Raw genomic sequence first — 71,493 nt, 5'->3', positions numbered from 1 at the left:
TATTATACCACTGCCTTCTCGCCTCCAGGGTGCTAGTTGGGTACTCTGAACTCAGTCTTATTTGATTTCCTTGTAGGTAGTAGATTGTTTTTCTCTTGCCATTTTCAGGATTTTCTGCTTCTCTTCAACATTTGACAGACTGATTAGTATGTGCCTTGGGGAAGGCCTATTTGGATTTATTCTGTTTGGAGTTCTTTGGGTTTCTTTGACTTGTGTGTTTATGTCCTTTATGAGGGTTGGGAAGTTTTCCCCCATTATATTCTCAACTACTCTTCTAGCCCTTTACTCCTCTCTTCTCCTTCTTGGACACCAATGATTCTTATATTTGCATGCTTTGTTTTATCTATCATTTCCCTGGGTTCCCATTCAATTTTTTCCATCTTTTTTTGCCATTTGCTGTCTCGAGTCTTCAAAGTCAATTATTCTGTCCTCTATATCACTTATTCTTCCCTCTGTCTCTTGAAATCTGGTGGTGTGTGCCTCTAGCATGTTTTTAATTTGGTCAATAGAGTCTTTAATCTCTGTGATTTCTACTGTTTTTCTATTTATTCTTTCAAATTCCTCTTTGTGTTCTTCTACTGTCTTCTTGTTTAATTTTGTTATTTTTCACTAATTTTTAAATTTTTAAAATACATAACAACACAAACATTCTTAACATATGATCATTCTGTTCTACATATATAATCAGTAATTCACAATATCATCACATAGTTGCATATTCATCATCATGATCATTTCTTAGAACATTTGCATCAATTCAAAAAAAGAAATAAAAAGACAACAGAAAAAAATCCATCCATACCATACCCCTTACCCCTCCCTTTCATTGATCACTAGCATTTCAATCTAAATTTATTTTAACATTTGTTCCCCCTATTATTTATTTTTATTCCGTATGTTTTACTCATCTGTTGATAAGGTAGATAAAAGGAGCATCAGAAACAAAGTTTTCACAATCACATAGTCATGTTGCAAAAGCTATATCATTATATAAGCATCTTCAAGAAACATAACTACTAGAATGCAGCTCTACATTTTCACGCAGTTCCTTCCAGCCTCTCTGTTACACCTTAACTAACAAGGTGATATCTATTTAGTGCATAAGAATAACCTCCAGGATAACCTGTTGACTCCATTTGGAATCTCTCAGCCATTGACGATTTATTTTGTCTCAATTCTCTCTTCCCCTTTTTGGTTGAGAAGATTTTCTCAATCCCTTGGTGCTGAGTCCCTCCCATTATAGGATTTCTGTCCCATGTTGCCAGGAAGGTCCCCACCCCCAGGAGTCATGTACCACATCGACAGGGGGAGGGCAGTGAGTTTGCTTGCCATGTTGGCTGAGAGAGAGAAAGGCCACATCTGAGCAACAAAATAGGTTCTCTTACGGGTGGCTCTTAGGCCTAATTTTAAGTAGGTTTGCCCTATCTTTTGTGGGGTTAAGTTTCATATGAACAAACCCCAAGATTGGAGGCTCAGCCTATTGCTTTGGTTATCTCCACTGCTTGTGAGAATATCAAGAATTCTCCACTTGGGGAAGTTGAATTTTCCCCCTTTCTCCCCATTCCCCCAAGGGGACTTTGCAAATACTTTTTTACTCATTGTTCAAATCACTCTGGAATTCATTGGGGCATCACTCTGGACAAACCTACAAAATCTTATGCCATATTCAAGATTCCATTCTACTGTCTCCTTGATCTCCTTTATGTCATTTGGTATCTAGCTTATTTTATTAAGCAGAGTTGTATGAACATCTTTGATTAGTTGTTCCAATGTCTGTGTCTCCTCAGGTGTTGTAATTTGGTCTTTAGGCTGGGCTATATCTGTCTGCATTGTGATATTCTTAGTGATCTTCTGCTGTCTTCGATGCATGTAGATATCTTGATTGATTTACTTGGGAGTTGGTTTCTTTCAGTAGTCTAAGGCCTTGTGTTTGTGGGATAATTGTACAGCAGGAAGCAAGGCACGGAGTGGAGCACTCAGTGCGCTGATTTGTTTCAGGGCCGGTCTGGGCACAGGTTGGGGATGTTACACTGATGTTTGTGAACGTGGGCACCCAGGGGCCAGGGAGGATGTAGCTGTGTGGGTGCACCGGTCTGGGGGACATAACCCTGGTGTGTGCTCGTCTAAGGCACAGGGCCCTTTGTGAGCATGTGTAGAGCTGTGGCAGCAGGTCGGCATCACACCTTTGTGGATTTTGGGGCATTTGTGACCCGGCTGTGCAGGTCGGCACATTCTCAGAGCTGGGAAGCAAGGCTGAGGGCTATGTGCATGCACAGCTCTAGGACCGCTGTAAAGTCCAGTTCCCAGAGCTGAATGACGTGATTGGGGGCCTGTGCACATGCGCGGGGCTGGGAGTGCCCTAAACGGATTCCCTGAGCTCAGGGAAGGCAGGGTGAGGCTGTGGGACACTATGGGTGGGGGACAGGGGTAGCCTAGGTATTGAGGTTAGTCCCTCAACCTTTATGCGCTGGCAACAGCCTGCAGGGAACAGGGAGGGGGAAGTAGTGCTTGAGAGGGGTTCAGGAGAGGTGGGTTGGGCTGCACTTGGGGTGGGGGTGGGGGGCAGGTACGTGCACTGGGGACTGGTGGGGTGGGGGCTCCTGGAGCAGGGGGAATGGGAGCGGGTGAGGGGGTTCAGGTGCGTGGGGTGTGGGCTGAGTCGCCGGTCAGGGGGCTGCGCTGGTGAGGGTAGTGTGCCCAAGGAATGCAGCCTGGCTTACTTCCTAGTCCCGTGTTCCCATCCGTGCACTCCTGCAGGCTCCGCGACTCCACGCCAGGCTCCAGCTTTCTGCCTCTCAGTTCCTCAGCCTCTGCAACCAGGGCTGCCACATGCGGTGCCGAAGGCTCTCCCAGGTCAGCCGCTCTCCCGAATTGCTGCCTCAGTCGCCGTCCTGTCCCTTCCCTAACTTTTCCGTGGAGCAGGGCTAATCTCAAGCTGCTCTAGTTGGACATCTTCCCGGAAGTCCACAGCCTCACCTTTTTTTTGTTTTCTGAATGAAAAAATAAAATTTTAATTTTATGAAATTTGATGTAAATAGAAGAGCACAAAAGAGAAAAAAAATTAAATAACTCATTTTCTCACTATCCAGAGGTAATCCCCGTTCATATTTTGGTGTATATGTTCACATTGTTTGTTTTTTTTCTTTCTATGCTTATTTTACTTAATAAACATAAAATCAGTATATGCAAGAGATTTGAAAACATATGTGTACACAAAACCTGTACGTGTTTGTGGCAGCATTATTCATAACAGTTCCAAAGTAGAACAACCTGGCTGTTCATCCACTGATGAATGAAAGCACTCAGATGTGCTATATCTATATAAATGCTGTTTGGCTGTTAAAAGGAATGAAGTATTGACACAGGCTACAGCACAGGTGAATCTTGAAAACATTACGCTAATTGCAAGAAGGGAGTCCCAAGTGGCCACATGTCGTATCACATGTTTATAGGAAATGTCCAGAATAGGCAAATCCAGAGACACAGAAAATTGTGCTTGTTGGGGGTGGGGAGAATGGGCAGTGACTGCTAATCGTGCAGGGTTTCTTTTTGGGGTGATGAAATGTTCTGGAATTAGATAGTGATGATTGCACAACTCTGTGAATATATTGAAAACTACTGAACTGTACATTTTAAAGTGGATTTTATGGTATGTGAATTATATATCAACAAAGCAGCTATTAAAAAGTCCAAAAACATGTAGAATTACACTCTTTCTATTGTTTTTTTTTTAAACTGGTAATATATTATGAAACTTTCCCTAATATTCTACAACATTTTAATGTTTTTAACTAACAAAGTAATCACAGCCTCACCTCTGACACCTCCATTTCAGATGTTCAACTCTGAGTCACCAATTCCTATCCTTCCAGTTCACTTGCCCAAGAATCCTCCCACGCTGTTCCTCAGCCGTGTCCTGTATCCCACTGGCCTCACCCTTTTCTCACTCCCTATTCTCCCCTGCTCTCATCGTTTCCTTCCCCCTGAGCTTGGCTCTCAACCTGCCTTGTAAGTGCCCTTGACTCCTCTGCCCCACTTTTGCCCCATCTTACTTGGCTGGCCAAACCGTACCCTGGATGAACCCAACCCTTTGCCTTCTCTGGGCCTTTCCCTGATCAGCTGAATGTCTCTGGGTGAAACCTCACCACTAAGGTGACTGGGTTCACTCGCATTTCAGCTTTATGGTTACCTAATGGTCTCCCACTACCCTGCAATCCTATTGTGGTTCTCTAGAAGGTTTCCTGAGAGGACAGTTCCCCCCTTTTCCCTTTTCTCCAATCCCCAAACACCCTATTTCTCCCTCAACTCATCTTTCACTGATAACCAGAAGCCTCCAGGGGCAAATCTTCTCACATTCCCACCACTGAAATTACTCACCTGCCTGCCTCATGGCTCCTCCTTCTCTCCTCCCTGGTGCAGGAAATGCTCTTTCCCCATCAAGGCCACTCCTCTCTTGGGCTCTGGATCTCCTGCTTTCTCAAGAAACTTGCTTGTTTGGTTTTCTCTGCCTTCAGCCACCTTCTTTAGATTATCCCCAACAACATGTAAACATGTGCCACACCTGACCTGCCAATGGATTTTTTTTTTAATTTTTAAATTAAAAAAATATGACAACAAAGAAACAAATGTTCTTAAGATATGATCATTCCATTCCACATATATAATCAGTAATTCACAATATCATCACATAGTTGCATATTCATCATGATCATTTCTTAGAACATTGGTATCAATTCAGAAAAAGAAATAAGAAGACAACAGAAAAAAATTCATACATACCATACCCCTTACCCTTCCCTTTCATTGATCACTAGCATTTCAATCTAAGTTTAAATTAACATTTGTTCCCCCTATTATTTTTTATTTTGTATGTTTTACTCATCTGTCGATAAAGTAGATAAAAGGAGCATCAGACCCAAGGTTTTCATAATCACACAGTCACATTGCGAAAGCTATATCATTATACAATCATCTTCAAGAAACATTGCTACTGGAACACAGCTCTACATTTTCAGGCAGTTCCCTCCAACCTCTCCATTACATCTTAACTAACAAGGTAATATCTATTTAATGCATAAGAATAACCTCCAAGATAATCTCTCCACTCTGTTTGGAATCTCTCAACCATTGAAACTTTCTTTTATCTTATTGCGCTCTTCCCCCTTTTGGTCGAGAAGGTTTTCTCAATCCCTTGATGCTGAGTCTCAGCTCATTCCAGGATTTCTGTCCCACATTGCCTGGAAGGCCCACACCCCTGGGAGTCATGTCCCATGTAGACAGGGGGAGGGCAGTGAGTTTGTTTGTTGTCTTGGCTGGAGAAAGAGGCCACATCTGAGCAACAAAAGAGGCTCTCTTGGGGGTGAGTCTTAGGCCTAATTTTAAGTAGGCTTGACTTATCCTTTGTGGGGTTAAGTTTCATATGAACAATCTCCAAGATTGGGGGTTCAGCATTGGCCTTTCTTGAGTCAAGGTATCTTTATCTGGATGCCTTAGTTTGGACATTTTTATGGCCTTAGAACTGTAAACCTGCAACTTAATAAATCCCCTTCATAAAAGCCATTCCATTTCTGGTATACTGCATTCTGGCAGCACTTAGCAAATACAGGAGGCTCCATTAATATTTGAAAAATAGGATCCTTCCACATTTATAAAGGCAGATCAATGCCATACCAAACAAAATTCCAACAACCTACTTTGAAGACTCGTAAAAACTAATTACCACATTGATTTGGAAGGGAAAGAGGCCCCAAATAGTTAAAGCTATCCTAATAAAGAAGAGCAAAATGGGAGCACTATCACTTTCTGACTTTACAGATTAACTATAATGCCACAGTGGTCAAAACAGCATGGTACTGGCACAAAGATAGAAGTATCAACCAATGGGATTGAATCAAGGGTGTGGAGACAGACCACCAAATCTGTGGACAACTGATCCTCAGTAGGGCCCCTAAATCCACTGAACTGGGGCAGAATAGTCTTTTCAACAAATGCACCTGGAAGAACTGGGTATCAATAGCCAAAAAAGTATGAAAGAGGACCCCTATCTTATACCCTATACAAAAATTAATTCAAAATGGATTAAAGGCCTAAATGTAAGAGCCAGTACCATAAACTTCCAGAAGAAAATAGTAGGGAAACATTTTCAAGATTTAATAATAGGAGGTAGCTTTACACCTAAAGCACAAGCAGTGAAATTAAAAATAGACAAATGGGAATTCCTTGAGATCAAGAGCTTCTGTGCCTTAAAGGACTTTGTCAAAAAGGTGAAGAAGCATCAACCAAATGGGAGAAAATATTTGGAAACCACTTATCAGACAAAGGCTTGATATCCTGTGTACATAAAGAAATTATACAGCCCCACAGCAAAAGAACAAACAACTCAATTATAAAATGGGCAAAGGATATGAATAGATACTTCTCCGAAAAGCAAATACAGATGACTAAAAAGCACATAAGACATGCTTATTTTCATTAGCCATAAGGGAAATGCAAATCAAGACAATGAGACATCACCTCACACTGATAAGAATGGCTGATATTAAACTAACAGAAATTACAAATGTTGGAGAGGATGTGGAGAAATTGCAATACTTATTCACTGTCAGTGGGAATGTAAATGGTACAGCCGCTGTGGAAGAGTTCAGTGACTCCTCAGAAAATTAAATATTGAGTTGTCCTATGGCCTGGCAATATCAATACTCAGTATATACCCAGAAGAGCTGAAAGGAGTGACATGAACAGACATTTGCACGCTGATGTTCATAGTAGCACTATTCACAATTACCAAAAGATGGAAACAATTCAAGTGCCCATCAATAGACAAGTGGATAAACAATTAACACAGGAGATTGCCTATGGGTCAAAGGTACCAAACAGTTCCTAAAACCAGCAGGGCAAATTCCCTCAGATTTCAAAGTTTGAGAGTCATTCATTTTTGGGGCTTTAGAAAGTGGCAGTCCCACCCTTTCTAAGGACCTATCCAATGGCGCTGTTCTCTCCAAATGCTGGGGTGAGGGTTGAAATCTTGGGGGACATTGGGGAGACTACCTTTTTCTTGGTACCACCCTCTCCAAGCATCAGGGCAGCACCTGGGCACTCTACCATCTCTGGGGCACATGCTCAAACCCCTCAGAACAATGTGGTGGCAGCAAGACTATTCCCAAGACCCAAGGAATGTGTTCCACCCTCTCTGAGCCTAGGGCACCAAAACTCTTCCTGAACATCAAGGGGGAAGGGCTGTCCACTGTCTTCGGGGCATACTCACCCTCTCTGAGTGCATGGGTAGGTCCACTTTTCCTGGCCTGAGATTTCTTAGCTTCCATAGTTCTGTCTTTGAAGTTGTTTTTCCTTCATTCGTCCCTTTTCTCTCCCCTTTAGTCCAGACTGGCAGTGATTCTGTTTATGCAGATCCCATAACACTCTTGTTTGCTTTCTATGCAGTATACTGGGATCACACCAATGAGACAATAGCACTTTCCACAAGTCTTTTCTGAATAGCACCATCTGCAAGCCTGGATTTTCCTGTAATGGCTGACTGGTTCCATATTTGGGTAAATCCTCATGTGGGGCATTATCCTCTGGGGTCTCCCTTTCTGGAAGCCCAGAATTTCCCAGACCATCAATTTCTGGTTTCTTTGTACCCAAGAGTTCAGTTCTTAGCTTATCTCTTTCCTGTTGCACTTTACTATAAGCGCAAGGAGAAGCCAGGCTGTCTTTTCCACATTTAGGTTGGAAATCTCTTCAGCTAAGTACCATGGCTCACCACTTGCAAATTCTACTTCCCATGCAAAACCAGGAAACAATTTGGCCAAATTCTGTGCCATTTTAAAACAAGGATCACCTTCCTTTCAGTTTGAAATAACACATGCATCATTCATGTCTAAATCTTCATCAGAATTATATTTAGAGTCCACATTTCTATAAAGTCTCTTCAAAGTATTCTAGGCTGTCTCTATCAAGCTCCTCACAACTCTTCCAGAATCTTCCCCTTATCCATTTAAAAAGCTGTTCTAACATGTTTGGTATTTGCATGGGAAATGAAGCACCCCACTTCTCTGGAACCAAAATCTGTATTATTTTGTTAATCCTACTGGAAATGCAATATACCAGAAAAAGGGTATAAATACCTTTTTTTATAAAGGGAATTTAATAAATTACAAGTTTATAGTTCTAAGGTCATAACAATGTCCAAACTAAGGCATCCAGAGAAGATACCTTGATTCAAGGAAGGCTGACCTGGGAAGGCACATGGCTGACTTCTGCTGGTTCTTTGAATTTTTGTCTCAAACCACTTTTCTGGGAGCTATTTTATTTCTACATCTCCAAACATCTGGGTCTCGTGTTGGCTCTGAAGTTTTTTCCAAAATGGTTTCTTCTTAAAGGACTTGTTTTAGTTTCTTAAGCTGCCAGTGTACAACATACCAGAAATGGAATGACTTTTATAAAGCTGTTTACAGTTTACAGTTCTAAGGCCAAGATGTCCAAATCAAGGCACTCACAAGAGGTTACCTTCACTTCAGAAAGGCTGATGCCATCTGGAACACCTCTAGCAGCTGGGAAGTCACCTGGCTGGTATCTGCTGGTTGTTGTTCCAGTTTCATTGCTTCCAGCTTCTGATGCCAGTGGTTTCCTCTCTAAGCATTGTGGGGTTTCACTTAGCTCCTCTGAGTTCTGGCTTGCTGAGCCACTCATCGCATGGCACATAGCGATGTCTGCTGGGCTCTGTCCCCTGCTTTCTCTGTCAGCACTCCAAGCATCTCCAAATGTCCATGTCTCTGTCAGTTCTGAAGTAACTGTTGTCCAAATGTCTGCATCTGAAGTGTCTCTAAAATGTTTCCCCTTTTAAAGGACTCCAGTAAACTAATCAAGACCCACTCTTAATGGGTGGAGTCACATCTCCAATTAATCAAAAGGCCACATTCACAATTGGGCACACAGCATCGTTATGGAGGTAATCTAATCAAAAGGGTTTCCACCCCACAATACTAAATCAGAATTAAAGGACATGGTTTTCTGGGATACACGACATTTTCAAACTAGCACAGGACTCCAGTAAGCAACCTCACTTTGAATGGGTGGAGACACATCTCCATGGAAACCACCTAATCAAAAGGTCCCACCCCAACTGAGCAGGTCACATCTCCATGGAAACAACTTAATTAAAAAATATCCCACCCAACAATATCAAATCAGGATTAAAGAACATGGTTTTCTGGGGTACACACAGTTTCAAACCGGCCCACTTGTATATTGCATTCTGGCAGCTAAGCAAACCAAAACAGCTTTCTTTCTCCTGGGATTGGTATCTTTTGGCTGGTCAGCAATCTTTGGGCTTTTTCATTACATGGCAATGAAACTTACAGCATCTTCTTCATTCTCTTCTGGTTCCCTTGACTTCCAGCTTCTGTTTGCTCCCAAGGCTTCTTTCTCTGTCCAGTTTTAACTCTGCTTATAAAGGACTCCAGTGATCTGGACGGAAGCCCAGCCTGACTCAGCTGGGCCACACCTTAACTAAAGTAACATTTTGAAGCGATCTTATTACAATAGGACCGCACCCACCAGAATGTGGGCCAAGACCATGAACATGTGCAAACTTGGGTGAACGACTCAATCCACCACAGCAGGTGAATCAGAGCTTAAGTGTTTTATATTTTATGTGAGTAAAGAAGGGAAAATAATAAGAGACTACTTTAAAAGAAATATTCAAAAGCTATCCTCAACGTGGAGTTCAGCATCCTCTTCAAACCAGTTCTTTTTTATGCTGTTTTTGTTGTTGTTTTTGTTACAGCCTGATGGGTCACTCAGGCTGGAATGAAGGTGCCTCAGGGCCTTTGCACAAGCTGTTCCATCTGCCTGGCTTATTCTTATTCCTCTTCTCTATCTGGAGACCATCTGCTCTCACTTCAAGAAGCATCTCGAGGGTAACCTCCTCCTGGAAGCCTCCTCTGACACCCTCAGACTAGGTCAGGGCTCTCACAACTTCCTGGGCCTTCCATGGCCATAGAACTGGCCACTCTGAGAGATAACATCTGCTTCCATTTCTGTGTTCCCCTCTCTGATGGTGAGGTCAGTGAGGGTAGAGACTGTGCTCTGTTAGATTAACTTGCTAATTCACTGAACTCCACTTTGACCACTGCTTTTACAAGATCATCTTGTCTTATCAGTTTTCTCTTTATGGGTGCTGTCCACACCTGTCATTTTTTTTTAACTTTTTAAAATTTTTATTGCAAACAAACAAACATACAAACATTCTTGACATACAAACAATCAGTGGCGCACAATATCATCACATAGTTGTGTATTCATCACCATGATCATTGTTTTCAACATTTGCATCTCTCCAGCACAAGAAATAAAAAAGAAAAACTCATACGTGCCATACCCCTCACCCTCCCTCTCATTGACCACTAGTATTTCAATTTACTCAATTTACTTTAACCTTTGCTCCTCTTATTATTTGTTTATATCTTATCCATATTTTTTTTTACCCATCTGTCCACACCCTAGATAAAAAGAGCAACAGACACAAGGTTTTCACAACCACACAGTCACATTGTAAAAGCTGTATCATTATACGATCATCTTCAAGAAACATGGCTGCTAGAACACAGCTCTACAGTTTCAGGAACTTTCCTCTAACCACTCTAATACACCATAAACTAAAAAGGGATATCTATATAATGTGTAAGAATAACCTCCAGGATAACCTCTCGACTCTGTTTGAAATCTCTCAGCAACTGACACTTTATTTTGTCTCATTTCTCTCTTCCCCCTTTTGGTCGAGAAGGTTTTCTCAATCCCTTGATGCCGAGTCCCACCTCTTCCTAGGATTTATTCCTAGGAAACAGCAAGTTTACAACCCTGGGAGTCATGTCCCACATGGGGGGGGGGGCAGCGAGTCTGCTTGCTGTGTCAACTGAGAGAGAGAGAGAGAGGCCACATCTGAGCAACAAAAGAGGTTCTCTGGGGGTGACTCTTAGGCCTAATTTTTTTAAGTGGGCTTAGCCTATCCTTTGCAGGGATAAATTTCATAGGGGCAAACCCCAAGATTGAGGGCTCGGCCTATTAATTTGGTTGTTGCCACTGCTTGTGAGATATCAGGAATTCTCCAAATGGGGAGGTTGAGTTTTTCCCCTTTCTCTCCATTCCCCCAAGGAGACTTTGCAAATATTTCTTTATTCACTGTTTAAATCACTCTGGGATTTATTGGGGCATCACACTAATCTGCACAAACCAAGACAATCTCAAACCCTATGGTCTACACCTGTCTTTGCATTAAACAACAGCAATAATATTTTTCTTATCACAAGATTCATATATATATTCCTCATATGATTTTTTTTTTACATATACAGAAGCAAAAGGATAAACTAATTCTACCACCACTACCCCTTCATCAAGACAACAACTGTCAACGTTTTAGTAGATTTCCTTCCAGTCATTTTCCATGCCTAATTATTCACAAATATTTTAATGGTATGGTATATATAGTTCTGTAACCTGCTCTTTTCATTTAATTTACTGTTATTCTTACCACACTATTGATTTTCTCTATTGTTTTCATGTTCTCAATTTCATTTATTTCTGCTCTAATCTTTGTTATTTCTTTCCTTTTGCTTGCTTTGGGATTAGTTTGCTGTTCTTTCTCCAGTTCTTCCAAGTGGACAGTTAATTCCCAAATTTTTGCCCTTTCTTCTTTTTTGATATAGGCATTTAGGGCAATAATTTTCCCTCTTAGCACTGCCTTTGCTGCGTCCCATAAGTTTTGATATGTTGTGTTTTCATTTTCATTCGCCTCGAGATATTTACTGATTTCTCTTGTAATTTCTTCCTTGACCCACTGGTTGTTTAAGAATGTGCTGTTGAGCCTCCACATATTTATGAATTTTCCGGCACTCTGCCTATTATTAATTTCCAACTTCATTCCTTTATGATCTGAGAAAGTGTTGTGTATGATTTCAATCTTTTTAAATTTGTTGAGACTTGCTTTGTGACCCAGCATATGGTCTATCTTTGAGAATGATCCATGAGCACTTGAGAAAAAGTTGTATCCTGCTGTTGTGGGGTGTAATGTCCTATACATGTCTGTTAAGTCTAGCTCATTTATTGTAATATTCAAATTCTCTGTTTATTTATTGATCCTCTGTCTAGATGTTCTGTCCATTGATGAGAGTGGGGAATTGAAGTCTCCAACTGTAATGGTAGATGTGTCTATTTCCCTTTTCAGCATTTGCAGTGTTTGCCTCACATATTTTGGGGCATTCTGGTTCGGTGCATAAATATTTATGATTGCTATGTCTTCTTGTTGAATTGTTCCTTTTATTAGTAGATAGTATCCTTCTCTGTCTCTTTTAACTGTTTTACATTTGAAGTCTAATTTGTTGGATATTAGTAAAGCTACTCCTGCTCTTTTCTGGTTGTTATTTGCATGAAATATCTTTTCCCAACCTTTCACTTTCAACCTATGTTTATCTTTGGGTCTAAGATGTGTTTCCTGTAGACAGCATATAGAAGGATCCTGTTTTTTAATCCATTCTGCCAGTCTATGTCTTTTGATTGGGGAGTTCAGTCCATTAACATTTAGTGTTATTACTGTTTGGGTAGTACTTTCCTCTACCATTTCACCTTTTGTATTTTTTTTTTTTTTTTAAAAATAGGGTCGTCTTTATTTAAAAAAAAAATGCAACCTGAATTTTGTTGATCATTACAGTACTTTTTCAAATTAAAATTTTTCTTATTTGTCTACATTTTAAATATTAAAAAGCTAATGATTTTTTTATTAATTAAAAAAAGAATTAACAAAACAATTAGAAATCATTCCAATCTACATGTACAGTCAGTAATTCTTAATAACATCACATAGTTGCATATTCATCATTTCTTAGTACATTTGCATCGATTTAGAAAAAGAAATAAAAAGACAACAGAATAAGAATTAAAACAATAATAGAAAGAAAAAAAAACAAACAAAAAAAAAACAAAAAACCTATACCTCACATGCAGCTTCATTCAGTGTTTTAACATAATTGCATTACAATTGGGTAGTATTGTGCTGTCCATTTCTGAGTTTTTATATCCAGTCCCGTTGTACAGTCTGTATCCCTTCATCTCCAATTATCCCTTCTCTTTTTTTTTTTTTTTAATTAACGGAAAAAAAGAAATTAACCCAACATTTAGAGATCATACCATTCTACACATGCAATCATTAATTCTTAACATCATCACATAGATGCATGATCATCATTTCTTAGTACATTTGCATTGGTTTAGAAGAACTAGCAACATAACCGAAAAAGATATAGAATGTTAATATAGAGAAAAAAATAAAAGTAATAATAGTAAAATCAAAACAAAACAAAACAAAACAAAACAAAAACCTATAGCTCAGATGCAGCTTCATTCAGTGTTTTAACATGATTAATTTACAATTAGGTATTATTCTGCTGTCCATTTTTGAGTTTTTGTATCTAGTCCTGTTGCACAGTCTGTATCCCTTCAGCTTCAATTACCCATTGTCTTACCCTGTTTCTAACTCCTGCTGAACTCTGTTACCAATGACATATTTCAAGTTTATTCTCGAATGTCCGTTCACATCAGTGGGACCATACAGTATTTGTCCTTTAGTTTTTGGCTGGATTCACTCAGCATAATATTCTCTAGGTCCATCCATGTTATTACATGGTTCATAAGTTTATCTTGTCTTAAAGCTGCATAATATTCCATCGTATGTATATACCACAGTTTGTTTAGCCACTCTTCTGTTGATGGAGATTTTGGCTGTTTCCATCTCTTTGCAATTGTAAATAATGCTGCTATAAACATTGGTGTGCAAATGTCCGTTTGTGTCTTTGCCCTTAAGTCCTTTGAGTAGATACCTAGCAATGGTATTGCTGGGTCGTATGGCAATTCTATATTCAGCTTTTTGAGGAACCGCCAAACTGCCTTCCACAGTGGTTGCACCCTTTGACATTCCCACCAACAGTGGATAAGTGTGCCTCTTTCTCCGCATCCTCTCCAGCACTTGTCATTTTCTGTTTTGTTGATAATGGCCATTCTGGTGGGTGTGAGATGATATCTCATTGTGGTTTTGATTTGCATTTCTCTAATGGCCAGGGACATTGAGCATCTCTTCATGTGCCTCTTGGCCATCCGTATTTCCTCTTCTGAGAGGTGTCTGTTCAAGTCTTTTTCCCATTTTGTAATTGGGTTGGCTGTCTTTTTGTTGTTGAGATGAACAATCTCTTTATAAATTCTGGATACTAGACCTTTATCTGATATATCATTTCCAAATATTGTCTCCCATTGTGAAGGCTGTCTTTCTACTTTCTTGATGAAGTTCTTTGATGCACAAAAGTGTTTAATTTTGAGGAGTTCCCATTTATTTATTTCCTTCTTCAGTGCTCTTGCTTTAGGTTTAAGGTCCATAAAACCGCCTCCAGTTGTAAGATCCATAAGATATCTCCCAACATTTTCCTCTAACTGTTTTATGGTCTTAGACCTAATGTTTAGATCTTTGATCCATTTTGAGTTAACTTTTGTATAGGGTGTGAGAGATGGGTCTTCTTTCATTCTTTTGCATATGGATATCCAGTTCTCTAGGCACCATTTATTGAAGAGACTGCTCTGTCCCAGGTGAGTTGGCTTGACTGCCTTATCAAAGATCAAATGTCCATAGATGAGAGGGTCTATATCTGAGCACTCTATTCGATTCCATTGGTCGATATATCTATCTTTATGCCAATACCATGCTGTTTTGACCACTGTGGCTTCATAATATGCCTTAAAGTCAGGCAGCGTGAGACCTCCAGCTTCGTTTTTTTTCCTCAAGATGTTTTTAGCAATTCGGGGTACCCTGCCCTTCCAGATAAATTTGCTTATTGGTTTTTCTATTTCTGAAAAATAAGTTGTTGGGATTTTGATTGGTATTGCATTGAATCTGTAAATCAATTTAGGTAGGATTGACATCTTAACTATATTTAGTCTTCCAATCCATGAACACGGTATGCCCTTCCATCTATTTAGGTCTTCTGTGATTTCTTTTAGCAGTTTTTTGTAGTTTTCTTTATATAGGTTTTTTGTCTCTTTAGTTAAATTTATTCCTAGGTATTTTATTCTTTTAGTTGCAATTGTAAATGGGATTCATTTCTTGATTTCCCCCTCAGCTTGTTCATTACTAGTGTATAGAAATGCTACAGATTTTTGAATGTTGATCTTGTAACCTGCTACTTTGCTGTACTCATTTATTAGCTCTAGTAGTTTTGTTGTGGATTTTTCCGGGTTTTCGACGTATAGTATCATATCGTCTGCAAACAGTGATAGTTTTACTTCTTCCTTTCCAATTTTGATGCCTTGTATTTCTTTTTCTTGTCTAATTGCTCTGGCTAGAACCTCCAACACAATGTTGAATAATAGTGGTGATAGTGGACATCCTTGTCTTGTTCCTGATCTTAGGGGGAAAATTTTCAATTTTTCCCCATTGAGGATGATATTAGCTGTGGGTTTTTCATATATTCCCTCTATCATTTTAAGGAAGTTCCCTTGTATTCCTATCTTTTGAAGTGTTTTCAACAGGAAAGGATGTTGAATCTTGTCGAATGCCTTCTCTGCATCAATTGAGATGATCATGTGATTTTTCTGCTTTGATTTGTTGATATGGTGTATTACATTAATTGATTTTCTTATGTTGAACCATCCTTGCATACCTGGGATGAATCCTACTTGGTCATGATGTATAATTCTTTTAATGTGTTGTTGGATACGATTTGCTAGAATTTTATTGAGGATTTTTGCATCTGTATTCATTAGAGAGATTGGTCTGTAGTTTTCTTTTTTTGTAATATCTTTGCCTGGTTTTGGTATGAGGGTGATGTTGGCTTCATAGAATGAATTAGGTAGTTTTCCCTCCACTTCGATTTTTTTGAAGAGTTTGAAGAGAATTGGTACTAATTCTTTCTGGAACGTTTGGTAGAATTCACATGTGAAGCCATCTGGTCCTGGACTTTTCTTTTTAGGAAGCTTTTGAATGACTAATTCAATTTCTTTACTTGTGATTGGTTTGTTGAGGTCATCTATGTCTTCTTGAGTCAAAGTTGGTTGTTCATGTCTTTCCAGGAACCCGTCCATTTCCTCTAAATTGTTGTATTTATTAGCGTAAAGTTGTTCATAGTATCCTGTTATTACCTCCTTTATTTCTGTGAGGTCAGTAGTTATGTCTCCTCTTCCATTTCTGATCTTAATTATTTGCATCCTCTCTCTTCTTCTTTTTGTCAATCTTGCTAAGGGCCCATCAATCTTATTGATTTTCTCATAGAACCAACTTCTGGCCTTATTGATTTTCTCTATTGTTTTCATGTTTTCAATTTCATTTATTTGTGCTCTAATCTTTGTTATTTCTTTCCTTTTGCTTGCTTTGGGGTTAGCTTGCTGTTCTTTCTCCAGTTCTTCCAAATGGATAGTTAATTCCTGAATTTTTGCCTTTTCTTCTTTTCTGATATAGGCATTTAGAGCAATAAATTTCCCTCTTAGCACTGCCTTTGCTGCGTCCCATAAGTTTTGATATGTTGTGTTTTCATTTTCATTCGCCTCGAGGTATTTGCTAATTTCTCTTGCAATTTCTTCTTTGACCCAGTCGTTGTTTAGGAGTGTGTTGTTGAGCCTCCATGTATTTGTGAATTTTCTGGCACTCTGCCTATTATTGATTTCCAACATCATTCCTTTATGGTCCGAGAAAGTGTTGTGTAAGATTTCAATCTTTTTAAATTTGTTAAGACTTGCTTTGTGACCCAGCATATGGTCTATCTTTGAGAATGATCCATGAGCACTTGAGAAAAAGGTGTATCCTGCTGTTGTGGGATGTAATGTCCTATAAATGTCTATTAAGTCTAGTTCATTTATAGTAATATTCAGATTCTCTATTTCTTTGTTGATCCTCTGTCTAGATGTTCTGTCCCTTGATGAGAGTGGTGAGTTGAAGTCTCCAACTATTATGGTATATGAGTCTATTTCCCTTTTCAGTGTTTGCAGTATATTCCTCACGTATTTTGGGGCATTCTGATTCGGTGCGTAAATATTTATGATTGTTATGTCTTCTTGTTTAATTGTTCCTTTTATTAGAATATAGTGTCCTTCTTTGTCTCTTTTAACTGTTTTACATTTGAAGTCTAATTTGTTGGATATTAGTATAGCCACTCCTGCTCTTTTCTGGTTGTTATTTGCATGAAATATCTTTTCCCAACCTTTCACTTTCAACCTATGTTTATCTTTGGGTCTAAGATGTGTTTCCTGTAGACAGCATATCGAAGAATCCTGTTTTTTAATCCATTCTGCCAATCTATGTCTTTTGATTGGGGAATTCAGTCCATTGACATTTAGTGTTATTACTGTTTGGATAATATTTTCCTCTAACATTTTGCCTTTTGTATTATATATATCATATCTGATTTTCCTTCTTTCTACACTCTTTTCCATATCTCTCTCTTCTGTCTTTTTGTATCTGACTCTAGTGCTCCCTTTAGTATTTCTTGCAGAGCTGGTCTCTTGGTCACAAATTCTTTCAGTGACTTTTTGTCTGAGAATGTTTTAATTTCTCCCTCATTTTTGAAGGATAATTTTGCTGGATATAGGAGTCTTGGTTGGCAGTTTTTCTCTTTTAGTATTTTAAATATATCATCCCACTGTCTTCTAGCTTCCATGGTTTCTGCTGAGAAATCTACACAAAGTCTTATTGTGTTTCCCTTGTATGTAATGGATTGTTTTTCTCTTGCTGCTTTCAAGATCTTCTCTTTCTCTTTGACCTCTGACATTCTAACTAGTAAGTGTCTTGGAGAACGCCTATTTGGGTCTAATCTCTTTGGGGTGCGCTGCACTTCTTGGATCTGTACTTTTAGGTCTTTCATAAGAGTTGGGAAATTTTCAGTGATAATTTCTTCCATTAGTTTTTCTCCTCCTTTTCCCTTCTCTTCTCCTTCTGGGACACCCACAACACGTATATTTGTGCGGTTCATATTGTCCTTGAGTTCCCTGATACCCTGTTCAAATTTTTCCATTCTTTTCCCTATAGTTTCTGTTTCTTTTTGGAATTCAGATGTTCCATCCTCCAAATCACTAATTCTATCTTCTGTCTCTTTAAATCTATCATTGTAGCTATCCATTATTTTTTCTATGTTTGCTACTTTATCCTTCACTTCCATAAGTTCTGCGATTTGTTTTTTCAGTTTTTCTATTTCTTCTTTATGTTCAGCCCATGTCCTCTTCATGTCCTCCCTCAATTTATCGATTTCATTTTTGAAGAGGTTTTCCATTTCTGTTCGTATATTCAGCATTAGTTGTCTCAGCTCTTGTGTCTCATTTGAGCTATTGGTTTGTTCCTTTGACTGAGCCATATTCTCAATCTTTTGAGCGTGGACAGTTATCTTCTGCTGCTGGCGTCTGGGCATTTATTCAGATTTCTCTTGGTGTTGGACCCAGCAAGGTTGTAATATTTTTCTGTGAAATCTCTGGGTTCTGTTTTTCTTATCCTGCCCAGTAGGTGGCGCTCGTGGCACACGTTTGTCTGCGGGTCCCACCAGTAAAAGGTGCTGTGGGACCTTAAACTTTGGAAAACTCTCGCCGTCCTGGGGGTTCGCTAGCCGAAGCGGCTTGAGCCGGCCCGAGGTCCGAACGCAGGGAGGGTGTCCGAACGCAGGGAGGGTTGCTGGTCGCCGCAGCCAGGGAAAGAGCCCGTCCGAATTTCCTAGTCGGCCCTGGGCAACAAGCCTGGCGGGAGGGCGCCAGCGGCAGCGGCCCGCCCGAGAGAGTGCACGTTCCCCGGGAGTCACGGGTTTGGAAGGGGCCTCCCCCACCCGTCACCGTTCTCCGCGGCCTGGGGGTTTCCGATCCAATTCTCTCAGTTGGTCCGGGGGCTGCGCGTGGTGTGGGCGCCAGCCGCCTTGGTTTCAGGGGACTGCCTCTCCAATTCTCCCAGCCGGCCCGGGAAGGGGGAAGGGAGTAACTCCGGCCGCTTGCCACCCCGCCCGGTAAGGCCCGCGCGCCTCGGCGATCTCACCCGAGCTGCTTCTCTCAGCCAGCCAGCCGTTCCAGGATGGGGTACGCTGTCTTTTTTATCTCTGTTGTGGCTTTGGGCGCTTTCTGTATCGTTTCTACTCCCCTAGTAGGTGTCCTGGAGAAGAAACTAAGATCCGCGCGTCTTACTAAGCCGCCATCTTGCAGGAAGTCCTCACCTTTTGTATTTTATATGTCATATCTAAATTTCCCTTCTTTCTACACTCTTCTCCACACCTCTCTCTTCTGTCTTTTCATATCTGTCTCTAGTGCTCCCTTTAATATTTCTTGCAGAGCTGGTCTCTTGGTCACAAATTCTCTCAATGACTTTTTGTCTGAAAATGTTTTAATTGCTCCCTCATTTTTGAAGGACAATTTTGCTGGATATAGAATTCTTGGTTGGCAGTTTTTCTCTTTTAGTAATTTAAATATATCATCCCACTGTCTTCTCGACTCCATGGTTTCTCTTACCATACTAAAGTTGGTCCAATTAGATTCAACTTCACTCTTTGGCTGGACCCATAGAAAGTGAACCTCCTGTCACGAAGCTGGGAGAATATGAGCTGGTCCCCTTAGGGCAACACGTGCAGAGTCAGGGAGAGAGGAGGAGGGCACTGTCATTACTCGACCCCGCCCAGCCCTACCCCTGGTCCTTCCAGCTCCACATGGCCCGGCAAGTACAGCCCTCCACTACCACCATGCAGGCTTGGTGTGCTGGGTCTCTGCTGCTTTCTGCTGAAAGCTGGTTGAGTTTAGAACCCTCCCACACAACCTGTCACAAATGCAGACCAGACTTTCTGCACCAGCTGGGTAACAAAGAGCTCAAGCCTTGGGGAGGCACCCCTGATGGATGATGATGCAGTTTTAGCAGCATTGCCATTTCCTGTCTATATTTGAAGATTTTTTTTTAATTGCATTTTTCCTAACTTTGGGGTTACACATAACCTCACCGGTCAGGTCAGTAGCCTGAGGTGGAAGCAGAATTAGGAATCCCATCTCTATGTATCTCCGCCCCAGGATTGCAGGGCTGGGGAAAGGAAACCTTTCTTTTCCTGACCAGAGCTCCAGCCATCTCACCTCAGCCCCCAACCGGGCTCTGGCTCAAACGCAAGCTCAGATCTAACCCCAGCCTCAACTCCAGTCTCACCCTACGATGCCCTCCTCCAAGACTCTAGCTAACCCAGATTCCCAAAGTCATTCGCAGGGGCTGGCTTCCAAGGATCTGCGTCGGGTGGGATAGGAGGGCTGTAGCCCGACCTCGGCCGCCTCTCACCACGGCCACTAGAGGGCGAAGTTGCTCCATCGTCTGGAAAGAACAGCTTCCCAGCGCGGGGAGGACTGCGGAAAGCCCCGCTTCTCTGAACCTTTGGGCTTCTGGGTTCTCTTCTTAGGACCAGGGTGGGGAAAAGGAGGCCCATTGGGCTTGTGTTCCTTACCCAGTGCCACCCGGCCGTCCTGCCTCGCCCTCCCTGCTTCGGCTCTCCCACGGCCCTTTTGCCTGCCGTCCTTTGCTGAGCAGGTGGAGCTCTGCCCGCAGGGGGAGAAGCCCAAGGGCCATCAGCCAACAGAGTCCTGGGAACCTCTTGGAGGGAGAGAGGCTGCTTTTAGCAGAAGGAAAAGGTCTTGTGGGGACCTCTGTCCCTGCCCTGGAATCTTCTTGAACACGCTGCCCTCTCGGCCTCTTCGCTCAGGTGGCTCCTTCCGCAGGGAGGGCGCCGGCCCTCCTTTCTGCCAGGTCCCCCTCCAAGGCCTCTGCCCTCCGCCCAGTAGCCCGCCTCCGCCAACCACGGGCCCCAGCTGGAAGCAACCCCAGGCTGGAAGGCAGGGCCATCAGGCAGAGACGGGTGGCCGCCTGGACCCTTCCGAGACTGCCTGGGCTGGGGACTAAGGCAGCAGAGGCTATGGGAGGTAGGAATTGCTCAGAATCATGGAGAGAATTCTTCAGGAGGGGAGGGGAGGGAGTGGCGGCAGAAAAGAGAGAGGTGAGGCAGCTCGCACGGGAAACTGGGGGTGCGTGGGGAAGGTCAGAAACGTCCCAGTGGGAACTTTCTTGTATTTCTGACCTGCAGTGGCAACGGAAACCTCCTCTCGGCCTCCCATCTCCATCCCCCCGTGGTGGGGCAGGGGTCTCCCTGGGGGCCCCACGCAGTGCGGAGTGCAGCCTCCAGGCCGGCCTGGCGAACACCCAAGCTGCAGGGATGACTGGCTGCTAGGCTGTCCCCGCCCCGCGGGGAGTTGGGGAGGCCTGGCTCTTCCCACGCCCCTCCTGGAATGCAGGGCTGCTCCTGGGAGTTGAGCAAAAGTGTGACTTTCCCTCTGGAGTCTGAGGTCGGTCAGCCTCCCAGGGCTGGGGCCGGCATTCCTGATGGGGAGCCAAAACAAGCAGGGAGCAAGGGGCCGGGGCCAGCTCTGAGACCTTGCAAGCTCCCTATGTCTGATGGCCACTCGCTTTCATTCTTTGCGGGAAGGAGGTGGGCTGGTGCCAGAAATTCCACAGGGGTGGGAGGGGACACATAATTCCAAGGTTCTACTGTTTGGTGGTTCCTGTGCTGGTAGCAGGGAATATGGACACACCTGCAGGTGCTACCTGCAGGGTGGTGGGGTAGACTCATCACGGCTGCAGGGAAGGTGAGCTCAGAGGCAATCCTGGTCCAGCCGGGGGAGGGATGAGGGGTGATGGAGGAGTGATGGAGTGGGGTTGGAGGGCTTACTTTCCTGGTAAGAATTTGACACTTACCATGACTCAACACTTACTGAGGGCCAGCAGCTTCCTAGCATAGTTCCATGAGGTGGCTGACACCCTCTCACCTCAGAGACTGGGAGACAGAGGCTCAGAGAGGCTCAATAACTTGCCTAAGATCACACAGCAGACCTCAGGCTTGTCATTCTTCTGAGCAGAAGCTTATCCCCCCAACCCTAGACTGTATCAATATTGGAAACATCTGTTTTGAGCCTCCACCAGACTATGAGGGTGGGTCTTCCAGTCCCCACTTAGAGGTGAGGAACTTCTAAGTTGCACAGCTCCATGGGGTACCACTCTCACAAACCTGAAGATAAAGGGCATCCCCTGGGAGCCCACTTATTACAGGCAAAGCATGGATGTGGACTCAGGCCTGTCTGGCCAACTCCTAGACTGGCCATTTGTATTCCTTGGTAGGACGGAGGAAAGAAGAGTCTGAGGCTGTCAATCCAGAGAGAGAGGTTTAGACCCAGGTAGGCTGGAGCTGGGAGAGGAGGAGGCTGACGAAAGAGAACTGGGTTGACTGGGCTCACTAATGTCGAAACAGTCATCTCCCCGGGCTTTTAGAAGCCTCCACCTGGGTGCGTTTAACAGCCAAGGACAGGGCTCTGTTCCCATAGATGGATGACTTGAATGGTAGTGTTTTCTACATCCTTGTGTCTGAGCCAAAACCAGCTTCCAAGAACCAGAAGAGTTGAGCCTGAAGGGAGAGGCACAGATTCCCTGTCCCTGGAACTGAACCCGTAGACACTGTGTACGTCAGGACCCAGCTGACGATGCGTCTTCTGACCTGCAGGTGCTGGGTATATCTGGTTTTCTTTTTCTCTTTCTCCTTCTTCTTCTTTACAATTTACCCACAAACAAGCTGTGATGTAGTGGAAAGAACCAGATCTGGTTCAAATCCTGGCTTTACAGCTCATTAGCTATGTGACTTGGGCAGGCCACTGCCCTCTCTGAGCTTCCCTTCCCTTGCCTGTAAAATGGGACAATAGCACCTACCTGATGAGTTGTTTGTGGGGGTCAGCGATATCACAGGCTCAAACGTTCTAAGCCCATTTGCCTTTGAGAACCATTGGATCTAGATCCTGAGAAACAATTACGGAAAGAAAGAGAAGGGATCCTTTTGTCTTTGAGAGAGTCTGCAAAATGGGACAGTGACTCAATCTTTCTGGGTCTTGACTTTCTCGCCTGTGAAACAGAGGTAACAATGGGCCTGCCCTCCAAGAGCTGCTGTGAGGAGTCGATGAGGTAATGGATGTCCCCAGCAAATAATAAGTGCTCATTAAATGGCATGTTGTTATTATCATCTTTGTGAAGGACCGTTGGCTCAGTAGGAACCCAGAAAATGAGAGACAGAGATGCTGCCATTACAGCTATTACGCTCAAATCCCTTTCACGCTAGCTGTGCTGCAGGCAGCAGGGGGTGATGGGGGTCAGGGCAGAGGCTTTGTATACTGAAACATCAGAGGAAAAATGTGATGGGCCACGCTTTGGGAGCGGCATGAGTGGCCAGGAGAAAGAAGAATGCCGAAGTGACATCAAATGAGCCAGAGCCTTGATGCTCTGAATTTGATCTGTTTCCGGCAACTGCAGAATTGTGCTTGTCTGAACACGCCTGCTTACGGGGCTGCCTTCCCCCTTCAGGTTGGGTGGTTCTTGAGGGTAAGGGCCATAGCATACTTGGTTTCGTACCAGATGTGGGCATGTGATAGAGATTGCTTCAGGGATGGGCTTTTGATCCAAGGGATCAAAGGGAAGATAGCCTGGGGACTTTCCAGGAAACTTTATCTAAGGGTTGCTAGGCTGGTATGATGTATGTTAGAAGCCACCACAGGCCAACTTGGTTACCACAAAGGGAGAGCCTGTCCGAGAGTGATGTCAATCCCGAGGTAAACAGAACTGAGAGATAGAGACAGATGCTCTATGACATTAGGTGAACACCTGGATCCACCCATACCTAAGCTAGAATTGAACTATTTAGCTATATGAGTCAACAAATTGCACACACATACCCACCTTCGTTCTTAAGTTGGACTTTCTTAAGTTGGGCTTCAGTCTCTCACAGTCAAAAGAATCTAGATTAATATGGTCTATTAATTTTTAAAAGTCTTTGGATTATTGGATACACCTATTAATATGTCCCCGGCCCATAATCAGTTGATGGTGTACACCCAAGTAGGGAGAAAGGAACCAGGATTCTGGCTAGACTTTTTCCCTAACTCTGAGACCTTGGAGAGGGGGTGTGAAATGTGTCTCTGAAAGATTGTGCCTTAACTCTGGAACAGATACACCTGGGATACAATCTTCTACCTTAGAGGAACCTTGATTTCCTTGCCTATAAAATGAGCTGACAAAGATATTTATGAAGATTCATTGAGAGAATATGTGAACCTCATGGTTTCTGTTGCTTGATGAAGGCTGGTTCATTTCTCTTACTCCATGATTCTAAAACTCAGCCCAGTGTCACCAAGCAGGGATGGTCTAACAAGCAGGGAGGAGCAGGCCTGGGCAGCTCTCTTACTTCCTCCCTTCCTGCCCACTCCTGATACCACTGTAAGACCCCATCCCAGAACTCTGGGCCCCAAGACCTCTCCTGGAGAAAGACCAGTCAAACTGGTCAGCCTGACCAGGCCTCTCCTAGAAACTTACAGGCATTATCTCCACCATGACTAAATTTGGATCTTAAAACTCACCGACAATCAGCTTGGGAATTCTTGACAAATTCCAGCAAGGGCCAGCTGTTCTCATCGGTTTTGCCAAGTAGGGAAGTAATTTTTTCCCCAAATAACAAGTTTAAATTCAAAGTAATATTTGCTCATTATAGAAAAGTTGGAAAACACAGGGGAAAAGGTGACCAGTAACTCCATCACTGAACACATTGCCTTCATGATCACTTTGTCTCTTTTCTGTTGGTTTTTCTAATGCATGGTCAGGTTTTTGGACTGCTGATTGCATGTGTTTTAATTTCCTTGAGATCATAGTGTATGCGCAATTTCATATCTTGATTTTTCTCACCATATTTTAATCCTGTGTTATAAAGTCTTCTAATAGCTGTTGCTTATTGCTGAGTGTCAGACGCAGAACCGAACACACCACCAGCATGCGCTCAATAATGTGCACACCCACCCTGAAGTCAGATACTATTATTCCTGCTTTGCAGGTGAGGAAACTGAGGCACAAAGAGCTTAAGTCTCTCTCACTGTCTTGGTGAGACCCAGACAGCCAGGGTTCAGAGCCCACGCTGTTAACTGTGCAGTTCCGTATCATGGTTTATTCAGTCTTTATCAAGACAGACTCGTGTTGCTTCCACCTGCCCGGCAGCCCTCCTTTCTCGCTCCAGTTTTTCTTGGGGCCTGCAACTCCCACTTCCGGTCCACGAAGTTCACACGGGTTGGCCTTGGTTATGACCAATCAGGGCCCTGTATCTCCTGTGTCCTCAGTGATTGGCTCAGGAAGGGACATGTGACCCAACTTGGCTGGGAGAGCTGAAAGGCAGGATGCAACCCTGAGCGCAGGCTGACGTCAGTAGAGTTTGCCTGGGAACCGGGTCTACCCCCAGGACGGCAGAACAAGAGCGGGGCCTGATGCAGCATTTCAGATTCTGGATCCCGCTGTACCCGTAGTGGGGTCTGCTACAGGACTTCTGGGTTATCTACGTCTTTTACTCCCTTTAAGCCAGTCCGAGCTGGGTTTCTGTCACTGGTAGCCAAGAATTCTGGCCCATACACTCTACTTGCTGGACATTTGGGTTGTTTATACGTTTATACTATTATAAATAATACTGCGATGAAAAGCTTTACATATTCAGCTTATCTTTGATTCGAATTTCCTGGCGAAATTTTTCAGAAGTGAGTTACCTGGCAAAAGGGTCAAACATTTTCGAGGTCCTACAGGTGTTTTGCAAATTGTTTCCTCAAGGTGGTACCCCTCACTTCCACTCCACAACTGGGTAGAGGATTGTAACTTTTTAAATTAATTTCTGAAGACTTTTTTTTAACAAGATGAATTTGTATTTTTTTTAAAACAGGAAAATTATATTAATATAAAACGGATAAAAACAGACAAAAGTCAAAACACACAACACTCAAAAGCCACAACACACAGGACCAGTGCAAACCCTTCCCAATCCACTCCCCCAGTTTTTAAAACCTTTATTACAAATCCCCAAAGATTAGGCTGTATTGTAGAGGTCACAGCATTGAATCAGAAAAAAAAGAATAAGAGACATTTCTTAAAAAGGTCTGTACACAGGTAGAGGGTGGCAGAGTGGGGGACATACACGCATCACTCCAACATCAAAAGCAGAGCATGACGCAAAGAGTTTCAGTGACTATCACAGATTCTAGAACACTATTGTGTATGTTAGTCCCCCACCCAGTTAAATACTTTAAAGTTGTTTTTAAAAAGGATTAAAAGTGCACAGACACTTTCATAAGGCACAGACAGATTGTTCTACAAGTCATTTCATTAGGGACTTGGAAAAGACAGTGAGACAATTAAATACCAAGAAATGCCAGGAGGCCACATGTTCCTGAGCCGCGGTCCCCTGCCAGAACTGGGGCCAAGATGGAACCAAGCAGCGGGAGTCGACTAATCTCCACTTCTCCAAGACTTCGCACTACCCCATTCTCAACAGGAAGGGCCTTGGGGTTCTCCTGGACCTCAGGCACTGATGTCCAGCAACCAGTCCTATTGCCTGAAAATAGCACCCAGCCATCTCCTTACATGCCTCCAACAGCATGTGCACGATGACCATCAAGGTGGGGCCTTCAGGGGTTTTAGCCTCAGTTCGCTGACTACAAGAAGCCTGACATATCTCATGCAGAGGAAGCTTTTTGAAGAGTCAGGAGGCTCCAAGACAGGAAAACAGTCCTTGGGCATTCACCAAGATGGACCCCGAGGCAAGAGAATGGCTAAGAAAGCCTTGTGGATTCAGTCCCAAATGTCTCTACATCCTGTGTCTTTTTGTACTACATTGTCCTAGCACCCTACATTTAGTAGGCACTCAGTAAATGTTTGTTGAATGACTTTAATGGGTGTATATGTGGTGCTGATTTACTAACCCCTGAATGTTCATAATCTAATTTCTAATTTATTCAGAACACCATTAATGAGTACCTAATATATGCTAGCACATGACCTGACAATAAAAGTTCACAAATCTGTCCATCTCCTCCTCTGAACAGTGAGGTCTTCGAGGGCTTCATCTCCAGTCTCAGTTCCCAACCTGTGTACTTGCTGACTAGCTAGTGTTGACTGTAAAAGCGTTGCTATAGTTGGGAGAACAGCCACCTTTGAGTAGCTAAATTCCAGCAGACTTCTTGTCCTGGGTATGGACTAAAAAGCTCTTGTTTTGCTTGGAAACAGCCCAATTCCCTGGTGGTTCAAAATGAACAGGCACAAGACTACAAACGGTGTGACTTCTGGTCTTGCCCCTGGAGGTCTGGTTGCTGCAACTGAGCTCACATAATGGGCAGGGAACCCACAAGACAGGGGCTGGGCCTGCAAGGCAGTGCTCAGTAGACCGAGACTCTGCTTCAGAGCTAGTGGTGATGAGGCCATCAAAAGTAGTGGTGTAAGGCCTCGGGCCCTCCCAGAGTTGCCCCACATGGGCACTCCCAAGTAAGAGGAGGCCCATGCGTTGAAATCTAGATCTCCCCTAGCTTATCTCTGCCTGGAGAAGGCAGGCAGTGGGCAGTGAGAAGGTACCTGCAAGGAAGGACCCTGGTCTTCAGTGGGCAGCAGAGGGGTAGGGCCTGGGGCTGTAACAGCTACTGGTTCTGTTTTCCAATCCCCCCACCTTGGTGTAGGTGCCCAGGCTCTCCCGGAGGGCTGTCCAGATGAGTTTCAAAGAGAAAGCTTGGGCTGTCTCAGGTCCCTGGGACTTGGAGCTGGGCAGTAGACAGCATGGAACTTGGCACCAGATATTTCTAGGTTTGAATCCCAGCCCTGCCCACCTCCTGCTTTGTGATCCTGGATAAGTCACTTCACCTGCAGGACCTCAGTTTCCTCACCTGCCAAGTGGGAAAACTACTGTATTTCATTGACTCTAGATAGAAGTCCCCCCCGCCCCATTTTCACATCTCTGACTAGAATGAATTGTATAGTTGAGACAACTTACAGATAAAATTGGCAGTGTTTTCTTAGTGGTACACCGAATGTGCTATTTAATTATATCTTAGAGGTGACTCAATATGGCCCTACGCCCTGTATGAAAGGATTAATGCATGCAAGCACCTCTCTAGCCCAGTGTGGAGGCCCATAGTAGATGCAAAGTAAAATATGATTCCCTTTCCTCTTTTTCCTGCCCTCTTTTCAAAACAAAGCATAGAGGGGGGTGTGAATATCTCCTCTTTAGCACTGAATAAATCAGATTGGAGCATCAGGAAATGTCTGGTTTTTAGAAGATAAACACCTCAACTCCTCTTGGAAACAGGGGTGCATCTATAGTGGCAGTAGAGCAGGTTATATGGGTCCCTGGCTCCTTTTTTCCCAGGTACAGGCCTTCAGCTTGGCACCTGTTGTACATCATCCAGGCTGGAACCAAAGGGGCAGCCAGGAAGGGCAAGTGGCTGGTGAGGAGCTGTTTTTCCAGGCCAAGACCACCGGAGCTTGTGACCATGGCTCAATCCAGTCAGAGGATTGCTGCCTGGAGAGCCACAGTCATGGGGTGGTGAATGGAGTCCCCTCACATGGGCCTGCACAGGGCTTTACCACACCCTGCACATGGGGGTAGTGTGGAGGGCTCCCGGTGACCTAAGTTAGCTGGGCTCTGAGGACTGCCTCGATTCTCAAACTCTAATCCTGCAGGGGCAAGACAGTGGGGATTCTGGAGTTGAGATCAAGTCAGAAAATGACAGCCACTTCCAGCAGAGAAGTGATGGGTCCCAGACCTCGGGCATTGCAAAGGCACCCACTGGTCTTATTTGACTTGGTCTGATGAGACCCTGACCTAGCTCTGGGTACCCAGCAAATGCCTGTTATGCGAGTGTATATGCGCAATGAATGCTCTCCTCTCCCTGCCTCCCTAAGTGGGAGTGAACAGATGGGGAATTGAGATAGAAACGATACCTGTCTCAGGCTTTTAAGAACATCATACTGCTCCTCCCAAGAGCTCTTGAAATGGGCAGGCACTAGCTTCTTCCTTGTTGGAATGGGAACTAAGAGGCAAAGGGACTGCCTTAAAGATACAGCACAGAACACGGCAGAGGAACCAGAACTGCGGGGAAGGGAGAGGCCAACACATCGGCCTGGTGTGGTCTGGGGTAGTGGGCAGAGTTGGGCCTGAGGCAGGGGTGAGGGGCTGGGGCAGGGAGTTCAGTGGGTCAGGGCTTGGGTGCCAGGAAATGCAGACAGTTCTGGGCAGGGGGTAGGGGGAGAATCATGATATGCATTTTCAGTTAATGTCACGATTATTAAACATCTTAATTATCAACGAACACCTTACTAGTCAGCAAGAGATAAGCTGAGAGTCAGAACAGAGCCCTGTTATATGGCCTTGGCGAGAGCCTTGTTGGACAGGCCCTCATCCTTGGATACTGCCAGGCCCAGGAGCACAACAGGAGATGTAAGTCTCTGTGCTCAAATAAGTGACCTTTCCAACTCCAGGTAAGTCACCTGCCTCTAGGATCCTTTCCCTGCTCCAGGAAAAGAAAGCTTGCTGCTATTTTCTCTCTGGAGAGGGGAAGGGTGTTACAAGGGCTGGGGAGTCTAGAAGCATCTGGAGAGCGAGTCAAGTGCAACGTGCTCATGATTAGGCTGTCTGGGGGTGAAAGGGAGAAAAAGCTTCTAGCAGTGATACAGCCCAGAGCTGTAGGTTCCACAGCACCCGAAAAAAAAATCCTCTCAAAGCCTGAGTAAGAAACTAAAGAAGCAAATTGTTCTTTTATGTTCCACCCACCTTCCCCCCAAGGAGATGCTATTATGGAGCTGTAAACAATGAGTTATTTTTTCCTCTCCTTAGAAACTCTGAGTGTCCTTTTTCTATACCATCCAAGGGAGCTCTATTTAGGTGCAGGCTTCATACATTCAAAACCAGCTTACATCACATCCCTGGAAAGTGAACAATTTCTAATCACACTAACCGCTGGGCTCCAGATTGCACATTCCTTAGTGTTGACCTCCTAGAGCCCTGTATAAAATACCTGTGTTCTCGCTTGCTCGCCCATTCTCTCACTCATACGTTCTCTTTCTCATTTTTTCTGTCTCCCTCCCTTTCCTTCCCATCTCACACACACACTCAACCCAACCCCAGAAAAAGCATTGCACAGACAGAGGATGCTGTTTCCCAGCTGAAAAGTCACCAAGGGAAAGGGTGATCTGCCAGGCAGTTCCTGAGCTCGCTCTTGGGACGGACTTTTGTGGGTAAAGCGCTATTGAGACAGAAATAACCCTTGCCTGGGCTCAGACCCTTGGGAGCCTCGCCTCTACCGCTGTCAGACCTGCGGAGAGGCAGACGAGCTGACCACTGCCCTTAGGCTTCCTAGTGGCCATGGTGGTTGCTGAGCCCAGAGGGGTTTCAGAAAGGTGACCTGGCTCTGGCCAAGGCCTGTGGCAGGCCCGGCTACGGCCTGTATATCTTAATGACGTCCTTGATGGGCCGCCGGCAGATGGGGCAGCAGGCCCGGGCCTGCCTCCTGAGCCGCAGGCCACAGCTGTGGCACAGGCACATGTGTCCACATGTGTAGATGACCGTGTCCACTTCGCCATCGAAGCACACCGTGCACTCGCCGTTCTTGCTGCCTGCCAGCTCCGGCGGGGAGAATATCGGTGACATTGGGGGGCTCAGTGGGGAGCTGGGAGCTGTCACTGCCAAGAAAGGAGAACAGGACACGCTTTATTACTGTAGTCCTCAAGTGGGCTCTGCTGGGGGAACCCCAAGAACGAAGAACTTCTATGGTGGGACCCATGGGAAAACAATTTGGGGAGATAGTAAGTTTGGTTTATCTTCCCAGTTTTGCCCTTTTCTCTATCCTTCCAGAGCCCAAGCATCCAGATAAAATGCAACCCTCATCACCCTTTGGGATACTATATCCAGATGTTTCTCCTCCCTGTCACTGAACATAAAGCTGGGGAAGGAGAGGATGCAGGGAGGTAAGGTGGTTCCTGCTTTAGCCCTGTATGGCTGGTGGCCACTGAGGGGACTGGACCAGTTGCCAACTTCCGCCCATCCCTTGCCCTTCCTTACCCAGAGATGACTCAGATGCCGAAGAGGACTGGTTGACACTGAAGGCCATATCTGAATCACTATCTTCCTGGGAGCCGCTGAGGGACCCTGACGGAGATGTGGTCGCAGGGCTGGACTGCAGGGTGCCTGAAACCCAAAAACAGTCCTTAAGGAGGCTGCACCTGCTCTGCTACTTCCTGGCTCTCCACTGCTTTGCACCTCAGTTTCTCCATCTGGCTAACAGGAGTACAAGAACCACCTCATAGTGTTCTGTTAGGGCTGATGAGATCATACATGTGTGGCAGACATCTGTACTTTGCCTGCCCAGCATCCATTCCACCTTGTTTCAAAACCAGCACTGGGATTTTCTCTGGGGGCATTACTCTACCCTCACTCACAAGATCCAGGCCAGGCCAGTAAGTACTTGGTCTCAGTGGTGGCTCAGGGAAGGGTATGTAACTCAAGCAAGGACAAACGAGGCCCAATTCTCTGTTTCCTATGGGAAAAAAGGAATCTTTCCACTGTGTTGCTAAGCTAACCAGAGGTAAGCCTGGTGCTACAGGAGCCACCACATGGCAAGGACTACCAGAGAATGAAGCCAACATAGAGGAGAGCAGAGCTTCGAGGTGGAAAGAAAGATGGGATCTGGATGACATCCTTTCAACACCTAGATCTAGCTGTCCCTGAATCCAAACCAACTTACTCCCAGACTTCTAAGTTATATGTACCAATACTTTTCACTATTTCCTACACATAGGATTTCTGTCACTTGTGACCACAAGATTCCTATAATATCCTATGTGGGTGATTTTTCTTCTCCAAGCTCACTGCGAGTTCTGTTGTTACCTTCTACAAGACTGAGTTATTTCTCAGGGTGGCCATAAATGCCCCTTCCTTTACCCTACTTGAGGATGGATGGACAGATAGTACAGCACTGGGGCTCTTGTGAGGTAGAGATCAAGAGGTCAAGCCCCCAGCCTGGAAAAGCAGCAACTTCCTTTTTACCCTGTCCTGCCTTCTCTTCCTAACCACTGAAGTCTCACCCCAGTTCCTCAAGAATTGCTGGGGAGGGAAATGAAGACTCCGGGCTCAATTCTTGCAGGAACTTGAGCAACCCATCTCAGGCTGAAATGATGATTCTATCTTTCAGAATCCCAAAACAAGCCAACAACCATCAGCACCCTGTTCCTCCTCTGCTCTCAATTAAAGGACGACTGCTGCCCCTTAGCAAACGCACTGGACGGTGTCAGGCACCTCCTCATGCGTCACGCAGCCCCATGATGCCGGTACCCAGACAGAAGGAAACTGAGGCTCAGGGAGGGTCTGTGATTTCTCCGGCATCCCCAGGACTGACCGGCTATGTGATTCTAGGACAGTCACAAGATTTCAGAGTGTGGTCACCTGGGCTCCAGCCCAGCCCTCCTGAGTCGGAAACTCCCCGGGGGTGCGGGGGCTCAGGTCTGCGCAGCGCGCCCTGGGGTACTCACCGAGCAGGCGCAGCTGACCCGCGGCGCCGCCGCGCACGGCGAAGAAGGCCCAGAGCGCCTGCGTGGTGTCCACGCACAGCAGGCGGCCGCGCGGGCGCCCGTTGACGCCCAGGAGCACGTCGCCGCCGGGCCGCAGCGTGAAGCTGAGCGCGTCGCCGCCGCTCGGCACGGGGCCGGCGCGCGTCACCACCCAGTACTCCTTCCGGTCGAGCAGCGCGTCGGGGTCGGCGGGCAGCTCGGCGGGCCGGAGCCCGCCCGGGTCGCACGACGTGATGCCGAAGGCCAGCGCACCGGGCGCCGCCAGCCCCGGGCGGCCCACCTCCACGAAGAGGCTCTCGCCGGGCCGCAGCGGGCGCTCGGAGAAGACGAGCGTGCGGCCGCCGTCGGGCCGCGGCGCGCAGGCCGTTTTGCGGTCGGCCGACAGGCTCACGTCGGGGCCGCGCGTCGTGTGGAAGCGCAGGTCGGCCTCGAGCAGGGCGGGCGACGACGCGGGCCGCGGGCGGTCGCGGGGCCCGCACGGGATGGCGGCGGCCGCGGCGTCGGCGGGCGGCGGCGGGCCCGGAGCGCGGCTCAGCGCCAGGTGGCCCAGCTTGGCCACCACCTGGCTGTTCTCGAGCTCGTTGTTGTCGAAATTGGCCGCGTCGTGGCTGCTGGGCGGCGGGCAGGCGCTGAAGCGGGCCTGGCTGAGGCGCGCCGGCGTCAGCGTGTCGGCGAACGAGCTCTCTGCGCGAGGACAGGGGAGGGGCCGCGTGAGGGGCGCCGCCATCGCTGCCCTGGGCCGGCCCCACCCACCCCACCGCACCCCACCCCACCGCACCCACCGCACCCCACCCCACCGCACCCACCGCACCCCACCCCACCGCACCCACCGCACCCCACCCCCCCACCCCACCGCACCCCCCACCCCACCGCACCCCCCCCCCACCGCACCCCCCCCACCCCCCACCCCACCGCACCCCCCGCACCCCCCACCCCCCCGCACCCCCCACCCCCCCATCCCCCGCCGTCTGCACGCTGCCCGTCGGGGCCCTGACCTCCCCACGCCTCAAGGCCCCCTCGCCCCTCCTCCAGCCCCCTCCTCTTCCTTTTTTGTTCATTTGTGTATTTATTTTAATAGGTCACACGGTACTACACAGAATTGGATTAAGCAGCATCCGTGATTTGCTTGGCATCCTCTCATGATGGGGACGGACAGATGAGACCTTTGCCCTCCTCCCTCTTTCTTTTCCTTTTTCTTCCCCTTTCCTTCTCTTCCCCCCCCCCCCCCCCCCCCCCCCGCTCTCCTCCTTTCCTTTTCTCTTTCTCCCTCCCCCTTTTTTTCTTTCCCTTTGTCTCCTTTCTTCTTTTCTTCCCTCTCTCTCCCCTCCCTTCCCTGCTCAGGTCATTGGAAAAGGATTGTTTATGGTCTGTCTTCCCAACTAGAACTAAAGCAAACTCTTGTATTCGTGACCTTATTATGGGACCAGTACCATTTTAAGCAACTCTTACATGTTGGCTCATTTCACCCTCAAAGTCACCTTGTCCAGTGGACTGTTCCTACCTGCCCTTTAGCAGAGGACCGAGCTGAGGCAGAGAGGGGTTGGGAACCTTGTCCAAGGTCACAAGGCTACTAAATGGCAAAGCCACGACTTGAACCCAGGCTGTCTGGCTCCAGATTCCATGCTCTTAAACACATGCTGCCTTGGAGAAGGCAGGGACAGTGCCTGTCCCCCTCACTGCTGTGTCTGCAGCAAGGAGCAGTGCTTGGATAATGGCAGGTACTCAGTAAGGTCTAAGACCTAAAAACTAAGGAGAAATTTTTAAAAAGACATAGTTGTGAAGATATTTTGGAATAATTTTTAATATTATGGAAAAATGTTCTTGACAGTAAATAGTACAGATAGTAAGAAAAGCAAAATAAAAATAGTATCTATTGTTATTATTCAAAAAACGTACTTTGGTAGATTAGTTATTAATGTGTATCTCCTAACTGGAATGTGAGTGCCTGGAAGGCAGGGTCTTGAGGCTTAGTACAGCACTTCGCAAGGAGCCTTCATTATTATGTAGTTTATTAAATGGATAAATGAAGTCTTTACAAGAGACTGACTGCCACTCTGAATAACAACAAAAAAAACCCAGGGAAAGATACAAACAATCCACAGTCGTTAAAAGTATTTTGAAGATATTTTTTAGTGATAAGAAAAACATTCTTATTAACCATAAGTAAACAAAGCTGGGGGGAAAAAAAAGCATTTCTCAGAGTTGTCCAACCAAGACCCTCCAGCCAAGATTTTGTTAAATGTTAACGCTATGTAATAAAAGAGTTCTTCCTCTTTAGTCTTCTAAATATAAAATTAAATCTTAATGCCAAACATTTTATCAATCTCTGTATGACCCAGCCCCTGGTGAGAACCGGACACCTACCCCCAGACACCCCATAGGGATAGAGTTTACAGACTGGCCAGTCAAGGTCTGGCTCACAGACCTGTTTGGTTGGTTTACTTTGTGGCTTTTTGTTTGTTTTTTTAACTTTTTTTGAAAAATTATAAATGGAGACAAATAATATGAATGCCCATTTTCTAGATTCAACAGTTATCAATTCATGGACAGTCTGATTTCATCTATACCCTTACAGACTCCCCTCTCCTAATATTATATTTCTTCCTATATTAGTTTGAAGCAAATCCCAGACATATCACTTCATTTGAGAACATTTCAGTATGTCTCTCTAAAAGTTAAAGACTTGTCATATGTATGTGTGACTATGCCTTTTTTTTTCAGTTTGTTTGAATGAAAACCCAAATAAAGTCTATTCATTGTCATTGGTCTCTCTTAAGCTATAGGTTGCCTCCTGGATTTACAGCTTCTCTTGGAAAACTGGAGGGTCTGATACCACAGGACCTGAATTCTGGCATGGCAATAAGGGGCTAAAGCTTGCCCTTGTACTGAGGATGTTTGTTCTCTCATTCCCCATGGACCCCATTTAGCTCTCTGTGGCAGCCTGTAGCTACGTACCCCAGAAAAATGGGTTCATAATCCATTCTTGTGGGTATGAACCCATTGAAGGACCTTTGGCTGAGGTTAAGGTGAGATCCAATCAATCAGGATGGGTTCTAATCCGATTATTGGAGTTTTTTATAAGCAGAATGTGATTTAAATTTGCTTCTTTATACTTTTTTTGCATTTTCTCATATTCCCCAATGAACATGTACTCATTTTGTAATCAGAAAAAAAAAGTTATAAAAATAGAACAAAAATAAAACATCTTTTAAAAAAGGCATTTAAGACAAATGGTTGTTTCTGGGAGTCCAGAGGATTCTTCTCTTGGTGCATGCACTTTCTCAGGGCTTCCTGCCCCACCCAGAGGCGGTTTGCCAGGCTCAGCCCAAAGGCATTGGCCTTGGCTTGTCTGGGGCTTCTGCTCTTGCCAATGCATCCTGCCTCTCCCCCCATCACCAGGGCTCCTCTTTCTTGCCCCTCATGGCTCCATTCAGGTTCCCATCCTTCACGGCCATGGAGATGGGTGGGCTTAGGTTCAAGTCCTGATTTTAGCTCTTCCTGGCTTATGACCTTAGAGAAGTCAGTTCACCTCCCAGAGCCTCAGCTTCCTCATCCTTCAAATGGGAATAATAAGGGTTAAATAATAACCCTTCCCGTGTTGCTGTTAAGATTAAGTTAGATAATACAGAACATGGCATAAGATAAAGTGGTTCAAAAAGTTAATTATCTTCATTATTCAACATTTATTTACAAAACGTATCGAGCACCCACCATGTGCCCAGCACTGCGCAGGGTGTTGGATGAACAGAGGTGAGCAACAGCCATGGCTCCTGTATTCACAAAGCTCGCATTTCAGTGAGAGAGAGATTCAATGAAGCTATCTCACAGAACACTGGTAATTATAAACTTGATGTATGCCACCAAGAGTCAACCATCTTATGTGGTTCTATAAAATGGGCACATTCCAAGTGGGAGAACACTGAGGTTTTGGTGAGGTGAAACAATCCACTCAAGGTCACACAGCCAAGGGGAGACAGGTTCCAAACCGAGCTTTTGTGACTCCAAAGTCAGGCCCCTTGACCATTAGCAATACTGCCTCCAAAATTCAGCTTCCCTCGTTCAGCTCTTAGAACTGCCCCGCACATGGACTCAGCCTCAGGCGGCTCCTCAGAGTTTTTGTCACCAGGGCCCTGAGGAAGAGTCCAATAGGCACATCCTGTTCTCCCTGGGCACCCCCAGGGCCCAGCCATGGGTCTGGGATGGAGCTGGGCAGAGTGCACGTTCTTCCCCTTCTGCCATGCTGGATACATCTGGGGCTGGAAATAAGCCAGATTTACGTCCTGAGAGAAACAATCTGTGTGTGAAGATGAAAATGAAGGCAAGAAGAACTGGAGGCAGAGGAAACCATGCATCAGTTACTTCACTGTCTCCCAAGAACTGATTGGGGACCTGAGGCAGAAATGAAAGGACTTGCTGACAGAATGGATGTAGAGTGAGGAGAAAAGTAATCAAGCTGAGTCCTGAGTTTTGGGACTGATCAAGCAAGCTGATGGTGCCACTTAAGATGGGGACAGCTGGGGAGCAGGGGGGAGGTGTGCGTGAGAGGTGGAATTTAAGAGTTCTGTCTGAAGGTGTTCAGTGTAGGGCTGGAGTCACTTTTTTTAGATTAAAAAATTTACTTTTATTCAGAAGCATAAGGTTTAAAAATCTCATGAAAGTTAGAAATATATAGCACTCAGTGCAATGAAATACTATATTTAGTTATACAGTTACTTAGGGCAGGTTTTCACAGTTTACATGTAAAGATTTAGCATGATCCAAATTCAAATATCCATTTCTCCATGAGGAGATGCTGAGTAGGCAGAGGGAGGATAGAGTTCAGAGGAAGTTCATAGCTGGGACTATGGACTTGGAGCCAACAACGAGAGGGGATTTAAAGCCCAGCAACAGGCCAAGATCACCTGGTTAAAGAGGGCTGATAAAGAGAAATGACCTCATTTTATGATCATCTGTTAAACTGTACAGGTGTTTTATATGTTTTTCTATATGCATGTTGTATTACACAATTTAAAGAAGTAAAAAGGAAGGAGAAGAGAGCCTAGGATAGAATCAATCATGGGGGTCTCAACACATATCCTGCAAAAGACATGTTCAAGTCTTACCCTGTGTTGCTATGGGTATGAGCCTATTTTTATATAGGACCTTTGAAGATGTTACTATTAGTTAAGGTGTGGGTTCATTTGTGAACAGGATTGTCAAAGATCCTATTTAGATTAGGCCACATTAAATCAGGGTGGGCCTTAATCCATATGACTGGGGTCCTTGTAAGGAAAGGAAATCTAGACAGAGACATACATGACCAGAAAGAGAAGCCATGGGATGGGGGCAGATAAGCAAGCCAAGGAACCCCAAAGATTGTGATAAGCCAGTGCCAGAATGCTACAGATTCTAAGAGAAGGCATGGCCTGTTGAGATCTTGATTTTGGACTTCTGGCCTCCAAAACAGAGAGACAATAAATTCCTATTGTTTAAGCCAAACCATCATGTGGCATTTGTTGCAGCAGCTCTGGCAAACTAAGAGGTGAAGGAGGAGTGACCAGGTAGGAAGAAAATTAGGAGCATGAGAAAGCCCAGGAATCAAGAGCAGCATTCAAGGAGGGGGAAGAGGTCAACTGTGCAGACAGTGAGAGGTTGAGTAAGATGAGGATGGAGAAGGGAGCTGAGGATTTGGCAGCATGGAGCCAAAGGGTGGGCTTGACTGGCAGAAGTTCAGCAAAATGGCAGGACCTATCTATGCCTCACCAGAATGAGATGAAGAAGAAAATGGAGAGAGTGGTATGGACAACCCTTGTGAGAAAGTTTTGCTCTGAAGGAGAGTAGAGAAGTGAGATACAGTATGGTAGGGGATATAGAGTCAAGGGTTTTTGGGTTTTTTTTTTTTTAAAGATGGAAGGTACTGGGAACAATTCTGTGGAGAGGGACAAAGTGAGGCAGGAGAAGCAGGACAAATGGTAGGACAATGTCCATGAACAAATAGGAGAGGACAGTAGTAGAGTCCCTTCCTCAATGGTCACAGGAGGGCAGGTAGAGGAGGTAAGTGCCAAGAGAGGAGGTATGGAATGTTGGCTTAGGCATGATGTGGGCAAACCCCCAGTCTGTGGGTCATTGCGCCCATGTCTTCCCAGATGCTGCCTTTCCACCAACCAGAGAATGCTAACCACAGGAGAAAGTTCTCAGTTGGATTCTGGTCAGTCCTGGTTTGTGACCGCAGCCCCTAACCTGTTAGCAATGCACCTGGCATTGTGCTGACACAGAGTAGGTCTTCAGGAACCCTTAGGGGGGCCAGCAGCAACAGAGTAGAGATCACACCCCATCTTGGAAAGGTCAAGCTTCCAGGTGACCCTGCCAGCAAAAGCCTTATGATCGGGTGGGAAAGTGGGTGCTGGCCTGGCCTATTTGGAAAGAAAACTGTAGATGTCAGTTATCCTGTGATGCTCCCCACTGGGGATCTATGTGAAGCTCACCGAAGCCTTTCTTCCCACCAGATATGGGGTGCTCATGTTCCCCATGCTTAGCCACCCCTCCTGAGTCCCAGGGCAAAGCTCCCCTCCCCCACTATGGCCACAGATGAGCTGGGTGACCTTGGGCAAGTCCCTGTACCACTCTGGGCTTCTGTTTCCTTACTTGCAGCACAGTGTGGTAGAATCAGATCTCTAGGTTCTGCATTTATATCCATAAGTTCGAGTCTTTATCAAATACTTCGCTAGTGAACAAACTCTGACTCTATTACCAACTATTATGTGACCTTGGCAAGTCACCTATCCATGCCAAGTCTCAGTTTCTTCATCAGCAAATGGGAATGATACAGTTTCCTGCCTCAGAGGGAAGGAAAAAAGAGGAACAGAAGACATCGCCCACATATAGCACTTAGCACTGTGCTTGGCACATAGGAAATGCCCAATAACTGAAGGGTTTCAGGGCTTTCAAGAGTAAATGACTTTCTTACAAAGTCCTATCTAAAAGGGGCTAAATAACCCTGTCTTGAAGAAAGAATGAATTGAGAGGAAGTAGCCCAATGTATGGTCTCAAAGATGCTGCATTCTCAGCTGCAGCTGGTCCCCATGCAGGAGAAGGCTTGGCTGGGAACACTCCACCAGGTAGAATATGCCAGGCTTCTGAATTTCTTTGTATTTCTGAGATTTTGGTTCAAGTTCCTGATCAAATATAATGCACCTCATCCACTTCTCCAACCCTTTGGATTGGAAGGATATTTCCCAGACATTGGGCTGCCAGATAAACTACAGGATACCCAGTTAAATTTTAATTTCAAATAAACAAATAATTTTTTAGCACATGATGTCCTGTTTTAATATTATTTGTTAAATTTGACAACTCTATCCAGAGGCCGCTTTTGTATGTTGGTTTTCAGGCTTTATCCAGTGGGTCTGAGAAGTGGTGAGGGAGGGATGAGAGGTCCCTGGGGTTTTCTATTCTGGAGTTGTACAGTGGAGAATCTCTAAAGGAACCATGTCACCTCCCTTTTCCCTGTGAGGAAAAGGAGATCAGAGAGCTCTGGATAACAGGACATCAGCTGCCTTTTATTTAACCATTTGGTACCTTGGACACCACTCTCAGGAAGCCAAGTTCTCACAGGAATTGGGAAGGAGGAGCCCCAATTTTTATGAGATTTTTGTGGTTCTCAAGTTGCCTCGTTTTGTACTGGTGACAGTAGGGTAACTGTTGCCTGGATTCAAACCATGCAAAATCATGACTGCTTAGCTTTCTTCTTATTTTTATTAGTAACTTTTTCCCCCAATTACAAATTATTGTTGATAATTGGGGGGGGGGGGGGGGTTAGGTAATGGAAGGAAAAGAAAACCCACCAGTAATCCCTCTTTCCAGATGTAACCAATGTCAACTTGTTTCCTTTTCCCCAGGGAAGGAAGCAAACATTTCTTCAGCCTCAATTACATGCAAGAAATTCCCCTCCATTAATTCCTATAGTCTTCAGAGGGAAAATAACTTCTCTTTCTGACTGCAAAAGCCATACAAGCTCTTTACAAACAATTTTAAAAAGGTAACTCATAGAGGTATAAAGAAAACTAGATTCACTCGTGAATTGCTCACTCAGATGGAATTCTTTCTACTCTTATTTCCTCCTTTGTATACATATAGTTGTGAACTTCTTCTTGTGCCACCTGCGCTAGGTGCTCCCTATCAATTACCAAATCTCAGGGACTATTTGCAGAGGAGGAAATTGAGGCTTAGGGAAGTTAAAACACACGTCTGCTATATTATACCAAAGTTCAGTGGACTGTCTGCCTTTCCCTTCCCTCCCAGGAGCGTGGGACATTGTAGGGGGTTGGTAAAGGTTGACTGAGTGAATAAGAGAAAGAGAAACTCTGGTTTCAGGGAGGAAACGTTCATGTCTCCTCTCAGGTTTCATTAAGTCATCAAAGGCTGCTTCCAATTTGCATTAAAAAAAAATCCTAATCCATTTGAGCTGATTATGGAGTGGCTGCAATTTCTTGGCTGTTCCAGAGACATGAGCTGTCTGAGGGAGCAGGTGAATGAGGCATGATTGCTTCCCTCCTGTATAGAAATAAAGAGCTCCAAAAAAAAAAAAGAGTGGCGGGAGGCTAGGAGGCTTTAGAAAACTACATTTCCTGGAGGTGAAATATCAAAACCTTTCATGGAAAAGAGTGTGGGGCGGGGAGGGGAAGGGCAACGGTTAAAATGCCCAAGCCAGGCTCCAGCTTGGAGGGTGGGGAAGTTATTCAAGATCTGGTCTGCTTAAGCTTGGAATTCAGCCATGTGCTTCAGCCCACTTGCAAATGGGCAGAGCTTTTTATTTCTTAGCCGTTATTTCTTAAGTGCCTTTTATGTCCCTTTCATGCATCATCTCAGTAACCCTGCTGTAGCATACTGAATTATGTACTTCCTGAAAATACGTATTCTTAATCTTAACCCACATTCCTGTGGATGTGATCCCATTTAGTTAAGGTGTGGCCAAACTGGATCAGGATGTCTTAATCTATTACCAGAGGCCATATAGAGAGAAAGCCACAGGGAGGAGCCGGAAGTCCAGGGAAGCAGCAGAGAAAGGTGAGAACATTGGCATGTGATGGGAGACCCAAGAAACCCAAGGATTGCCGGAACACTACCAACACCAGCAGGATGAAACTTGCCTTCTAGTTTCTGAAATCACGAGCCAATAAATTCCCATTGTTTAAGCCAACCCACTGTGTGGCATCGTCAAAGCAGTCTGGGAAACTAAGACACCTGCCACCAGTTCCATGAGCTGGGTGTAGAGTTGGGTGTTATCATGAATCCACTTTATAGATGAAGAAAGTAAGGCACAGAGAGGTTGAGTCAACTGGCTAAGGCCATACAGCCGGCAAGTGGGGAGCCAAATTTAGAACAGAGGTCTGTGTGACTCCCACCTCCCTTCTCTTAACCACTCAGAAGTTCTGCTGTCTTCCTACTTCTGTGGGGCAAGGAAGGATTTCACAGCCCAAAAGCATGAGACTTTCTTCCTTGCCTGATTATGTGTGGTAGTGTGAGGGTGCTGGAGAGTGAGGCGCTCAGGCCAGGCTTTTCCTCTAAGATGGAGGGCTGAGAAAGCAGCAGCAGCCCAAACATTCATCATACAGAACCGTGTTACAGCCATATCATAGAATACCACTCAGCAATAAAAGGAAGCAAACCATTGACACATGACATGGATGAATCTCAGAAATATTATGCTGAGATGAAGAAGCCAGACACAAAAGCATATATCATTTATATGAAGTTCAAACACAGGCAAAATTAACCTATGGTGAAAAATCAGAACAGTGGTTCCCTCTGGGGGAGAAGGGTTTGACTGCAAAGGGGCAGGAGGGAACTTTCTGGGGTTATTGACAGGTGTATAAATCTATCATAACTCACCAGAATTTAGATCTGTGCATTTCACTGTAGGTAATTTATACCACACACACTCACACAGACACACAGACACACAGACATACACACACACAAGATGCAGGGCTATGTTCAGATCTGAGAAACCTGCTTTTCCTTTACTTCCCCACAACTGGAGGCTGGACTGGCTTAGAAGCAATCTGTAAATTCAAGAGATAAGGTCTCAAGATAAAGGACCCCACAGTCTACCCCTGTGAGTTTCAATCACCAGGATTTTCAAATCACCAGGATTTCAGCATCAGTGGCTGCCTCCTTTGTCTAGACTCATACTTGTCTGCCTTCCCAAAGGTCCACGAGCACCTTCAGGATGGGCCTGAGTTTGATATATCTGGTTGCCCACCACCTGCGCAGTGTGTAGGAACAAATTACGAATCGAGTGCTTGTGATTAGAGAAGAGGCTTGACTGATGAATGGGGGAATAAATGAATGAATAAGTGAGTAAGCAAGCAGGTACGTGAGTGAATGAATGAGTGAGCAAATGCGTGCATGGACAAATGAATAAATATATGTGTAGATGAGTTTCTAAATGAATGCATGAATAAGCAAGTGAATAAGGGAGTGAAGGAATGAGCAAATGAATGAATGAATGAGCACGTAACTCAGCGCAGGAGTAAGTGAATGAACCTGGGCAAGAGCATGGAGTCAGGACCCAACCTGTGTGGGCTCCCATCTTGGCTGTGCCATGCGTGGCAAATGACTCAACCTGAATTTTCTCATCTGCGAAACGGGGAGGGCGGGTTGTCATGAAGGAAAAGAAATGAGTTCCCGTAAAGCGCCCAGAGCAGTGCCGGGAAAATGAAGTCCTCCATAAACGAGAATATTAAGGAAATACACATCCATGCCCAGAAAGCAGCTCCGCCTCGACTGGAGGAGGCGCCAGGGCCCCACGGAAAGGTGGGCAAGCACCGGCTCCCGGGCCGCTTCCCGCCGCACCCCGCCCCTCGCGCAGCCGCCACCGGGACCTACCGAGGAGCTGCACCTCGTCGGTGATGCCGTAGACGTCGATGAGCGCCCAGAGCGGGCCGCCCACGGCCACGCCGCAGTGGAAGAGCACCGGCTCGCCGTCGTTGACGCTGTAGAAGACGCGGCCGTGGCGGTCCGCCCAGTAGGCCAGCACGGTGTCGCGCAGCGCCAGGCTCTCGGGCAGCGCCTTGGCCCAGTAGCCCGGCCGCGTGACGAGGTCCGGGCAGGCGTACTTGGGGATGTCGTGGGCGCTCATGAGCGACGGGTCGTGCGCCGTGAAGCCAAAGCGCAGCGCGCCGCTCCAGCCCGGGCGCACGGCCACCAGGCGCAGCCGCACCTGCTCATACAGCCGGATGGGCCGCTGCGTGAACGTGACCCCGTTGCAGAAGCTGTTGCGCCGCGTGGCCCGGCGCGAGTGGCCGTCCAGCCGCACGTTCTTGCCCTTGGCCTGCGCGTGGAAGCGCGGCGCCTCGCCCAGGACCCGCCGCTCCGGGCCAGGGCCACAGCACGGCCGGGTGGCCAGGAGACGCGCCGGGGGGCTGGTGTCTGTTGGGAGAGACAGGCGGGGTCGTTAGGCCCACTCCAAGCTCTGCGGGCCCGATTCGTCATTTAATTCTCATTCAAGTCCGTTTTTATTATACGCATCATTGATAAACTTGTGGAGGTTTATCAATTATGATAAAATTGAGACCCTCTTTTTGCCAGCCAGCCCCCCAAACCCAGCAGCTGCCTCCAGAGGGCTTCCCGGTCCCTGATCTCTGGCCTGCAGGGCCCCACCAAAGACAATTGGAGGCCTGGATTCTGGGAGGGGAGTCCAGAAACTTGGCTTTTCTTCCGGCAATTTTTGCTCAAAAGCCAGGCAGACAAGGCAGTAAAAGGGGGGCTTTCCTGGGCTCCCCAATGCAGCCTGGAAACCAGCTTTCTGGCACTTCCTGGTTGGGTGACGTGCAACAGACCCTGTCACTTTTCTAGCCTTTAAAATGGGGATAATTACATTACTTAACTCACACAGTTGCTAAGGGATAATGTGGACAAGGTTTCTAGAAACTACCTGGCACAAAGCACGTGTCTAAAAACAATAATAATCGTGGTAACAGTACTGAGGTTGGAAAGGAGACCCAAGCCTGGATTCTATGGCTTCCTGTTTGCTTTACCTGCAGAACATGAAGGCATTCTTTAAGTAAGGCTGGCTTTTCCAGAGTGTGCACTCTTCAGGATTCATTTCTAAGGGAATTCTGCCCCAATGGACTCAAAGGATCTGGCCACTGGCCGGGAACTTGTGTCCCACTATTAGGGCTGGGGGGGGCGGGTCTATCGTGTCCACCACCCTCCTCCAATCCCAGGTGGATCTGGGAGCCTGGGAGGTAGCAGTGAGAGAGTGATTACTGCATGAGCCTTTGCTGCGGATCCACAATAGAAGTTGAGTGCAATTTTCATGGCAAATTCTCCTAAATTGCAGGCAACCCCAGGCACACAGCGGTCGTTCCTTCCTGGAGGAGAATGGCGACCCCAGGGAATGAAAGTCACCACAGGGGCCACTCCTCCCACGCCCAGCCATGAACTTCACTATGCTCTGGGCACATTGGGAGTTCAATTAATACCGAGGCTCCTGGGAGTGAGGAGAGGAGAAAATGAAAAGAGGGAGAGGCTGTGACAAGGCAGTTGGGCCCCAGCTACCCAGCTCTGGTTCCCTCCTTCCACCCAAAGGAAAGGAACCCTTGATTACTGGAGTCAGAAATCATGCTGGGAAATGGAAAGCCAAACAGAAGCTACCCACCCACAGAAGATAAAAGACAAGAAATAAAGCCAAGGTCCCACATTAGAAAAAGGAACATAAGGGACATTAGTCATCCATTCATTTGAAAGTTATTTAGTGAGCACCTAGGTAGTGCTCGTGCACTGTGCTAGGCACTGGGAATACAGCAGGCACCCAGACAGGTGAGGTGCTCACTCTGAGGGAGCTGACATGCCAGCAGTGGGGAGTCAGCCAAGTAACCGGATAAAACCCTCTACCTGATAAGACACACTATAGAGCAAAGCACAGCAAGGGAAGGGAGCCAGAGAGAGGTGCTGTCTTAGGCAGGGTTTTGGGCGAGGGCCTCTCCGAGCAGACACCTGATGAGTTTAGAAAGTGAACCATGAAGGTTTCTAGGGGAGGAGCATTCCAGATAGGGTGGTGGGAATGACACGTGCAAAGGCCCTGAGGTGGGAGTGTGCTGATGCGGCTGAGAAAAAACAAGGAAGCCAGCATGTTGCTGGGATGGTGTGAGCAAATGCAGGAGTGGAAGGAAATGCTATCAGAGCAGGGAATGGAGGGAGGAAATCACACAGGTCTTCTTTCTTTCTTTTGTTTTTAAACCACTCTACCCTGAGTGAGATGGTCTGTTTTTGGAGGTTTAGAACAGAGGAGTTATAGGACCGCTCAGGCTGCAGTGTGGAGGCTGGACTGTTGGGGAGGGGGTGGGCAAGGGAGCTGGGGGCCGGGATCAGGCCAGTGGCCTAATTCCAGGGCAGAAATGACAGTGGCTCAGAATGGAGCGAGGCAGGGAGTTATTACTAGTATAGGTGACGAGAAGGGGTCAGATTCTGGATATATTTTGAAGGTAGTAGAGATTTGGAGGTTTTAATTAATTTTTAATGAAACATATAACATATTCGATTTGCTTCCTTTGGACGTTTACGCTGTATTCAATAAGTAAGTTTTAAAAGACCATCTGGTTCTACAGTGGACACTAGAAGGGGACGCAGAATGGTGGTTAGGAAGGGGTAGGGAGAGAGGGGGTGCCAGGGGTGAGTCCAGGAGGGCAGGGGCTTGTCCGTTTCATCACTGATTGCCCTGTGTGAGCAAAGTCCTGGCACACACCAGGTCCCTGATAAATGCAAGCTGCTGCCTTGGAATGGTTAGGGTTGGAGCAGATCATCTCCTCTAACAAGCCCATTCTGCAGATGGAGAAATGGGCCCACAGAGAGAGAGGGGCCTGCCCAAGCTCGAGGTTAAGTAGAGTCAGGGCAGGGACACTTTCTGGGGCTTCTGGCAAGGCCACCCCTGATGCAGGGAGGCGTCACTCCCGCCTGGGGACGTGTCTGTGCCCTCTGCAAGGTAAGGAGAACCCTGGAGACGTAGGCCGACCACTACCCCACAGGCCATGGACCATCTTGAAAGAGAAAGGACTCGGTTTTCCTTCAGCTCCTTCAGTAGTCATGTGGGCACTGCGGCTTCTGCGTGCCTGGCATCCATCCCTCCTTTTTGGCTTACAGTGCCCTAATTTTCCTTGGGAGACCAAACTTTCTCCCAGATGGTGGGATGATCTCATGCCAACTCTAGAAATCGGGGTGTGACCCAGGTCTGGCCAATCAGAACATTGCAGATTTCAGGTAGGAGTGCTGTCTTTTGCATATAAACCAGCTTGAGCCAGGTTTCAAATATCTGCAATTCAAAGTGTCCTGATTGATGGAATCACCACTCAGTAGATTGTATGGGCCCCTTACTCTGGCTTGATTATTTGCATCTCTTCATTGAGTCTTCACAATAACCCCATGAGGTAAGAACTACTGACATCTCCCTTATGCAGATAAAAAGATGGAGTTGCATTCTCGATCTCTTGTTTTAGGGGCAGAGCTGGGGTAGAAGCCAGGTTTGTGTAAGCCCCAGACCTGTCCTTTTTAACCACTTTATCATATTTTCTCTGCTCTTTAGGAACCAACAAAGAATGGATAAAAGGAGCTGGGCCCTAGACTTCTGATATATGGGAGAGAAGGAGGAGACTGCCAGTTGACTCTCTTCACCCTGGGTAGACTGGCTAGGCATTGAATTAGCAAAATGTTCACTCCGCTACTCATTTATTCATTCATTCATCCTTTCTACAGATGCATTCATTTTGGGCAGGGCACTGAGGAGGCACAGGTAATCCCACACATCTACTCTTGTGGATATCTGAGTCTCTCCATGGTCGAGAACACACACAGGTGAACAGATAATGACACCAGCATGTGTTAAAGCCATCTGTGATAGTTAATTTCATGTGTCAACTTGGCTAGGTTATGGAACCCAGTTATTTGGTCAAGCATTGGCTTGCCTGTTACTGTGAGGGGATTTTGCAGATGGATTTGCATCTACAACCAGTTGACCGCATCTGCTATCAACAAAGGGGACTGCCTTCAGTAAATTGGGGGGTAGGGGGAGGTGTCTTCCCAAGCAATCATTTGGAGGGCTTAAAAGCCAGAACTGAGGATTTCAGAGGTCAGAAAAATTTCTGCCTCAACTTCAGCATTAGCTCTTGCTGGAATTTCCAGCCAGCTAGCTCCACCCCAGGAAAGTCCTTAGTCAAACTGAGGACTTCAGCATCACCTTTATCTGCGTTTCCAGCTTGTGACCTGCCCTATGGAGTTTGGACTTTGTCAGCCCCCATGGTCATGCCACCCAATTCCTTACAATAAACCTCTTTATACGCAAGTGTGTGTGTATGTGTGTGTGTATGTACTGTTGATTCTGTTTCCCAGGGGATAAAAACCAGCTATGGGGCCTAGGGGAGACCCCTGGCTTGGCCAGAGGCTGGGGTGGGGAGGAGTGATGGTGATGCCCCTAAGCCAGGTCTTGAGGGAGATGAAGGAGAAGACAGGACATTCCAGGCTGAGAGAACATAGAGGGCAGAAGCAGGGAAGCTGGCATTTGTGGACAGGATAAGTCAGGTGGTGGGCATGTCTGAGGTTGGACAGCAGGGGCGAGGGTGCTGCTGATGGCACAGGGACCAGAGGGCAAGGCTGTGGGTGCAGGTCCCAGAGGCTCTATCAGCACAGTGCAGGGAAGAGAGAGCCATGGAAGGGCTTCTGCAACAGGGGACAGCACGGTCCTGGGCAGCACTGCCAGCAAGGGAACAGGCCTCTAGGGCCGGGAGGGCGGATCCAGGGCAGGCTGCAGGGCAGAGAGGCCTCTCCTTGGGCCATCTCGGGAACCGCAAGTGTCCGGCGAGGGGCCCGACTGGAGAACTAGTTTAGAAGAACAAAACTCAGCCCAGACATTAACCACCAGGAGGGGCAGCCAGGAATGCAAAGGCCACGTGGTGGCCTTGGCCGAGTCTTGGGGGCTGCAGCAACCTCCCTGTCCAATAGGCTGGATTCTCGCCAAGGTCCCCTCCAGCTGGCTAAGGCTCCAGGACACATTAGGACCACAGGTCAAAAGCCCTTCTGGGCATGGACGGACAGCCCAACCTTATTTGAATTTCCCAACCTGCCCCCTCTCCCCCATCATGTTTTTTTCCCCAGTCTTATCTCACAATTGGGGAGTTTCTTTACAAAATGGCTTGGGAATCCTAAGCAGATGTTCTTTCAGAGCGGCCCGCCGATTGGGGTGGTGAGAAATGCTGTTTTGTTACTATAAGGGGAAGTTTCCTGCAAAACCAACTCTATGTTAGGATAAAATGCAGCCAAGGGACTGGTGAAGTTTACATATTTGTTTAAATCTTGATTATACGATCCGACTTCCTTCAGGGAATGAAGGATAAACACTCAGTTTCCCCCCACCTCACCCCCTCCTAAGGCCAGATTCCTGACGTCAGATTAAGAAAACGCTTCTAAGAGGAAGATGTGTTATTTACACAACTTGAAGATGCCTAAAATAAAGGAACAACAGTAAGCAATCTCCAGATTGTACACCGGTACCTGCTTTTAGTTCACCTCAGGGAAAGTGACTCCTACAAGAAAGGAAAAACGTGGAGATGGACCCAAAAGGAGATCCTGGTTCTGAGATGCCAGGGGGAAACCTGAACTTGATCATTTAAATTATCATTGCAATAAACACAACAGCCATAGTATAGAAAGTTTGGGAAATGAGGAGAGCAATTATCCCTCAAACTGCCCGCTTTCATCCACCCCTCACCATCACTCGCATTTCTCACTGTCCCTGCCCAGCCTCAAGCCATGTGGGAACCAAGGGCTGTCCTTATCCTGTGCTAGACGCTTTGGACACGTGATTGCAGATAAGCCTCAAAAACAGTCTTTCTCCACCTCCAGCATTATTGTCAGCATTTCCCAAGAGAAAAAGCCAAGGATCCAGGCAGCAACCACAGGCCCCGCAGCTGCAGGTGGTGGAGTTGAGATGGGAACCCTGTGCTCTCTATCCTCTCTCCAGACTTGATTCCCTGAGCAGATACTTCTAACATTATCACAATCTAAGCACTCATCCCGTTTTTTGCATCCTGCCTTTCCCCATCTAACTCAACATTACCTGGCAAGTATTTTCCCATGTGACCCGCAGGTCTTTGCTGTGCTTATGTTTCATGGCTGTAAGAATAGTTCATTGAGGGCCAAGCTCTCCCACCCTACTGCTCCCCTCCTGAGGGGTACCTCCGTGGGTCCCTCAAATGGGGGTGCAGAGCTTTCCAGCTCTTGGCGCCAGGACCTGATTAAAGCAGACGTTCATTCCATCACTGGTAAAAACCCTCTGCCAGGAAGAGGTCCCCAAACTATGTTGAAGATCAAGTCCTGGGTCCCTTCCCAACCATGAAAGGTTGAGGCCCTGCCCGTTTTGTGGGGGTGCTGCTTCCAGAGAGGTCCCCTAGCCTTCTGGCTAGGAATCAGGTACAGAGATGGTAAAAACAAGTCAGTGGGGGTGGGGGGCAGGGCAGGAGGCGAGAATGGAGTGGAGAATCTGCAGTGGGCCCTTGCAGAGTGTGGGAGTGAGGACGAAGTTGTCCCAGCAGGACCCCCACGGTGAACCAGAGGCTGCTGCGGCCTGACCAGGCTGCAAAAGCACAGGCAGAGAGAGGGCCTGGGGGGTGGCTGATGAGTGTCTGAGGATGTTCAAGGGGTAGGGGAGTCTGTTCCAGCCACACAAATATTGGCACGGTCATCCTTGGGCACATTCCTTGGGAAGTCACGCTCACAGAAGAACTGCTCCCCAGCCAGCTCCTTGGTTTATTTGCTTCTGGGCTTTAGCACAAACTTCATGGGCTCTGGGTTCAAGCCTGCATTTGCTGTTAACTCACCTGAGGGACCTTGGCCTCAATTTGGTGGGTGGCCCAGACCCACCATCTTAGGTAGCCAGGAGGGTCAACGAGAGCCCAGAAAGATCCCGCAAGAGTCCTGGCATGCAGTAGATGTTCAGTAGATACTTATTCCCTTCACCAAGGGGAACATCAAGTCCAGCCACTGGGTTTTTGGGGTGGAATTGTGTCTCCCCAAACAGACATGTTCAAGTCCTGTCCCTTGTCCTGTGGAGATGACCTTGTTTGGAAACTGGGTCTTTAAAGACGTTATTAGTTGAGATGAGGTTGAACTGGAGTAGATGAGGTCAATCTGATCCGATATGACCAGTGTCCTTATAAAAAAGGGAGAATTGGACCCAGATACAGGGGAGAGGACCACATGATGAATGAGGAAGAGATCAAAGCCCAAGGATTGCTGGCAAACCATCAGACGCTAGGAAGAGGCAAAGGACTCTCCCCTATGGATGGTGAACTTCAGCCTCCACAACTATGAGACGAGAAATGTCTGTGGCTTTATGCCACCCAGTTTGGTGTGTTTGTTACAGCAGCCACAGGGAACTAATACACTGGGGCGGGCCTCCAGCTTCCATCTCCTACACATTTTTTGTTATGTTTAAATCTCGCTTTGAGGGGCAGTCAAAAAGAACACAGCCTGGAGTCAGACACGCTTGGGTTTAAATTCCAGTCTGTCATCTCTTAGCTGTGTGATCAGGTTCAAGCTGAACATCTCTGCCCCCCTGACCAGAAGAACCAGAAACCCTAAAAGTGGTCTTCACTCTACAAGGCTATTGGGAGGCTGAAATGAGGCCAAGTCTCGGGCACACAGCGCCTGGCACAGAGCAGTAAACGTTTAGTGTCTTCCTTCGACTGCCTTATTCAGTTCCTTTAATTAGAAAAGGTTTTTCCTGGGTCGAAGACAGACTCAGCAGTGGATGGGAAAATATATTCTGAAATGTTTCTCCCCGTGGAGGGCTGATGACGTGGGCGAGGAAAGGCCTCCTGGGATTGCTTCTCCTTGGTGTGCAAGGGCAGAAAACTATTTTTAAGCTATCACAGCAGGGTCCCATATGAGTACTGTGACACCCCCTGAACGATCTTCCCTCATGTCCCCGGCCCAGTCCTTCCTTTAATCTATAAAAGAGCCTGGGGAAATGGCATTTGCTGCTAGGAGGATGGCAAGAAGCAGCAGCAACAGTTCCCTGGCCTCTGAGATATGGCTTCGGCATTCGACAGATGCTGAAATTTTCAGTAGACTCTTTGCCACTGGGAAAGGGGCTCAGTCACCAGTAGAATGGTCCATTCTGCTCCCTCCTTATGGTAAGAGGCTTTAGAGAGCATTTTACTGAGCCTCTACTATGTGCCAGGCACATGTGCCTACTTTATTGGGCTTAATCTTCATTCACAACAACGCTGCAGGGTATGGTTTACCATCTTCGCTTTCCAGAAGAGGAAACCAAGGGGTGGCAAAGCTGGACAGCAGCCGAGAGAGGACCAGGCTTGTTCCTGCTGCCCTTCAATTCGCCTGCAGCCTTTCAGAGAGAGGTTGATCTTGGGAAAAGTTGGGGAGAGAAGGGCCTCTTTCCCCAGAAACAAACCCACACCCCAAATACACAATTTTACCTACAATTTCGGGGGCTTCCTGGATCCACATAAACCCCACTCCCCACTCTTGGGCTGTGGGCCTCAAGCAAAAAAATCTCTGGTTCATGTCCCAGATTCGAACCACCGGTGGCAGGGGTAGAAGGCGGGAGGCACTTTGGAGAGAGGAAGAGGCAAGGCTGGTGTCTGGCAAGGCTTTCCATCACACAAAGAGGTGCCAGGATGCCAGGCTTCTTTGGCAACACAGAGCACCTTTTCCATTGGTGGGTTTAAAAATGGGCTAGGAAAAAAATAACCAAACCCTTCTTCACCCCGGCCAAATGGGGCAGTGACACACACTCAAGGGACAGGCATGGGCTTAAGAGGACTTTGTTCTCTGTTTTGGAGGCCTGCTCGGCCAGCACCCCGATGGAAAAGGGCCAGCCCATGCTGGAAACCGTCACCCTGCTCCCCTCCCCTTGGGCTTTGCAAACAAAACCCGGTTCCCCCCCCACCCCCACCCCCTCCCGGTGCAGCTGGGAAGGCCCAACAGTCCTATCAACAGCCGGGAGGGAAACCGGAGGTCATATGCTTGTGGGAAGAAAACCCCGCTCCTTCCAGGCCTAAGTGGCAGCCCTCTCAGCTCAAGTGGGCTCAGAGGTGGTGTGTTCCTGGGGGGTGAGGTCACCCGACACCCTCTCCGAGGGGGCTCGGCCAGAGCCGGGATTCCCAAGCCGGCTCCCACCCTCTGCCGGCCCCTCCACTGAAGGTCTTGTCTTGATAAAGGGACATTGGAAACTCCGACTTCAGAGGCGCCTGCCCTGAGGGTGAGGGCTGTGCTGCCCTGAGGGGCGGGGGAAGGGGCCCTCATTCCTTCTGGAGTGCATCACTTCCTCCCTCATCTGACATTTCTGGGGCAATGCTCTGTGTCAGGGCCTGCGCCGAGGGCAGAGGCTCTGGGCACCATCTCTGACCTCTAGAGCTGTGACGGGAAGGGGGACACACAAAGAGACACACAAAGACCCCCAGGACTGCACCAGGGGTCGGCATGGTGGGCTGGGGCTATGGGAGATGACTTCCAGGGAGACACTCCAAAGACAGGGGAAGAAGTGGTAGGGAGGATGATAAGGAATAGGGAAGAGTGTTTTAGGTGGAGGGAACAGAATGAGCAAAATCCTGGAGGTGAGAAAGAGCCTCTGGTGCACTTGGGGAACCGCAGAAGGGAGTGGAGGGGGTGGGAGGGTGGGGAGGGGGTGAGTCAGGCTGCCTCACACACAGGTCTTGGTGGTCATGTAGGAGGCCAAGCCTTGAGAAGGCTCTGGGGGCTGCTGGAGGGTCTGCAGCAGTGAAGAGGCCTCTCAGACCCACCTCTCAGAGGAGTAAGATAGTTTCACGTCCTAGGCCTGCCCCTAGAACCCATCCTTTGCTCTCTTTCCTGTTCATCGAAATGAGATGGCATAGAAGGAACCAGAAAAACAGTCCAGGTTTCGAACGTCGCTTCCAACGGCTGGCACGGCCCTGCCCCTCGGAGCCTGTTTCTCCTCCAGGCAGCCCTGGCAGCTGCCCCCTGATAAGCTGGCAGAGTCTGCCAGGTCTGTACTTTCTCCTTTTCTTTGCTTTGGGGAACAGCCTCTTTTCTGGGCCTGGGTGGTGCCCGGAGGCCGGCTGCTAGCTAACCTCAGCCCCAGGCAGGCACCTGGAGGCCCTCAGTCCTGACTTTTTGCAACGACAGACCCACAGGTCCTGCTTTCAGGGTCAACGAGTAGCACGGAAGAAGGAGGAGGCCTCCGGGGAGGAGAGCTGTTTCCACTCCTGGAGCTGGGGAAATGTGCTTCTCAAACCCAATAGCTGGGCAAATGTTCGGTGGCCCCTAAGGAGTGGGGAGCCCACCTCTGGGTGTGGTGGCAGGGACCCCATGCAAGCCCATTCACTCCTCACTGTCCCTGCCAGGAGCTTACACACAAGGAAACTGAGGCCCAGAGAGGTGCAAGTCCTTGCCGAGGGTCAACCTGGGAGGGCAGCTCCAGTTTTCAAATTCAGTCACCCTGACATGAGAGGCTGCATCCTCTGCCTCACCCCTCCCCAGGGCCTCTCGTTTAGCCCCGGACCCGCAAAAAAACAGCTAAACTGTGTACAAATAGCTTAAACTGCCTTCCAGTAAAGACAGTGAGTGAGGCCCTGGCTTGGTCTCAGGGAGTAAATGTTGGCTAGGTGGGTGGGTGTCATCCATCAGACTGTTTTGAGATGCTCAAAGGCCACAGTTTGGCAGAACTTTGGATGAACAATAAGCAAAACATCTAAAAATGGAAAGCGGGTGATGGATTGGGGGGAGGGCTCATGTCAAGCGTCCCTGAGGTCTGAAAGAGAATTGGGGGTGGGACACGACTGGAGGGGCAGACCTCCCATGGGGCGATGCAGAGAGATGGCAACTGCCCCCCACCCACGAAATGCATGCAGTTCTCCTGACAGCACCGGGGAGGTGACCTTATCCCAGATCCACTGCAGAGAGGAAAGGAGGCTCAGAGAAGCTGGGAGAGCTGCCCCAGGCCACACAGCCAGGAAGTGGTGGATTGGCATTTGAACCCAAAGCCAGGAGCAAGATGCCATGGCTGCTTTGGGCAAAGAATGGAAGTCACCCATGCAGGGCAAGAGCAGCGCGCCATGCCTGGTGTGCAGGAGGCCCTCAATTGCTGCACTTTCCTTCCCTGCTGCATTTAGCTCTGAGACCCCTTGGAAAGTAACTTTTATGGTGCCCCTTCCATTCTGCTTCCTTCTGTTCTTTCTTCCCCTCCCCTGCCATGCTGGGCTTCCCCCACATGCCTGAAGGAACTTAGGTGAGTGTGGACTGAGGATGCCTGGAGGAAGCTGGTTTCTGTCCCTTCCCAAATGCCCCTACCCCCTACTCTAAGAGGCAAAAATGCAAATTCTGAAGCCCTGATAATCTACACCCCATTCAAATAAACTCTGTCCGTCTGCCACGCCCTGAGGGCCCTTGGATCACTGAGGCCTCTTAATGGCCCTGTGAGCCCATTTCACAGAGGAGGACATTAGGCCTGGAGAGGGAGAGAAGTGGCAGGGTCAAGATCCAACTCAAATCTGAATCCAAAGCCCATGCATGGTCTTGACTCTTTGCGAGGTTGCTTCCCTAGCAGCTTCCTTAATAAGAGGTCCTATTGGAGAGGTACCATTTAGTACTTGAGCAGGACCCTGTGGTCCTATGCTCCCCTCGCCTTTCCCATCAATTTAGAGAGTGCAGGTTCCTTGTCTCCACGTGGGGAGAAGAAAGGTAATAGGTGCTTACAGAGTCCCCACCTTGTGCTGGGCTCAGAACTTCTCGTGGAGTATCCTATTTATTCCTCATCACAACCCCAAGAGAGAGATATCATCATTATTCCCAACCTAAAGATGAGGCAATGGAGGCTCAGAGGGGGGAAGTGACTTGCCCAGGGACCCACAGCCTAGATATGGTGGAACTGAGACTTGAACTCAGCCCAAACCAGAAGTCTTCCCACTACCTCTCCTCGGATTCCAGCCAAAGACCCTCTTTGCAAACACTGTGTGACCCTGCACCAGGCTCTGGTCCCTGGTGTCCCAACCCACCAGATGGGTGGTGGGATACTGCCGTTCCGAGCACACTCTGGCCCTGGGGACAGCTCCTGAGTCGCTGGCTGGCCTGTTCGGCACCATACTCTGGAGACACGGAAATGCCATCCTCCCACCTCCTGCCCTTGAACTGCCCGGGACCTTAGGGAAAGGGAAGCTCTTCTGTGGAGCCAGGACCTACTTCTCCGGAGTGGAAAGTTACCAAGCAAATCCAGCTTTGGAGACATGGGATACATGCCTCCACCCATCTCATAAATCCATCCTTCTCGGGGGAAAAGGAAAGAAAGCACGTGCTCAAGAGATATAATTGTGTTATAAACAATGTGTAATGTTGAAGATGTAAACCAAATACCCTTTTTAATAGCTGTGGGCACTCTGCCAGAGTACCCATACTGCCCCCACTCCACACCTGCCTCACCCAGCTCTCTGAAGGACGGGACTGCCCTGCTTCCCTAAATGGCTTACTCATTAAAGAACTTTCCCCCGCTGCCCAAAGGTGAGGCAAGAGGCCAGATGTGAATTGCCTGGAGTCCTGATAATAAGTACAAGGAGAGGAAGAAGGAGGGGTGAAGGTGGGCTGGGACTGACATTCAAGGATGGCCAGGCTTGAAAGGTGCTGGGCTCCAGCCTGGCCTACATGGATTAGGGCAGGTGGTTTCATCTTCCTATGCTTCAATTTCCTTACCTAAAAATGGGGCTCAGAACCCCCAAGGCACAGAACTGGCAGGAGGATTATAAAAGCGAAAGACTGGGGGAAGGATTTTGCAGGTGTTTAGCAGATGATGGCTGACTGGCACTCTCATACAACCCCAGGGTCAAAAGGCACCTGAACTTCATTCAGGCTCTATCTCATACTCCAGTTGCCTCTGCAATACTCAGGTCAAGTCCCAGCTGGGCAAAACAACAGTGATGGGCACTCCCTCCCTTGATTCCACTTCCAGACAGCCTCCACAGTTAGAAAGTTCTTTCTTTGACTGAGCTGCAGTTGGCCTCCATGTGATGTCCACACACTGGTCTCCTCTGAGTTTGGCCTTTCCCCATTAAGCCTGCACCTCAGCCTCAGGCAATAGCCCTGCAAGGATCCTCAGGCAGATCTCAGGCTCTAGGGGTCCCTAGCTATGTTGCTAGGGATTTATTGCTCTTCCAAAGATGATATAGCCTTCAGACCCCAAACGCCATCATTTGCTGTCTAGAAAGCCCTCAGGACATCAGTTGTCCCAGACCTGCCTTGACAGGTGTTTGGAGAGATGCACACCAAACCTTGGGGAGCATGAGATGGGGTTCCCACAGGAAACCCTCAGGCCGCCTGAGAGTGCCCCACCCTGCCATGCCTAGAAGCAGGCTGCAAGACAAACAACTAAAGAACTAGGTGGAGAAATGAAAATATTTTTTCCACGATTTCTAAATACTTCCAGACTTCTGCTAAATACTATGAATGATTCTACTGCAAATGAGAAATGCCCCTCTCCTCAAAACCCATCCCCAAGCCCCGAGCCCAGCAGACCAGTTCCTCCCACGCTGACTTTCCATCCTTCCAGCTGGTATCATGTTAGATGGTAGAGTTGTGTGCCCTTGGGCAAGTCACTTTCCCTGTCTGAGCCTCTGTTCCCTTTACTGTCAAATGGGACTAATAATAGTAGTTATCTCAGACGGCTCATCCTGAGGATTAAATACATGTACCTGCTTAGAACAGCGTCTGGCACAGCTCCACTGCATGACACAAGTTAGCAGTTTTCATCATTCTTCTGTTTCCATCTTCCTTCCCCTTACCCAGGGCTCAGTAGGAGCAGGGGCTTATCTGCCCAGTGTAACATAATCCTAACAGGTACCCTGTGTGGGCACTCACCATATATCAGACCCTCCCCATGCCTGAGAAAGAACAACATCATCCCCCTTCTGCAGATGGGGAAACTGAGGCCAAAAGGAGTGAAGTCAGCAGTCCAGGTAATAAGGGGCGGAGCCAAGATTCAGACCAGGGCCAAAGGGCTCCAGGCCAGGCTTTTATTCAATTTGTTGATTATGATGGGACAGTGTGGGAAGAGGAAGCCCTGGCTCCCTATCGGCGGGAGAGACTCGGTCCTGGATGACAAATGGACCTCATCCCACGCCCGGCCCTCGCTGAGCAATCGGAGGGGGCTGGCTGGAACTGTGGGAAGAGATGGGCCTGCCAGCAGTCAGGGCTCAGGGGAAAGGGGTGGGTGCACTGGGAGGTCTGCTGGAAGGGGGGTAGGGGTGACAGGCAGGCAAGTGAGGAGCCTGGGCCCTAGTCAGGCAGGAAGAAGGGGTGCGGGAACTCCAGTATGCCCCTACTCTTCTTGGGCAAATTGCCAGGGTCTCCACCATCCTTTTTAGTAACAGTCCACAGGCCTGGGGAAGGGGACCTTTATTGCATGTAGCTTCCTTTGGACTGCCGGACAGAAGTCATTTTCCCTCGCAGGGCACAGAGAGTGTACCAGTGAGCGTCCTGAGCTCAGCAGGGGACACAGGGACAGCATAAGGATGCCCTGTAGTTACGGGGGGCGGAAAGGGGGTTTGGAGCGCAGGGTCAAATTCTGCCCACCCTGCTATTTCCTGGCCCCTTACCCCTCTGAACCCCGGTTTCCTCATTTGGAAAATGAGGACACCCCATCTGGGAGGACTGTCCTGAGGGTTTAAATGGGATGGAATGATATAGGGCCTGATGTGGGACACTGGCCGCTCTGAAATGCCATCTTGGAGAGCGCTTGCTACCTGTGGGGCTGCACCCAGGCGTCCAGCCTCTCCCCTCTCACTTTAAGCTCTAACAATACACCCGGGCGGGCGAGTGCTCTGGGCTTCTATTTTAAGCCCTCAAAGAGCACCACTAAGTACAGAGAGCCCTTTGGTCCAAAAGAGAGGAAGAGCCGAGTCTTCTGGTCTGTGGGGAAGATTAAACAGTCTGTTTGGAGCCGTCCTTGCTCTCTGGTCCAAGGAAAACGCTATGCCCCTGCTGACAAACCACCGGCACATGCGCCCAGTGGGAATGGGGCTACTGCCAGAACCCTCTGACCTGGCTGCCACTTACTGATCTGCTCCGACCCCACATACCGCTCCCTCTTGCACTGGAATCCCTGGAACTCCTGCAGTTCCCCAAATACGCCCTGCTCTCCTTCACCTTGAAACTTTGCACATGTAGCTGCTCGGCCTTGACCAGCCTTCCTCATTCCCTTCTTCCAGCTAACATCTTTCTGGCCCCAGCCAGACAGCACCTCTTCCAGGAAGCCTTCCTGGCATCCAAGTGTGGGAGGAGCTCCTCTAGGGCGCCACAGCCCCTGCTCCTGGGCTCTCCTCCCTGTGTACCTGCTGGGGCCTTGTCGGTGCCCAAACCCAGGCTGTGACTCCAGGCCCAGCACAGAGCCTAGCCTACCTTACAGGTTTGGAAAACTGCAAAATGCAATCCAACAGGCAGACTCTTCTCATCAGGAATCAGTAGTCCAGGAAACAGCCCTTGGGAATGACCGTTAGTGCAAATGAAAGGGACAGCATCCAATCCAGGGCCTCAGTTATGGCTAGTGGTCTCCTGGGACAGTGGCTCTCAGGGCAGACAGTGAACTGCACCCATCAGGCAGCCCTGTTTGGGGGACCCATGCCTCAGCTCTCCACAGTGGCATCAGCAATAACCACAATGGTTAATGTGTTGGCTTCTGTCCTAAACACTGCTGGGTTCATTCCATTGAGCTCTCACCACTGTCAGTGGTGAGGTAGCTATACCACATCCCCCATGTTATAAGTGAGGAAACTGAGGCACTGAGAGGTTAAGTACAGTCAATTCTTGTTATTCATGAGTTTCTATAAAAGTCGCCCAAACACTGCTTTAGTGCATACTGAACCACAGCTCCCGGGGGAGACACAGCGTTAAGTGCCTGTGAGTCCCTGGTCACAACAGTTTTCTCAGCCATTCAATATATAGCCATATTTTATGTGTGTTTCATTTAAAGACAGCTTATTTAATATATATTGCCGATTCATTAACATTGAACTCACAGCCAACAATACTATAGCTCAGCCCAGCTTTTCTCGGTAAGGTGCAGCAAGGCCACCTTTTCACTTAGGAACACTAGACAGCACTTCAGCACTACACTTGGGGGCCAGTTTAAAGAGTGAAATCACCAATGAAAACCACAAAACGGTGAAAACATGGCACCCAATATATCGCAAAAAGGTTACTTGTTTACAGGAGGAGAGCTGAAACAAGAAGGCAGTTTGCCAACTGGAGCACCCTCAGCTGGAAATATATATGACAGGGGGCTCTTTCATCACTCTGTGCATGCCTGCAAAAGCACTGTGTATATTGACTTGGGGGTTACAAGTACATTTTAGTGAGCAGGCAAATTCACAAACATGGAATCCGTGAATAACAAGGACTGACTGTACCTTGCCCAAATTCCCACCCCTGGTAAATGGCACAGCTGAGATCTAAACTCAAGGTTGGGGCAGCCTGATTCCAAGATTCATGCTCTCCACTCTGACACCAGACCTCCCAGTGCTGCAGACCAGGGGTCTCCCAACTCTCAATCACTTGGGCTACAACTCAGGGAGAGAAATATATTTTACATTGTGATAGACACACAATTGAAACAAAAGTTTACAAAGCAAATCATTATCTTGCTATGTGAATGTATTCCAGTACTTTATTTTTTTATTCTATTCTATGTCATTAAAAAAAAAAAGAAGCTGTCCATGACCCACTGTAAACTACTTTGGATTTGGTAGCCAGAGGCGGTTTGGGGCTTGGGCACCAAATCCTTCCTCTCTGAGGCACAGGCTAACAGCACCTTGTACTCTCCAGGGATGTAAACAATCTGTCCTACTGTATTAGAGCATGTTAGGTTCTCCCACTATATGCTGGATGGCAAGCTGCATGGGGGCAGAGCCTGTTCATCTCATTCACAGCTGGTGCCCTACAGCTGTCAGATAAATTAGTGAAGGCGTAAAATCAGGAAAATGCAGAGCAGGGAAGCTCCCCAGGGTCACCCCAATCTGGGGAGTCATTTAAAAGCAGATCAGGGGGCCTTGGGGCAACTGAGTAGCAACTAAAGGCAAAGGAGATGACATTTGGGTAAGGGAGGCAGACATTCAGTAGGACTTCCCTTCACCTCCTCCAGGAAGCCTTCCTTATTCCCACAGCCTCTACGTCCCATCCTCTCCTGCCAAGGGGGGGAAGGAGCAGAGTGGTAATAGGAGGTAATAGCTAATCTGGCTCCAAGCTTCCAACTTCCCCATGGTTCCTACACACTGGACAGACCCTTCTCACTCTTTCCCACTTCCATGGAGGGATAAGACCACTCCACGCCCCCCTCCCAGCCTCACCCCGAGTCCTCGCAGCTGTCAACGAGCCCTGACCAGCCAGGCCCCTGACCACATGCTGACAGCCGAGAATGTTTCTGTCCCTTTGAGAGGTGCAGCTCAGGGCTCCTGCTCAAACCGAAGGCTATAAAAGTCATCCCTAAATGGCCTGGTGGGAGGGAGGCAGATAAAGCAAGAGAAGCCCAACTTAACTTTAAGTTGTGACAGGGTAAAGAAGGAGAAGAGGTACACAGAAGAGGGGGACTGTTACCGGCTGGGTGATCTGTGCAGTCATTGGTCCCCCTGTCCCCCACAGAGGCTGAGAGAGCCCAAAGCCAGGGAACAGAGGGGCCACTGGCCCCCAGAACTTCATCACCCGCCACTCAGGCCGGAAGCCACGGAGCAGCAGATCTGACCCATCTCGGCCCAGCGCCCACATGGCAACCTAGCCAGCGCCTGGCAAGGAGCAGTGTCAACACATTTCCCGCCCTCTAGAGCTCCAGCACGCCAGATTTTTGAACTGGGACGCTGAAAAGCGCCATTGACTCCGTCAAGCGTGGATCAACTTAATGATTAAACATAACCTGTTTGAATTTAGCCTCTTCTCCAAGCAGAAGGAGCAGTGAGCGGTGAGCCCTGCAGGCATGGAGGGAAGGGACTGGAATGTGCAAGTGCCCTGGGAGAAGGGAAAAGGCCCCTCCCCCAAGCCCTCCCACCTGGAGTGCTACCTCTCCCCTAGTCCCACTTGGCCACACATTTCTTTTCCCGTACAAAATCAAGGCTAAGACAAATAGGGTCCAGAGAAAAGGGCCATGTGACATTTAGGAATCAGACAGAACTTGGTCTTCTGCTGGAAGCCCAGATTTGTCACTGCCTAACTGTGTGAGTTTGAGCAACTGTCTGACCCTCTCTGTGCCCCGCTGTCCTCATCCATAAAATGCAGGAGGATGGCACCTTACTCTGCAGGGTGGAACTGTGACTGAAAGGAGAACGAGCAAAGCGCACAGTAGGACCTTAGCAAACATGAGTTACCAGGCTGAGCCCTGCATGCTTCTGTTAAGAGGCCAGTTGCCTGAATTTGCTGGTGCACTTTGCAAGGGCAGCAGAGGGACTTCCCCACAATCAATCAAAAAGGACCTTCCCTTTCTTTGGCTTTTCCTTATTGTTCACAATAGCCTGCCATGGGTATGAAGGACATACAATAGATATTGTCTGAGTCACAGATTGCAGGCCACTTGATGGTGGAGGAAGAAGACAGGACTTCGGAGCTAAATAAACCTGGATTTCAGTCCTGGTACTGCCAACTGGATGGGCTGTGTGAGCTTGAAAAGTTGTTTTAGCTCTCTGAGCCTCGGTTTCCTCATCTGTATATGTCGGTGATAAGCCCTACTTTGCAGGGTTGTTGCAAGAATTAAATTAATTTACTCACCAAATATTTAATGAATAGCTACTATGTACTAACTACTGCTCCAAGTGTTAAGCACACAGCAAAGAACAAGAGAGACAAAATCTTTCAGGGGGAGACAGACAATAAGCAGTTAATTACAAATAACAGCATGCCAGACGGCGGGACATGCTAAGGAGAAATGTAAAGCAGGGTGGGGAGGCAATGGGGACAAGGACCCTGGCATACGGCACTGGACAGAAATCTGGAGGGAGCGGGAGAGGGGTGGGCTGGGGTGTTCCAGGCAGCGGGACCAGCAAGCGCAAGGGACTTCAGGAGATGCGGCTTGGCTCGTAAAGGAAGCCACAGATGCAGGAAGCCTGGCACGGAATCCAGGTACTCAGCAAATGCCAGTTCTTTATTTCAAGCCCCATAGAACGAACCCCACGCATGTGTCCTTTTCTTAAGAATGAAAGCAGAAGGATTTCTACAGGGCAAGGCTGAGCCAAGCGTTCTTTCAGCCTAAGATCCAGGCAACATTTGAGCACTTTCACCTCTGTCCTTTTCTTAAAGGATTTTTGAGCTCCTGTCAGACCCCAGGCCCCATGCTGGGCAACCAGGGATACAAGGTGGTCAAGACAAAGGTGCTGTCCTCTGGGAGCTCAAGGTGTCTCTGAGATAGGTGAGGACAGTGCAATATGGTCAGATGGACAAGGAGAGACTTAAAATGTATCCAGGAGGTAGAGGAGAGGATAGGCTGGGTGCATGGGTTAGTCAGGGAAGACATCCCAGAGGAGGTGACAACTGAGCTGGATTTCAAAAGATGGTCTACAGATGAGTAGGGAAAAGCAAGTGCTCATCATAAAGGACTGAAAAGCACAGAGGACGGAAAAACAGTGCGTTGTTTGTGAGAAACTAATTATAGGTGGGTAGAAAACAGTGAACAGCCCTTCATATTCATGGCCCCTGCAAATTGATGTGGCTCAGGAATTCCAGCTCTGTCCCCTTCCTCAAATTCAATGCAAACTTCGAGCCCCAGTGGAGCATTTGAATTCCCCACACTTGGTTACTGCACCGTGTAACCGACATTAACCCCAAGCTCCCCGCTCAGGGCCGCCTAGTCTACAGATCAAGGGCCGGAGGGATGGAGACTCCATAAATCTCCAGCTATTTTTATCCTGCCTGGCCTGTGCCTGTCCCTTCATCACCCCAAGGCTGACCCACAGGTGGCAGAATGGCTTTTTTTACTAGAACAGCCAGACATTTCTTAATTAAGGAATTCTACAAAGGCTCTCGTGCCTTGGCTGGGTGTCTTTGTGACTACGAGACTATCTGCTGCCATATTTTCCAATGTCCCTGGACACCTCCTGACTGCATGGCCAGGTGGGATCCCCTGTCCCCAATGCAGGCAACAGCTCTGTCCACAGGAGATGGAGGCTGCCTGCTGCAAGCAGACTTGGGTTCGAATCCCATCTCTGCACTGACTTGCTGGTGACTTCACCTCTCTGGAAATTTGGAAGTTTGAGGGCACTGGCCGCAAAGCTTCCCAGGAATTTATAAAGTGGAAGGAGTTGCTCCACTTCCATAGCAGGCCTTGGGAATTCAGGGCTCAATTCCCTCCAGGGGGGAAAAACACACTTATTTGCTGATAACTACATATAAAACCTAGGAGGGAGTGCTAGGTGTATGGTTAGAGCAGAGATGAGTTGATATGTCTCTCTCCTCCTCAAATCTCACCCTCTAAATTAGCTGCAGAGCTGACTTACTTCCCCACTGAGTTGGGCCTTTATACTTTAAAAACACATACACACATCTGTCACTTTCTGCCTAAAGGATGCTACAAAAGCCCAGCTTTAAGGCAACATAAAGACTTATTCTAAAGACTGAAGGGACAGTGGGGACAGATGGGTGGACTGACACGGGTCCCATCCAGACTCTCTTAGCTCTGTGACTTTCGGTGAATCATTTCCCCTTCTCTGGGCCTCAATTTCTCCATTTGTAAAATCGGAATAGGCATCTTTACCGATGAAGCTTCTTTACATACCGCGCTGGGTTCTAGCCACAGAGCCGTCGCTGATCTATTCCCACAATTACCAGGTATTTTCTAGTAAAACCGCCTGTCCTTCCCCACGCCTACCCCATCACCCCTCTCTGGATCTCCTCATTCGGGCTTCGGAAATTCTGAGGTGGCTTTAACTAGGGGGCGATGTGCTCTGCAGCGGCGACTCCGAGAGGCTACAGATCCCCCCGTGGGGCGGACACCAGAGGGGGGCGCAGGCGGGGTGCGCGTGGGAACGCGGCCAAGCCAAGGGAGCATGTGCCGCCGAGGTGCCGGGTGGCTGGAAACTGGGGGACCCCTGAGAGCCCCCCGCCCCACTCTCAGCAGCTGCAGTATCCGCACATGGGGGGGGGGGTCGTCTCTGGACATCGGAAGCCCGGGCGAGCCTGGCTCCAGTCACCCCACCCTGGGCGCCCCAGGCTTCCTCGGCAGGGCCCTCGGGCTAGAACAAAGGCGAGGGGGCGCGCGGCATCGCCCCAGGGGCCCCTTGGCGATCTCTGGCCAAAGCCGGGAGAACCAGGACGCGGATCCCCAAGGTAACCGGAACGCGCTACCCGCCCTCCCGGGGCGCGAAGCCCAGCCCTGGGGCGCGCGCGAAGAGCCCGGGCTCTGGGAAGCTCCGGAGACTCCAGCCCGCTGCGCGCCGTGGGCTTCAAGCGGGGACTCTCCGGGAGTCACCCTACGGGTGCCCCGGGAGAGAGGAAACCCCCGGTGTCCGCCTCCCGGCCAGGGGTCCTGGGCGTACCTGGCAGGGTCCTGTGCACGGTGTTCCCCATCGCTGCGTCGGGGCGCGTCGTGGGCGGCGGCGCGCTCGGGACGCGCGGGAGCTAATTACCGGGCGGGCCGGGGGGCCGGGGCCGGGCTCCGGGGCATCGCCGCGGCACGCGCAAGCCGGAGGGCCGCAGCCGAGGTGGGCGCCCGCAGGGAGGCAGCAGCCGCGGCGCCCGGCGGCGGCGGGAGGAGGAGGCGGAGCCACCGGCCCGGGCCCGCCGGCTCCGCCCCGGCCTCCCACTGCCACCAACCGTGCAGGGGCGGAGCCGCGGCCGCCGCATCTTTTGAAAGTTTGCACCGGGCAGCGAAAGCCCAACCGCGGAGGCTCCCGCCCTCTCTCCGCGCCCGCGCTGGGGCCTGGAAGGCGCGCGGGGCGGCTGGGTATCCTCGGGTGCCAGTCTGGCCAGCCTTTCATTCATTTATTCCAGCGCCTGCTGCGTAGAGCACCTATGAGGGAGTGGGCGAGTGGAGGCGTTCACCTGGGTAGAAGATCGCTGCAGATAGGGTATAAAGCCCAGCTGTCTGCCTAGCTGTGCTGCCTGGAGGAGGGCGACTCCGGTGGCCATGGGCTTAGGAGTAGGAGAAACCTAGGCTGGTGTCCGAAAGCTGGGAGGAGGGAACCCATCTTCATTAATTCACTCCCTCAGTTGTTGACCAAAATATTTATTCGGCACTCCTGTGTCCCAGGCGCTGTGCTGGGCACGAGGCATGTAGCTTCTAAAAGGGCCAAAGAATCCTCAAAGAGATGGCATACTAGTGGTGAAGACAGATAACAAGTCTATCTATCACGTGTTATAGTGATCTATAGTGAAGAAAATGTAAGGAGAGAGTGAGGGTCAGATATTCGGGAGTTGTAACTGTTATTTCTAAATTCTGAGATACTGAGCTGTTTGTATGTAACCTGGTTGTTCTCAGAAACTTTGGGTATTTATGTGACATCTGGGACTCAGAGTTAGAGCTCTGAAGCTATGAAAGTCAGTACTACCCCATACAGGAACTGTTCAAAAAGTTGAAAAAGAGATCAAATGTCAAGTAGAGATGTGAAGGAAGCTGATCTGGATAGGCCTAAGGTAAATCACAATACAAGGTAAAGGATGATATGCTCCATATTTTAAAACTTCAACTTCTGTGTGAGACCAAAGGGAGAGATGTTTATTTGGTGCAAAATTTGTATTTTGAGTAGTGTATTACCTAATTTAACTTGTGCGGTCAGTTTAGTTGAACATCATAAGTACATGGAATCTTGAATAGGGTATGAGATTTTGTTAGTTTGTCCAGGTTAGTGTGATGCCCCGATATATCCCAGAGTAGTTTGGGCAGTGAATAAAACAGTATTTGTAAAATCCCCTTGGGGGACTGGGGAGAAGGGAGGAAATATTCAACTTCCCCATTTGGAGAATTTCAGATATTCTTGCAAGCAATGGGGACAACCAAATCAATAGGCTGAGCCCTCAATCTTGGGGTTTGCCCCTATGAAACTTATTCCTACGAAGGATAGGCTAAGTTTACCTAAAATTAGGCCTAAGAGTCACCCCCAGAGAACCTCTTTTGTTGCTCAGGTGTGGCCTCTTTCTAAGCCAATTTGTCAGGTGAACCTACTACCCTCCCCCCTACATGGGACATGACTCCCAGGGGTCTCAACCTCCCTGGCAATGTGGAACTTGACTCCCAGGAATGAGCAGGGACCTGGCATCATGGGACTGAGAAAGCCTTCTTGACCAAAGTGGTAAGAGAGAAATGAGACAAAATAAAGTTTCAGTGGCTGAGAGATTTCAAACAGAATTGAGAGGTTATCCTGGAGGTTATTCTTATGCATTATATAGATATCCCCTTTTAGATTATGGTGTATTGGAGTGGCTGGAGGGAAGTGCCTGAAACTGGAGGGAAGTGCCTGAATAAAGGCTACTAGAACACAGTTGGACTGTGTTCTAGTAGCCTTTATTCTTGAAGAAGACTATATAACTATCTAGCTTTTACAGTGTGACTGTGATTGTGAAAACCTTATGTCTGATGGTCCTTTTATCCAGGGTATGGACAGATGAGTAAAAAAATATGGTTAAAAAAATAAATAAATAATAGGGGGATAAGGGATAAAATAAATGGGGTAGATGGAAATACTAGAGATCAATGAAAGGGAGGGGAAAGGGGTATGGGATGTATGAGCTTTTTCTTTTTCCTTTTTGTTTCTTTTTCTGGGGTGATGCAAATGTTCTAAAAAATGATCATGGCAGTGAATACACAACTATGTGATGATATTGTGAGCCATTGATTGTACACCATGTATGGACTGTATGTGTGTGAATATTTGGCAATAAAAACATTTAAAAAAAAGAGAGAGAGTGAGGGTGCAACTTTGTTTTGAGTGGTCAGGGAGAACCTGGGGACACATGTAAGCCCGAGCTGATGGGCAGAAAGAATCAGTTCTGGGAAGAGGTGGGGGAGTAACAGGCATCCCTCATTCATTCATTCACTCCGCACTTGTTTCCTGAGCACCTCTCCTGTGCAGGCATGTGGGAGGTGTTCAGAAAACTGCATGGAGAGTGAAGCCTGCCAGACCCTGCTCTCACGGGGCTCCATTTTGCAGACCAGAAGATTTTTGCAAAGACCAGATCTTTGCAAACCTGGAGATTCAGGAATAATGGTTTGCCCAAAAGACCCACTTCCAAACTAGCTTTTCTCAACTCTACTCTCCACATTCTTGTATCCCTTCAGGCCTTATGAAATATGTGTTACTGCCCCCATTTCGCAGATGGGAAAACTGAGGCTCAGAGCATGGAAGAGAGGTGTCAAAGACCTCTTTGCTGGTAAGGGGCAAAGCCGGCACTGGAGTTATGTGAAGGAGAGAGGCCTTTCCGGGAACATGGTGTCTCCAGTGCCTTCCATGTATACTACCCGGCCCATCCCAGAGCATTCTCATGTTTCAAATTCAGCTCAAAGTCTCCATCTCCGGGACAGCAGTCCCTATTTCCCACCCTTCATAAACTTGCTTTGTCATATTTGGGTTCTTACTAAGTGTTTTAAATGATGTGTGTGCTCTCAGTTACTTTATTTTCAAACATAAAGTCCCTTTTGGGGATGCTCAATGCACCCTGGGTCCGTGTGAATTTGGGATGCAAACAGAGGTCAGCATTATTTAAAAAGGAGTTGAGGGAACTTTACTCAGATAAAGCAATGCAGAGAAAATCGGATTTGGGGACCCTAAGGGTGGGAGATTGGGGTAAATGGGGCTTCTAAAGGTCAATTTCAGAGCACCCCAGTTAGTGGCTGTGTTGTACAGAATACAACTGCTGCAAATGAAACCCAGCCGTCCTGACGCTATATGGATGGTGACTCCGGCAGGGACACAGTGTCCTGTGACCACCTAACATGTGGATTCAAAAGCATGGAGGTCCCTGCGGATGAGACCTGCTCAGGAAAACTAAAAGTGCCCCCCTGCCAATGATGGTGATGCTGGTGTCGAGGCCACATGTAAAGTATCTGAATCAAATGGTTTCTTGAAATTCAACAATGGGCAAAACATATATTTCCAAATTCATATATTATTTTATATAAAAATAGTGTTAAATATGCATGTCTAACTAAAGTAATACGTTGTCTATTATGGCAACGTACACATCTAATTGTTTCGTCTCTATCCCTTAAAGTTTATATTATTCAACTTCATTGTGCATCTTCTTATCAGGAGGACAGGTTTATCTTTGACTTTTATTCAGGTAGTCTGGTAGACAGGAGTTGCTCTGTACTTGGTTCTGTCCCTCCGTTACACCTCAGGGCAGGGGCTCTAACTGCCACCCAGTCATCTCTTCTAACAGATAGGAAGCCTCCTGAGGGCAGGGCCTGGCTGTATTCACTTATGAATCCCCAGTGCCCAGCACAGGGCTGCCATCCATAGGCACTCAATGCACGTTTGAGCAAATTGATGACAGAGATGCATTGCTCTGGACTGGGAGATAGGAAAGGAGGTAAAAAAAAAAAAAAAAAAAAAAGGAAGGAAAGAAGAAAGGAAGGAAAGAGCTGTGAAGGAATGAGAATGATCACTAGTGATAAATGTGGAGGAAAGAAACAAACCAAACCAAAAGAGGGATGCATTAACAGAAGTATAGGTGCTACAACAAGGGAGAGGCTTGGTTCTCCATTGTGTGCTGATTAGACCCTTCAAGGAGAAGTTGCTTTGACTCTAGACAGCACACTTAAGATCGAAGACAAAGCTACTCCATTAAGTTGTCTCGGGTGGTCTGGGGAGAGGGAGAGATCCCTGTCACAGGAGGTAAGCAAGCAGAAGCTGTGTGATGGTCTGGGAGAGGTTGTTCTAAGGGGACTTCCTGAATCACGAACACCTTAAGGTACCTTCTGGTCCGTGATCCTCTGGATCCCTGCAGCCCTCATGAGGCCAGGGAGTGAACTTGGGTTTGCAGCTCACGAGACTTACTGGCCTTAAACCTCTTGTCCGTGGAAAAAATACAGAATACTTCCCTACATTTATTGCATGTGTACCAAGCTAAGCTCCAAAACAGGACTCCCAGTTTTGTTGCCTCCTCCATCCTCATGCCCACCCCCATGCTCCCAAGTAGGGGTGTTGGACAGAGGTGTCACACCTCTCTCTGTGTATGTCAGGGGGGCCTGGGACCCAGGGAGAGGAGGGACCCATTGAACCCCGAGCATCTACTGTCTTGGGAGCCCCTATTACCATGGGGATGCAATCTGAATCTCCACCCATCCCGAGTCTGTTAGTCATGCCACACCAAAGGAGATAGGTTTCATCATACCCATTTTCCAGATGAGGTTGCTGGCCTCAGAATGATGGTCACAGGCCTAAGGCTCTAAGAGGCTCTTAAGAGGCCGAGTCGGAATTCAAACCCAGCTATGTCCGTTTCCAAACCTCATTCTCTAAACAGTGTCCCCAAAGTTAGGGCAGTCAGCCCTGCCCGGTGCCGGGCCCCAGGGCAAAAAAACCTGACTGCAGTTAGAGAGGAGCGGATAGGGGGTCTCAGAACCAGTCCCTGCTGACACTGTTGTGTCCCAAAGGGCCCGTGGGACAGGGCAGGGTGTGGGGACGTCCTCGGGCCTGGTCAGCGGCCTCCGGTCTTAACAGGACTTGACTTCCAGACAAGCACAGCCCAGCTGTATCCAGAATCGTCCTCCCTTGGCACCGGGAGCCAAACTTGGGTTACAGGGGCCCCTGGGTGGGGCTGCTTCTCTTGATTGTGCAGTGTTGGTGGAGCCTCCCAGGGCAGTGGGCAGTGGGAGGGCCCTGGCTGGGCTCCCTGGCATCTGTCCCTCGGGGCCTGTTCTGGCTGGCCCTGCCCTGGCTGGCCCTGCCCCATGCCAAAGCAGGCAGTCAGGTGCATCTTGCAGAAACAGCACGCACTGAGCCAGGGGAGGGGGATGCCCCCTGCGGCACCCGGGTGAGGTGATCTGTCCCTCGAGGGACACCCCCCACCCCCACGCTGGGTGTTTTCCCAATCTCCTACCCCCTACTCAAGAGTCCGGAACCCAGGGTGGAGTCAAACCACAAAGCTTAGTTTAAAAATTGCCACACGAAGGCTCTGCTTTCCAGCAAATCCTGCCTAGGAAGCCCTCAATTTCTCCAACCCAGGGGGTCTTCACCCCGCAAAGGGATTGGTTCTCAGTTCCTGGTTACGAAGTGCCAACCACGTAGTGGATACCAGGCTGTGCCCTTCATGGGATGGTCCCCACAGTCGCAGCACGGTTATTGACACAATTCCCAATTTGCAGAGGAGAAGCTGCAGCTCAGAGAGAGGAAGGAACTGCCCAAATTCACATGGCCAGGAGGAGGCAGTTCTCCGAAGAAAATCATCAGAGCCTTTTGCCAGAGATACCACGACACGTTTCTCTGGCCCTCAAACCCGTGCAGACTTTCGGCTGCCCTCGATGAGCAGATGACTTCAGGGTGGGAGGGAGTCTGGCCATATTCTGCCTGGTGGCCAAGGCAAAAAAGGGAAACAAGGCTCATGGCCCTTGTAGCCCTATGCGTGGCCCGGAGCCAGTTACAGAGGGCAGCTCTTCAAAGATGCACAAGAAGGTCAAGTCGGTGGAATCTTCCCTCTGAGTTTGCCCAAAGACACGTTGACAAGCAGATGGATGGGTCCCCTACTAGCTGTGGGAAAAAGTCAAGGACTGACATTTTCCCAAAATGCAATGGAAGCCACTTGGCTGGAGGCTGGGGTCATGGGTGCCTCGGACTCAGCTTCCTCAGGGTACGGGGACAGAGCTTAGAGTCTCAGAAACACGTGATCAGCATGTCGTGGGACCAAAGCCTGAGGCAGGGGCTGAACTGAAATCAGTTTATGATCCCAATAACTCGCATGTACTGTGCAATTACAATGATAATTATGACACAATAATAGCCAACATTTACTGCATGCCAAGTGCTGTTCTTGGCCCTTTAGATGCATTAATCTCAAGTCACCTTTGGAAATACACATTAATATGCCGTGTTATAGATGGGTGAGCG

General features: G+C 47.8%; 1 protein-coding gene across 1 annotated transcript; it reads right to left on the bottom strand.

Moving 5' to 3' along the window:
- Nucleotides 1–29,635: 29,635 nt before the first annotated feature.
- Nucleotides 29,636–61,243, bottom strand: NEURL1B (neuralized E3 ubiquitin protein ligase 1B). The gene is made up of 7 exons (XM_077137989.1): nucleotides 61,076–61,243; nucleotides 58,544–58,745; nucleotides 57,954–58,004; nucleotides 43,340–43,882; nucleotides 32,432–33,154; nucleotides 30,966–31,091; nucleotides 29,636–30,586 (listed from the first exon to the last, which is right to left on the bottom strand). Exons 1-7 carry the CDS (start codon nucleotides 61,241–61,243, stop codon nucleotides 30,342–30,344), a joined length of 2,058 nt encoding a protein of 685 aa, XP_076994104.1. The 3' UTR covers nucleotides 29,636–30,341.
- Nucleotides 61,244–71,493: the final 10,250 nt, after the last annotated feature.

The sequence above is a fragment of the Tamandua tetradactyla genome, chromosome 20, assembly GCF_023851605.1.
Source record: "Tamandua tetradactyla isolate mTamTet1 chromosome 20, mTamTet1.pri, whole genome shotgun sequence".
Taxonomy (NCBI): domain Eukaryota; kingdom Metazoa; phylum Chordata; class Mammalia; order Pilosa; family Myrmecophagidae; genus Tamandua; species Tamandua tetradactyla.
This window is presented reverse-complemented; position numbering and strand designations above follow the sequence as displayed.

Coding starts and splice junctions, on each gene's coding strand:
- NEURL1B (XM_077137989.1), bottom strand. CDS start 61,243: ATGTGGGCGCTGGGCCGAGATGGGTCAGATCTGCTGCTCCGTGGCTTC. Junction 33,155..43,339: donor CGACGAGGTGCAGCTCCTCG/GTAGGTCCCGGT, acceptor GTCCTCGCGCAG/AGAGCTCGTTCGCCGACACG. Junction 31,092..32,431: donor GGGTCAGCTGCGCCTGCTCG/GTGAGTACCCCA, acceptor TTTGGGTTTCAG/GCACCCTGCAGTCCAGCCCT.